The sequence below is a fragment of the Somniosus microcephalus genome, chromosome 10, assembly GCF_052327205.1.
Source record: "Somniosus microcephalus isolate GS21.2 chromosome 10, FLI_Smic_1.0, whole genome shotgun sequence".
NCBI classification, from domain to species: domain Eukaryota; kingdom Metazoa; phylum Chordata; class Chondrichthyes; order Squaliformes; family Somniosidae; genus Somniosus; species Somniosus microcephalus.
Genome location: NC_140996.1, coordinates 199,916,513 through 199,988,601, shown reverse-complemented (window position 1 = coordinate 199,988,601; position 72,089 = coordinate 199,916,513).

The window sequence follows — 72,089 nt, the reverse complement described above, 5'->3', positions numbered from 1 at the left end:
GCCAGCAGTGTTGCCCCCATGACCTGACTCCAGTGCCCAAAGAAGCTTCATGACCTCAGGCCACTGGTCAAGGTCAGTGAATGCATCTTCAAGAGCCGTCTCCTACCAACTGCACCACTAGCCTCACACACTGCTCAATGCACGACCGCATCCGCCCCGCCCCGCCCCCACCCCCCCCCCCCCACAACAATCACTCACCTACCAACAATCTGTACCAAACACGAAGCACATCTCACATTCCTAGCTTCACCTCATCCCCTTGAAGGAGACACTGTGAGGGAGCTGGATTAACATCAGTAGAGATACAGTCAGTAACACAGGGCGCGGGGGGAGGGCAGACCATCAGGCAACTGAAGCAACGGTTCCGCTGCCTTGACCACTCAGGAGGACCACTTGGCAGGGGCATGGCTGAGCCCTTGGCCAGCGGCGGGGCAGAAAGGATACAAGATGCTGTTATCCTCCTTCTCACTTGCACCTCTTGCTTTCCCGCCCTCGCCTCACCACAACTCCACCCTGGTGCCTTCCTCATTTCACACACCCAAGAAATACAGCCTGCCCAGCCAGTGTTCCCCCCCCCCCCCCGAAAGTCAGCAGCCTTCCACCAGCCATGCTGCATCCACTGGGGTAGCACTGCATGACATCAGTAGGATAGGCAAAGCCCCACACAAAGCAGTCACTAAGGGAATGCATAAGGGTGATGAGTTGATTTCTTGATGTAACATTGGATGGATAGATGTATAAAGTTGGATTGGAAAGTTTGCTTTGTAGTGGCTTTTATTTCAGCATCGTGGCCAAGAGGACGCTGTGATGGTCAGTAACAGAGGGAAGGTAAGGTGTGGGACAAATGTTGAAAGGGAATTGGGGTTGTGGTCACTGGTACCACAGGCGGATGATTTGATCCCGGCCAGAAAGATGCTGTCTGGGTTACATCCTTCCTTCTGCTTCTTCCTCTTCTGGATAGGATTACATAGGATATACGGCACAGAAACAGGCCATTCGGCCCAACCAGTCCATGCCGGTGTTTATGCTCCACTGAAGCCTCCTCCCGTCTTTCCTCATCTAAATCTATCAGCGTATAGGATTACATAGGATATGCTTCTTCCTCTTCCCTCTGTGAGCGGAAGCTGTAAATCTGAAATAAAAGCATAAAATGCTGGAAATACTCAGCCGGTCAGGCAGCATCTCAACCTGAGACATGAACTCTGTTTCTCTCTCCACAGATGCTGCCTGACCTGCTGAGTATTTCCAGCATTTTCTGTCTTCTCAGAGGCCATCCTTTACCATTCGAGGCCCTTCAGCATCCAGCACACTTTTAACATGTATTGCACCAAGCCACTATTTCAATAAAATAGAAAAAAAATCCAGTCCAAAAGCTTAAATGCAAACTTACCTGAAAGATGTGTGTGTCCCTTTTCCCTTTAAGAATTGCTGACAGCGTCCCTGTCAGTCTGCTGAAGGCACGCTTTTCAAAGCGTGCTTAGGACCCAGTGCTGATCTCAGGTCGAAGTTCGCAGATGTGGCATTAAGTCGGCATTGCACAGCGACTGACGTCACACTCTATCCATTTGCATCTCCAGAGCCAGCGCTGCTTTCGGCAGTGCTAAGGGCCTCACCAAAATGGCGGCCGCCAAGTCCCGCACCAGAGAAGGGCGTTAGAGTGGCGGCCACCATTTTTTGCCAGGATAGCGGTGCAAACGGGTGGCGGTAAGTAGCCCAATTTCTAGGCCATTATGTGGTCATCATCACGTTTGTGGGACCTTGCTGTGCACAAATTGGCTGCTGCATTTCCCACATTACAACAGTGACTACACTTCAAAAAGTACTTAATTGGCTGTAAAGCGTTTTGGGACATCCGGTGGTCGTGAATGATGCTATATGAATGCAAGTCTTTCTGTTTGAGTTAATACTGAGAGCAGAGACACAGCACTGGAGGGGTGAGGAAGAAGAATACACAAAAAAATCAGAGTCAGCGCACCAAAGGGTGTGAGAGGGAATAGAAGGCTGGAGGAAGTTGGGTGGGGAGAGACAAGAATAAAGATTTTAAATAAAATGTGTTGGGGGACATGAAGCCAATATAGGTGATTAAGGACGGGGTGCGGGGAGGGGAGGGGGAGGGAGGTAATGGGCAAGCAGGACGTAGATCTATTATAATAACTGGGGAAAACACAATGGGGCCTAAATTCAATAGTGCGAAATGATCAGCGCATTGAACTCGCGTGGCAGGAGAGACAGGCCTGAGATCCGTTCCAAATGCATCCTTGGGTCCAATTGGAATAAATCCGGCGAGCTGCAGGCACCAATCGGACGCCCCGACACAGCAAGAAAACAATAGCAAAAAAACACCATGATGCTAATATTTCAATTCTTTGGAACTGCTCAGTTTTTAGTAGGAGTTTGAGATGGCAGAATACTTCTTTATGCTACTTTTTCAAAGACAAAGCACATAGCCTTGGGGATCTGTCCTGTATTTCTTAAATCGATGTATCACAAAGCTCTCTATTCTATACCGTCTAGCTCATATTAAGGTTCTTTTACATCAATGACAGGCAATCCTCACTCTTAAGAAGTGAACCTTATTATAATCTGTTACTCTCTTAATGTTCTCAGTATAATTACAGAGTAAATTCACTGCAGCTACTTCTTCAAAGCAGTTATTTCACCAGCTTTAAAAGTAAATTGAAGGGTACAGCTTATAGCCTCATTTTGCGGCTTGTTTGGAAGCAGTGCCAAGTCATTATTTTAAAAAATCTCTCCCACACATGTAGTATAGTGTCCTTGATATCACCCTAATCTCAGCAAAGCCCTTACAAAGGAGACCCGCTCGAAGGGATGACTGCAAGTGGGGCCAGGATTTGTACGCTGCGGAGCAACTGCCTACAAAGGATTTTGCTTACTAACCAAATATCTCACTAAAGTAGAAGAACATTGATTCACCTCACTTTTGGTACAGCCTCCTTCAGCTTACATCCTGCTGCTTGGAATCCAATCAATAGGCAGTTATGCCCCGATTTTCCTGTCTTCTTCTGCCGGTATACAAGCATAACCTGGATGGGTGGCACCCATTTCCATGGTTTCTCCAAGCTGGAAGTTAGGAAGGGTTTATAATATCTCCGCCCAAATATGGGCATCTTATAATAAGAAGCAATTGATAGGATGAGGTCATATGGTGTATTTCCCGTCACTTGCATCCGAGCAACACTGGGTGCATTCCTCGGGCTGCATCCTTTGTTACTTCCAGATCCGACTAATCCAATGCTGCCCTGGCTGACCTCCCACCTGCCACCCTCCATAAACTTCAGCTTATCTAAAACTCTACTGCCCGTAAGCTAACTCGCACCAAGTCCCGCTCACCCCAGTTATCGCTGACCTACATTGGCTCCCAGTCCAGCAAAGCCTTGATTTTAAAATTCTCATCCTTGTGTTCAAATCCCTCCATGGCCTCGCCCCTCTCTGTAACCTCCTCCAGCCCTACAGCCCTCCGAGATCCCTGCTTTCCTCCAATTCTGGCCTCTTGCGCATTCCCGATTTCCTTCGCTCCAGCATTGGCATCTGTGCCTTCAGCTGTCTAGGCCCTAAACTCTTGATATCCCCCCCTAAATCTCTCCGCCTCTCTATGGGGCTAACTTTAACCCCAGAAAATGGGTGGGTTGGGCTCAGATGAGATGTAAAAAATTTTAAAATCTCAAACCCAACCCCAACCCACCTCCAAACTGCCCACTTCTGGGTTTAACAGAGGCAGGTCAGGGGTGAGCAGCCAGCCCGCTCCCAGGAGGTGGATCGGACCCCCCACCCAGGATGGGTCCCCTCTTCCCGGGATCCAATCCCCCCCATGACCGGCAATTGTCAGCGAGATACACCAGGTCTGACTGGGCGTACCTCTACCAACTGTACCCCGAGTCTCACTGTAGGCCCAGGGCAAGGAAACTCTTGATGTAGGGTATCCCTGTCCCTGGCTCCAGCCTCCCCCTTACAATGATGGCCATGTTTGGGCATGCAGCGGCTCCAATTCAGCAGGCCATCGTGGGCATCAGTGACGTGTCTTAGCCTAGTTTTCGGCCATATGGCCGAATGGCCATAGATTTTTGGCCTTTTCATCTTCAGCCGGTATTGCCAGCCATGCTATGCCGAGACAAAGCGTCGCAGCAATCCTCCTTCCCTTACCTGAGGCGTCATCATAGAGACACCAACAATGGCTCTGGTGCTTGTCGTCATTATGTAAATGACCTTGGAAGTGGACTGGGGACTGGGGACAGAAGTCCCACCTTGCCAAAGATTCTCCACCAGTGCAGCAAAATGGAAAATCGCCCCGCTAAGTGTCCCCAATATGGAGCGGCCTAGTCTCTCTCCATCGGCAGCATTCATACCACAAACAAACCTGGCTCCCTTAACTTGACAGATTCTGCCATTGGATTAACAGTGATGTAAATGTGCTGAGTCAGTGCCATACCTTTGCTTTCTGTGGGGCTCAGCACTCCCCTGATACTGGATGAATGACTAAGCGCAAACATGTAAGGACCTCATGACAAGCCTGCAGGGCATCAGAAGATTGCATGTGCATGCGACGGTCGTGGATGTATAGAGTTCTGAGAGTGCCCCTTTCCTACACTAGTAAGAGCAATGAGGAAAACTGCCCTCAAAGTTCTGCATCACATATGAGAAATCCCAGCCTGATACCAGTACTGCCATATTCCAGCAGCAACACTGTAATATAAGTAGGCAGTGCTAGTACCGCCAGCAGCAAGGGGTGCCATCTGAAGAGGTGGTGCTTCCTTATGTCAGTAGAGATGCTGTGCCACCAGCAGCAAACATAAATGGGTGCCTTCTTCAGTAGCAATGCATGCCACACAAGCATAAAAACATAAAAAATAGGAGCAGGAGTAGGCCATATGGCCTCTTGAGGCTGCTCCGCCATTCAATAAGATCAAGGCTGATCTTTTACCTCAACTCCATTTTCCTGTCCCATCCCCATATCCCTTGATTCCCTTAGTGTCCAAAAATCTATCTAGTCTGCTATTTATTCAGCCTCCATGCAGGTGGTGTACCAAGTCCCGTTCATGCATCACCCCTGTGTACGCTGACCTACATTGGCCACTGGTCCGGCAATACCTTGATTTTAAAATTCTCATCCTTGTTTTCAAATCCCTGCATGGCCTCGCCCCTCCCTATCTCTGTAATCTCCTCCAGCCCTACAACTGTCCGAGTTCTCAGCGCTCCTCCAATCTGACCTCTTGCGCATCCCCGATTTGTATTGCTCCACCATTGGCGGCCGTGCCTTCAGCTACCTCAACCCTAAGTTCTGGAATTCCCTCCCTAAACCTCTTCACCTCTCTACCTCTCTCTCCTCCTTTAAGATGCTCCTTAAAACCTACTTTGTTGACCAAGCCTGTCCTAACATCCCCTTATGTGGCTTCGTGTCAAATTTAGTTCGATAACGCTCCTGTGCAGCGCCTTTGGATGTTTTACTACGTTAAAAGCGCTATATAAATGCAAGTTGTTATTGTTTTGGGGCACTCTCACACTGATAGATTGCCATCGACAATAATGAGGCAAACTCCATACTTGCAATAGCATCTGGGGCCCAACCTTTCGTGGATCCTGAGAACAGAGTTTGGAGGCACAGAAAATGAGTGCCTTTTTCTACTGGCCTTCCAGCAGGGACTAACAGCACGCAGGTGCAGCAAAATGGGCAAGTGGCATTGAAAGGTCTCGAGGTCCTGCCTCACTATTGGTATCCTGGGTCAAGTACCAATCTAAAAAACATGCCTATATTGTTTTCACCGCTACTGCTAAATCCACTTCACGGTATGCAGTAACTGGAGAGAATTGCAGAGCACATGCAACCAAACCATATTGTATAATTAGTTTCAGGTAGAAGTGGTTCTGCAGGATAACTGCAGCATGGAACTGATGTGCTAGATACAGCGCAGCTATCTGACTGCTTTCAAGTCCTGATGCCCTCAGGCAGCCAAATTCCTTCTCACAGATACATCACATTGACCTATTCAAACCGTTCACCCTTTTGTCCACAGCAAGTGATTGTTAGAACCTCTTCTGGAGGCTTTCATCACAAGGCTGTTTTTTTTATAGATTGTCATGTCTTAGCAAATTGATGATATACTAGAATTGCTCCTTTCCTATTTAAACTCTATGAACATATAAGTAGTCAAAACCCCAGACCAGATTGCAACCCTATATTTAAAACCACAATACAGTAATACACTATTTAGGTCTCTCTAATGCACAATTAGATTGAATTGTTCAGATGCAGCACTTCACACCTACCTGTGAACAACCACTGTCAAGCTCAGCTGTAATTCAGCCCAGCCCCAATAATTACAGTAATAGCAAAAGAAAATACTGCAGATGCTGGAAATCTGAAATAAAAACAGAAAATGCTGGAGAAACTCAGCAGGTCAGGCAGCATCTGTGGAGAGAGAGAAACAGAGTTAACGTTTCAGGTCGATGACCTTTCGTCAGTAATATCAACCTCTCCTTAATTTGCTGACTGCTTTAACTAAGGAAACCTATACACCTTAGTCTTAATACCCTAATAACTCAGATAGCTCAATTGGCAATATATTAATTTTAACATCACAAACTTGATTAGAAGAAAGACTTGCATTTATATAGCACCTTTCATGACCTCAGGACATCCCAAAGTGCTTTACAGCCACTTTTTGAAGTATAGTCACTGCTGTGATGTAGGAAACGCAGCAGCCAATTTGTACACAGCAAGCTCCCACAAACAGCAATGTGATAATGACCAGATAATCTGTTTTAGTGATATTGATTGAGGGATAAATATTGGCCAGGACTCCAAGAGAGCTCCCCTGCTTTTTCTCAAAAAGTGCCGTGGGATCTTTTACGTCCACCTGAGAGGGCAGACTACAGTTGGTTTAACATTTCATCCAAAAAATGGCCACTTTGACGGTGCAACAATCCCTCAGTACTGCACTGAAGTGCCAGCCTAGATTACATGCTCAAGTCTCTGGAGTGGGATTCGGAACTCACGACCTTCTGACCCAGAGGCGAGAGTGCTACCCACTAAACCAAGGCTTGACACCTAAATTAGCTGCTAGCTTTCTTGTTGATGTGCACCATTTCAATGCATTACGTGCTCTGTTAAAACTTACATCCATTTAGTTTCCATCATCAAAGTATTGATGTTTCACTAAAGATTTTTAATCTTTATGATTAAATACTAATATATACTTTATATATCTTTTGTTACTCTAAAGTAATTTTCGATTGTAAATTGCTCTGGTCATTTTTATGTCCATTTTGTATTTGGCGAGGGTGATTTTTATTCTACAGTACATACATTAGTCTGTCACGGAGTGTTTGAATAAGGATTTCTTACTATTGGAATGCCATGTTTGATCATCCATGAGCTCAATAATAATGAGTGCTAAGAAGATAATTAGGCTGCTCTTTGCTGAACAAATTTAGTGCATTAACAATAAGTTCCTCACTGCAGAAAGCTCTGATTTTGATGGAAGCTGAATAAACAACTTCTTAAAAATGGATAAATATCTGCTTAGGGCTGGAGTTCAGTTAGTCCCTGTGCATAAATAGAAAATGCTGGAAACACTCAGCAGGTCAGGCAGCATCTATGGAAAGGAAGAAAGAAAGGCTTGCATTTATATAGCGCCTTTCATGACCTCAGGATGTCCCAACGCGTTTTACAGCCAATGAGGTACTATTAAAGTGTAATCACTGTTGTAATGTAGGAAACACGGAAGCAAATCTGCGCACAGCAAGCTCCCACAAGCAGCAATGTGATAATGACTAGATAATCTGAATTTAGTGATATTGCTCGAGGACACCAGAGAGAACTCCCCTGCTCTTCTTCGAAATAGTGCCATGGAATCTTTTACGTCCACCTGAGAGGACAGATGAGGCCTTGATTTAACGTCTCATTAAATTGATTTAGGGGTCCATGTACACAGATTATTAAAATGTAGTAGTCAGGTTCAAAAAATAATTTAAAAGGCTAATGGAATGTTAGCATATAAAGGGAAGTTTTGCTACAGCTATACAAAGCCCTGGTTAGTCTATAGGCCTCCTAACAGTTGCAACTCTGTTGGTCGGAGTATAAATCAGGAAATAGTTAGGGCTTGTAATAAGGGAACAGCTATAATCATGGGGGATTTTAACTTTCATATTGACTGGACTAATCAAATTGGGCATGGCAGCCTTGAGGAAGAGTTCATAGAGTGTATTAGGGACGGGTTCCTTGAGCAGTATGTAACTGAACCAACCAGGCGACAGGCAATCTTAGATCTGGTCTTGTGTAATGAAACAGGATTCATAAAAAATGTCCTAGTAAAGGATCCCCTTGGAATGAGTGACCATAATATGGTTGAATTCCAAATTCAGTTTGAGGGTGAGAAAGTTGGATCTCAAACCAGCATACTGAGCTTAAATAAAGGAGACTATGAAGGTATGAGAGTAGAATTGACTAAAGTGGACTGGGAAAACAGATTAAAGTGTAAGACGGTACAAGAGCAGTGGTCTACATTCAAGGAGATATTTCACATCTTTCAAGATAAATTTATTCCACTGAGGAAAAAGGGGAGTAAAAGAAAAGACAGCCATCCGTGGCTTAGTAAAGTAATAAAGGATAGTATCCGACTGAAAACAAGGGCATATAAAGTAGCCAAATCTAGTGGGAGGATAGAAGATTGGGAAGCATTTAAAAGCCAGCAAACAATAACTAAAAGATTAATTAAGAAAGGGAAGCTAGATTATGAAAGTAAACTAGCAAAAAATATAAAAACAGATAGCAAGAGTTTCTACAGCTATATAAAAAGAAAAAGGGTGGCTAAAGTGAACGTTGGTCCCTTAGAGGATGGGACCGGGAATCTAGTGGTGGGGAACATGGAGATGGCAAAGACGCTGAACAAATATTTTGTATCAGTCTTTACAGTAGAGGACACTAAAAATATCCCAACACTGGATAAACAGGGGGCAATGGAGGGGGAGGAGCTAAAGACGATTAAAATCACTAAGGAGGTGGTACTCAGTAAAATAATGGGACTTAAGGCGGATAAATCCCCCGGACCTGATGGCCTACATCCTAGGGTCTTGAGAGAAGTGGCGGTAGGGATTGTGGATGCATTGGTGATTATTTTCCAGAACTCCCTGGACTCAGGAAAGGTCCCGGCAGATTGGAAAACTGCTAAGGTAACACCCTTATTTAAGAAGGGAAGTAGACAAAAAGCTGGAAACTATAGACCAGTTAGCCTAACATCTGTGGTTGGCAAAATGTTGGAGTCCATTATTAAGGAAACAGTAACAGAGCATTTGGATAAACATAATTTAATAGGACAGAGTTAGCATGGTTTTATGAAGGGGAAGTCATGTTTGACAAATTTGCTCGAATTCTTTGAGGATGTAACATACAGGGTGGATAAAGGGGAACCAGTGGATGTAGTGTATTTGGACTTCCAAAAGGCATTTGACAAGGTTCCACACAAAAGATTACTGATCAAGATAAGAAATCACGGGATTGGGGGTAATATACTGGCATGGGTGGAAGATTGGCTATCTAACAGAAAACAAAGAGTTGGGATAAATGGTTCATTCTCGGGCTGGCAATCAGTAACTAGTGGTGTTCCGCAGGGGTCAGTGCTGGGACCCCAACTCTTTACAATCTATATTAACGATTTGGAGGAAGGGACCGAGTGCAACATATCCAAGTTTGCCGACGATACAAAGATGGGAGGGAAAACAATGAGTGAGGATAACATAAAAAACCTGCAAAAGGACATAGACAGGCTAAGTAAGTGGGCAGAGATTTGGCAGATGCAATATAATGTTGGAAAGTGTGAGGTTATGCACTTTGGCAGAAAAAATCAAAGAGCAAGTTATTATCTAAATGGAGAGAAACTGCAAAGTGCTACAGTACAAAGGGATCTGGGGGTCCTGGTGCATGAAACACAAAAAGTTAGTATGCAGGTGCAGCAGGTGATCAGGAAGGCCAATGGAATCTTGGCTTTTATTGCAAGGGGGATGGAGTATAAAAACAGGGAAGTCTTGCTGCAGTTATACAGGGTATTGGTGAGGCCACACCTGGAATACTGCGTGCAGTTTTGGTTTCCATATTTAAGAAAAGATATACTTGCTCTCGAGGCGGTTCAGAGAAGGTTCACTCGGTTGATTCCGGAGATGAGGGGGTTGACGTATGAAGAAAGGTTGAGTAGGTTGGGACTCTACTCATTGGAGTTCAGAAGAATGAGAGGCGATCTTATCGAAACATATAAGATTGTGAGGGGGCTTGATCGGGTGGATGTGGTGAGGATGTTTCCACTGATGGGTGAGACTAGAACTAGGGGGCATAACCTAAGAATAAGGGGCTGCCCTTTCAAAACTGAGATGAGGAGAAACTTCTTCACTCAGAGGGTAGTAAATCTATGGAATTTGCTACCCCAGAGAGCTGTGGAAGCTGCAACATTAAATAAATTTAAAATGGAGATAGACAGTTTCCTAGCAGATAAGGGAATTAGGGGTTACGGGGAGAGGGCAGGGAAGTGGACGTGAGTCTAGATTCGGATCAGCCATGATCCTATTGAATGGCAGAGCAGGCCCGAGGGGCCGTGTGGCCTACTCCTGCTCCTATTTCTTATGTTCTTATGTTCTTATGTAACCTCTGGAGTACTGTGGACAGTTCTGGGCACCGCAGCTTAGAAAGGATACATTGGCCTTGAATGTTACCAGGGCTCCAAGGGTTAAACTATGAGGAGATATCACATAAACTAGGCTTGTATTCCCTGGAATATAAAAGGTAAAGGGGTGATTTGATTGAGGTATTTAGGATTTTGAAAGGAATTGATAGGGTAGATGGAGGGAAACCTTTTTATCAGGTGCGGGAGTCTAGGACAAAGGGACATAACCTTAAACTCAGAGCCAGGCCATTCAGGAGGCAAGTTAGGGTGGTAGAAGTGTGGAATTCTTTTGCACAAAAATCAGTAGATGCTAGCTCAATTAATAATGTTAAATCTGAGATCGATAGGTTATTGCTAGTCAAAGGTATTAAGGAATATGGAGCCAAGGCGGGTGGATGGAGTTAGGATTGAATGGCGGAACAGGCTCGAGGGGCTGAATGGCCTACTCCTGTTCCTATGTTCAATTCAAAAGATGGCACTCCGACAGTGCAGCCCTTCTCAGCACTGCACTGAGACAAACAAGTTGAGTCATTTTCAACTTACAGCCAGAGAGTAAAACCAGCATTCTGGATCAGGCACCCATTATAGAGACAGCTTCATCTTCCTTTGAAGATCGGACAGTTGCTATAATGGGCACCGACCCGCGATGCCAGTTTTACTCTCCAGCGGTAAGTTAAAAATTCCCCCAACATTTGAGTGTGCAAACTCTTCATCAGTCCCTGTGCATCCCTGCCCAGCTATTCCCCACCTTGGCCTACTTTATCCTGACGTGTCCTATACAGCTAGAATAATAAGTCAACATATACAATGATGCTGACAGACTCCTGCTGGCTGACCAGCATTTTCTGTGTTTCTTTCAGATTTCCAGTTTTTTGGCATTTTACTCTCATTGTATCAATGCTTACTCCAATAAATATTACATTAAAAAAACACAACTCAACTGATATGCACACTAGTGCAAAAAACAGAAATTGCTGGAAATACTCAACTGGTCAAGCAGCAGCTGTGGAGAGAGAAAGGGGGAAAAATTCAGTTGTTTGCACCTCCCGTTAGCACCTTAAGAGGGCGCTAATGGGGCACAAAGCAACTAGCGCCCGGGCGCGGTGGTGTTTGCACCGCTCGCGAAATTAACTAGACATTTTGCGGTGACGCTAAACACTACCGCCACGATCTCCTGCGCCGGGAGATCGTGACGTCATTCGAGCGTGCAACGCCCCGGTAGCGCCCTGGACCGGATATTGAGTGGCGCCCCCTGCCTTACCACCTGCCGCTAGCAACGACAGGTTGAGGGGAGCGTTTTGCAGTCAGGAAGGGACTAGGGGTGCGCTATTTAAAGGCGACTGCTTCCTGTCTTTTTTTGTACCACGCATTCTGAGAGAGAGAGAGAGACTTCTGGAGCGATTCAACGCTGTGTGAAGGAGTTTTGGGTACTGAGCAGCACGTTGCAGGTTCCTTTTGATTTGCCCTTCCTTGTATCGATTTAGAAGAGACTATGGGGGCTGCACTCTGAGCTCTTTGCCTGATTCTCTCCATTGTTCTTTCCAGCAGATTTGATGTACAGGTCTCTCCAGGCCGAGATTCAGGCCGAGATTAAAGGCTGCAATGAGCAGGATGTGGATGGAGAGCAAGATCAACCCTTCCCTTTAAGAACTGGCCGGCGCCAGTGTGTCTGTGTTCCATTGCTGACTGACATCACATGAGCTTCGCCAGCGCTCTGAGGTAGCGCCTCGCTCCTCGGCCTTCGTGCCTTAAGAGAGGTGTGTAGCGCCTGATTTAGCGCTCCAATCAACTCCAGGGGCGATAAAAGCCAAGTTTGCAGTTGGAGGCAATAATTAGCGGCAGGCGCTAAACTTTGCGCACGGCCGATAATCGCGCCCCAAATGGGGCGATACTGAATTTTTCCCCCAAACAGAGTTAACGTTTCAGGAAGGCCATCGACCTGCTGAGTATTTCCAGCATCTTCTGTGTAATTTCAGATTTCCAGCATCCGTAGTATTTTGCTTTAGTAAACTAGTGTACCCTTTTTAAAATTATAAAATGGCATGATTTATCTTAATTTCTATTGTGAAGCACAACAGACCTGTAAATTAGAAATGTTGCTGTGGTTTTCTCTTCAAACTAAAATCCTAACCATATTAATTATGTGCAACCTGAACGATTGCATCTGCTTCAATGACTTATTATGGCATTAGAGTTCTAATATAGTTTACATATTAGCTGACGAATCTGTCTCCATATAGCTGCACAAGATGCTAATGGGAACAAAACATGAAATGATGGATGCAATTTAAATTCAATTGATCTTTCTTATTGTTTTGGTAGTTGAAGTAATAGACTGCAATCCCAGCTGTGTTTATTTCCCCTGTGAATAAATAACATCTGTCATTTTATGGTGTTTGACTGCTATCCTATCAATATATGTGTGTCACCAAGTATGTGGAGGATTCTACTTGTATGCCACAATTTTTATTTTATATGTCTGGGTCGCACCTGGTATCTGTCTAGAAAAGGCTCAAACATGCCCTGACCAGTTGCCAGCGACTATCAGCAACAACAATAACTTACATCTATATAGCACCTTTAACGTAGTCATGTGGCAGAACCACTGAATGACTCTGGCTAACTGTATATAATTCTCTTTAACGATGTTCTAACACCAGCCTAAGCCTGTACCATTGCGTTAGGCATTACTGTGTTTTGTATATAGAGTTTGCATGTACGGGGCGTGGCCCCTTTAAGAGCGCGGGAAAACGCGGGCAAACGCGATGACGTCACGTCGCAAACCACGGGGCTGCCCAGGCAGACCTCGTGGCATCTCCGTTGAGTAAAGACCTGTTTAGTTGTTCTCTTGTGTCGATCTCCGTTATTCATTGGAATTCATTAATTCCTACATTGGTGACCCCGTTTTTGTGAACGTTTTCACATAAGAAGAGCACAGCATGGAAGCAAACGCCGTTTCGCTAAAGCTACCGCAGTTCTGGGAGCAGCAAGCGCCCTCGTGGTTTATTCAGGTCGAGGCCCAGCTCGCCCTGAGGAACATCGATGCGGATCAGACCAAATATCTTTATGTGGTCTCCACACTCGACAGCTCTACCGCCTCTCGGATCGTCAGCCTCCTCGAAAAAACCCCAACGGAGCGCAAGTATGAAACCCTCAAAGCACGGTTACTGCAGGTTTTCGGGCTCACAAAATCGGAGCGCACCCGTCGATTACTCGCTATGCCCGGGCTCGGGGACTCCAAGCCTTCAGAGTTGATGAGCCAAATGCTCACACTCCTGGGCTCAGAACAGGAATGTTTCCTATCCCGCGAGATTTTCCTCAGCCAACTGCCTGAACAGGTACAAGCTGCCCTGGCCAGATCTGAAATTGAAGACTGTGCAACACTCGCTGCAGAGGCTGACAAAATTTTCGCTGTAACTCGGCAGTACTGCGCCGCCACGAGGCACCCATCCCCCGCAGATGCTGCCACAGCTCGTCAGCCTGCTGGGCTGTGTTTCTACCACGTGCAGTTCGGCGCGAAGGCGAAGCGTTGCTGCCCTCCCTGCAGTTTTCCCCAAAAAACAAACAACTGACACTGCGACCACAGAGGAACGGGTCTAACGGGCACCCCGCGGCCGCGATGGCGATCGGCAACGCGGGAAAATTGCTGTTCATCACTGATACTCTCTCCGGTCGTCGTTTTCTGTGCGACACCGGGGCGCAGTGCAGCATTTTACCCGTGCAGACAGGGAATCACGGCCCCACCCTTGAAGCGGCCAATGGCGGAACAACTCGGACCTTCGGCAGACGGCGAGTGGAGGTGTGCCTCGGGGGGCAACGTTTTCACTGGGAGTTTGTTACGGCCAGAGTTTCCCAGCCCCTCCTTGGCGCGGATTTCCTGTGCGCCAACAGCCTCCTGGTCGACGTTAGGAACCGACGGCTGATCAACGCAGCAACTTTTAATTCTCTTCCGTGTTACCACAGTAACACTACGTCACGCACCATCTCCTGTGCGTTCCCGACTCCTGATGAGTTCACTCGCCTGCTCGGCGAATTCCCCGACCTGACAAGACCCACGTTCTCCTCCACAGCCACGAAACATGGTGTGGAGCACCACATCACCACCAACGGTCCGCCGGTCTACGCGTGGGCCCGGCACCTGGAACCTGGCAAGCTGGCGGTCGCAAAGGCAGAGTTCACAACCATGGAACGGTTAGGGATTATTCGCCGGTCGAATAGTCCCTGGTCTTCACCCCTCCATATCGTCCCGAAGCCTGGCGGCGGATGGCGGCTATGCGGCGACTATCGACGCCTCAACGACGCCACCACTCCTGATCGGTACCCGATCCCCCACATCCAGGATTTCTCTGCCCATTTGGCAGGGAACACCGTGTTCTCAAAAGTCGACCTCGTCCGGGGCTACCACCAGGTCCCAGTTCATCCACAAGACGTCCAGAAGACCACAGTCATCACCCCATTCGGCCTCTTCGAGTTTTTACGAATGCCGTTTGGTTTAAAGAACGCCGCCCAGGCTTTCCAATGCCTGATGGACTCCGTGCTGCGGGACCTCAAGTTCCTCCTCGTCTACCTGGGTGATATTCTAATTGCCAGTCCTACTAAGGAAGAACATACCTGTCACCTACGCACCCTTTTTCGACGCCTCAGCCAACACGGCCTGATTATCAACCCGGCCAAGTGTCAGTTTGGCCTGCACCAAATTGACTTCCTGGGGCATCGCATCACCTCAGAGGGAGCGGTTCCTTTACCTTCAAAAGTAGAGGCGGTGACATCCTTTCCACGCCCGCAGAACGTAAAGGCCCTGCAGGAATTCCTAGGCATGGTAAACTTTTACCATCTTTTCGTGCCTAAGGCGGCACTACTCATGAAGCCCCTGTACGAGGCCCTCAAGGGCAAGACTGGCAAGAACCCGGTAGACTGGACGGATGACATGGCCCGAGCGTTCGCCAACACCAAAAGCGCCTTAACCAACGCAACTATGCTGGCACACCCGCTGCCAGGAGCCACCATCGCCCTCACCACCGACGTGTCGGACTACGCAGTCGGTGCCGTGCAACAGCAGTGGGTGAACAGGACGTGGCAGCCGTTGGCATTCTTCAGCCGTCAACTACAGCAGAACAAGAGAGCATACAGCACGTTCGACCGGGAGTTGCTCGCCCTTTTTCTGGCCATCCGCCATTTTCGGTTCCTACTGGAAGGACGTCCTTTAACCGCCTTTGTGGACCATAAGCCGCTAACCTTTGCAATGGCCAAGACCGCCGAACCGTGGTCAGCCCGACAGCAGCATCAACTGACCTACATATCCAAATTCACCACGGATATGCAACACGTGGCCGGTAAGGACAACCTGGTGGCAGACTGCCTCTCCAGCGCGATCGTCAATACGGTTCATTTGGGCATCGACTACGCCCTCATGGCAGCGGACCAAGCCTCAGACCCAGAAGTCCAAGCTTACAGAACGGCCATCACTGGCCTCCAGTTGGCCGACATCAAGTTCCATTCGGCAGGTACCACGCTGTTGTGTGACGTCTCCATACAGGATCCTCGCCCTGTCGTGCCGGTCGTCTGGTGCCACAAAGTGTTCGACGCCATACATGGGTTGTCACACCCAGGAATGAAGGCCTCTCAGAAACTGATGTCAGCGAAATTTGTATGGCATGGCATGCATAAAGATGTCCGTGACTGGGCCAACACCTGCGTGGTCTGCCAAAAGGCCAAGGTACAGCGCCACATCAAAGCTCCGTTGGCCACCTTCACAGTTCCGGAGCGACGTTTTGACCATGTCAACGTGGACCTGGTAGGACCACTCCCACCCTCCCATGGTTTTTCACACATCCTGACCATGGTTGACCGCACCACCAGATGGCCGGAGGCGGTCCCCCTGTCATCACTACTTCGGCGGACGTGGCCAGGGTGTTCATTTCCTCCTGGATCACCCGTTTCGGAGTGCCCGCAGATATTTCGTCCGACAGGGGACCGCAGTTTTCCTCCGAACTCTGGAATGCAGTGGCCCAAGGACTCGGTGTCAAATTACACCGCACCACAGCCTACCACCCACAGGCAAATGGCCTCTGCGAACGCTTCCACCGGTCAATGAAAGCCGCCCTGAGGGCCAGCCTCCAGGACGCTGGATGGGCAGACAAGCTACCATGGGTCCTGTTGGGCCTTCGCACGGCCCCCAAAGAAGACCTTCACTCTTCATCAGCGGAGCTTGTGTATGGTCAGCCGCTGCGAGTCCCAGTACCAACATCGACGGCGCCATGGTCCGCGTCTGCCCAGCTTGCTAGTCACCAAGAGGCGGCCAGATGTTTCGCACCAGTGCCCACTTCGCACCACGGGCTGCAGAGGTCACACGTTCCCACGGAGCTTCACAAGGCTGAATATGTTTTTATTCGCCATGACGCACATAGGGATCTGCTCAAGGCCCCATATACCGGTCCCTTCCGCGTGTTGGAAGCAGGGGACAAAACCTTCACGGTAGTCGGTGGTAAACCGGACCACATTTCGGTCGACCGCTTAAAGCCAGCACATTTAGACCTCGACCGCCCCGTCGAGACAGCACAACCGCCGAGACGGGGTCGGCCACCCATCGTCGTTACGGCAGACCGAGTGCGACTGCCCGCCAGACCGCCAGCCGACCAGCAGCCACCGCCTCGAGAGTACAGGAGTCGTTCTGACAGGCTCGTCAGACCCCCTCACCGTTTGACTTTGTCTGTTAAAGCGAATTCTGGGGGGGGCGCATGTGGCAGAACCACTGAATGACTCTGGCTAACTGTATATAATTCTCTTTAATGATGTTCTAACACCAGCCTAAACCTGTACCATTGTGTTAGACATTATTGTGTTTTGTATATAGAGTTTGCATGTATGGGGCGTGGCCCCTTTAAGAGCGTGGGAAAACGCGGGCAAACGTGATGACGTCACGTCGCAAACCACGGGGCTGCCCAGGCAGTCCTCGTGGCATCTCCGTTGAGTAAAAACCTGTTTAGTTGTTCTCTTGTGTCGATCTCTGTTATTTGTTGGAATTCGTTAATTCCTACAGTAATACATTAAGGGGGAAAAATTGGGTATCGCCCATTTTGGGGCGCTAATATTGGCCGGGCGCAAAGTTTAGCTAATTATCGCCTCCGACTGCAAAATTTGCCTCTATCACCCCGGAGGTGATTTGAGCACTAAATCAGGCGCTACACACCTCTCTTAAGGCGCTGACATCGAGGAGCGAGGCGCTACCTCAGAACGCTACCGAAGCTCAGGCGATGTCAATAACCATGGAAGCCAGGCAGACTGGCGCCGTCCAGTTCTTAATGGGGAGGGGCCATCTTGCTGGCCAGCCACTCCCTGCTCATTGCAGCCTTGAATCTCGGCCTGGAGAGACCTCAAAAGCAATTGTGTTGGATGCACTAATGGATAGGCCCAGGGAAAGAGCTCGGCACTTAGGAACCTCAAAACTGGTGCTGAGAGCCAAAACTCCTTAGGACAGCGTTAAATCTTTCCAGACGTCTCTCTCCCTTTCAACCTGCGTGTACCAAAAATTTTGCCGACAAGAAAAGGCAGGGAGTGCCCGCCTTTAAATAGCGCACCCCAGCCCCTTCCCGACTTGAAAACGTTCCCCTCTACCTGTTGTTCCTAGCGGCAGGCGCTAAGGCAAGGGGCGCAACTCAATATTCGGTCCGGGGCACTACCGGGGCGTTGCACACTCGACTGACGTCACGACCTGCGAGCGCAGGAGATCGTGGCGGTAGTGTTTAGCGCTGCCGCAAAATGACTGGTCAATTTTGCGAGCAACGCTAAAATCGCCGCGCTCGGTCGCTAAGTTCCTAGCGCCCCGTTAGTGCCTCTGGGGGCGCTAACAGGAGGCACTAACCAACTGAATTTTTTCCACTAAAAGATATAGGGAATGGTAGCATAGTGGTCCTGCTACTGGACTAGTAATTCGGAGGCCTGGATTAATAATCTTGGGTATAAGGGTTCTAATCCCACCATAGCAGTTGTGGAATTTAAATTTAGTTAAATAAATCTGGTGACTATATAATCTACCAGCATGTTGTTAAAAACCCATCTGGTTCACCAAGGTTGGTTAGGGAAGGAAAGCTTCTGGCCTATAGGTGACTCCAGACCCACAGTAAAGTTGTGTGACTCTTAACTGCCCATAATTGGGCAATACATTCTGGCCTTGCCAGTGACACCCACATCCTGTGAACGAATAAAATTAAAACATCCATAAGACACTTCACAGAAGTGTAATCAGACAAAACTTGAGGCCAAGCCAAAAAAGGAGATATTAGGATGGGCCAATAAAATAGGTTTTACGGTGGCGAGGGAATTCCTGAGCTTAGGGCCAAGGCATGGCTGATATTGGTAGGTTGAAGGAAGTAGGTAATGCACAAAAGGCCAGAGTTGGAGGAACGCAGAGTTCTCAGACTGCTGGAGGAGGTTACAGTAATAGGAAGGGATGGAGCAATTTGAACAGGGAGCTGTGAGTTCAGGGCAGGGGGAATCCTTGGGATGAAGCTTGACTTGGTGGGCAAGGAATACAGTGGGGACAGTTGAACAGATGGGTCTCAATCTGGTACAAAAGAGATAACAATAGGACTTAAAGACTGTAAAGCATTAACCGGTACATAGATTACTGTCCTTAAGAATCAGAAAAAAACATTGATCACCAAAAAGATATGGCTGAGGAAAGAAATTCAGCTTGCCCTGCTCATCGATAATGAATTTTGTAAAGGGGTCCTTCAACAGGCGATGGGCTGCCCGGGATGCCTGAAGAATGGACGGATTAGGTGCAGGCCATCCTACTGCTAAATTGGTTCGCTTTGTGCCCATTTTCACAATCTATACCCTTAAATCTTTTAATCAGCAGCAATAAGGAGCAATCCATTCTTGATGAATGATCTGTTTGCTTTTCTAGCTATCATCAAAGTAACTTATGATCGGAGGCTTGTTAGTCACAGGCGCTGCCTCTCACAGGTAATGTTTGTCTGAGCAGTTCATCAGAGAAATCAGGATTTTTTTAAATATGTCATCACTTGCCTGAAATAAAGCTTTCAGAATTCAATCTCCAATTTCTTGCAAAGTCTTTTGGAAAAAGCAAAGAAACTTTCAAGCCTTTCTACCCGTTAGCTCCTGTTGGCATACAGATTGAATGCTGGGAAATTGTGCAAAAACTCAAAGGATAAAGTTATTGTGAAATATGTAATTTTTTTATTTACATAGAATTACATACAATGTACAGCACAGAAATGCCCAACTGGTCTATGCCGGTGTTTATGCTCCACACGAGCCTCCTCCCATCTTACTTGAGTCGATTAGGCTTATATTCGCTAGAGTTTAGAAGAATGAGAGGGGATCTCATTGAAACTTATAAAATTCTAACAGGACTAGACAGACTAGATGTAGGAAGGATGTTTCTGATGGCGGGGGAGTCCAGAACCAGGGGTCATAGTCTATGGATAAGGGGTAAGCCATTTAGGACTGAGATGAGGAGGAATTTCTTCACCCAGAGAGTGGTGAACCTGTGGAACTCTACCACAGAAGACAGCTGAGGCCAAATTATTAAATATATTCACGAAGGAGTTAGATATATTACTTAAGGCTAAAGGGATCAAGGGATATGGGGAGAAAGCAGGGACAGGGTACTGAATTTGGATGATCAGCCACAATCTCATTAAATGGCAGAATAGGCTCAAGGGGCCGAATGGCCTACTCCTGCTCCTATCTTCTATGTTTCTATGTTTATGTTTACTTCATCTCATCCTATCCTTCTCCCGAATGGACTTATCCAGCTTCTCCTTAAATGCATCTATGCTGTTCATCTCAACTGCTCCCTGTGGTAACAAGTTCCACGTTCTAACCAATCATTTGGTAAAGGAGTTATTTATTTATTTTAAAACCTTACGTTAGACATTTGAGCCGAGAGCTTCTGTGAACTCTATGACAGGGAAGGCATGTGATGGGGCCTGCCGCTTTGGCCAGCCAGTGACTCCATCCCAAACCCAGGGACAGAGACACCTGCCACTTGCTGCCAATGGAAACTTGGAGCAGCAGCCTGCCACTCCGAGAGAGGGAGCCCAAAGCCTGTATTGGACTGCAGAGAGAGGTCCCTGTAGTGTATGTGCCTTTAAGTCAGAACTACTTTTACAGCTCCTGTATACTGTAGTACCGGCAGTGACCACACCGGTATATAAGCTTTGCGCATGCCTCTGTACCCCCAGTCTAGAGATTACCCTCCTCCAGTAAAGACCTGTTATTTGTTAACGTACAGCATCCGTGTGATTATTTATCCATTGAACCACGGATCCAACAGTGGCGACGAGTGGCGATTCGAATCTACCTGCAACATAAAAGAAAGAGAAAAAAAAATAGTCGAGGCCAGGAACACGGGCGTCGACCACGAGCAACCGCCCAGCAGTCAGCCAGAGATCCAACTTCGCAGGGGAGGCTGTGGAGAGCCGGGCTTGGTTCCCCAGCCACAACGAGCAGTAAGAGACCGACGACAGGTCCAGCACAGACCCTTCCCGAGCAGCGGCGGCTGGAGCCGACCGACAGCGGAGAGAGAGCCGAGCAGCGTCAACGGGGTAAGACAGAGGGTGAAGAGCGCAGGGCGCAGCCGGGGGTTGAACACCGAGCGGCGTCGAGGAAAATAAAACAAACCGGAGAGAGAGAGGGTAAGAAACAGCCGGGTTCTAGACTGAGCAGCATCGAAAAATATCAAAAGAAGAACGCGCAGAGCACAGCCAGGGATCACGGGCTGAACAAGGTCCGCGGGGCGAAGAAAGGGGAGACGCCATTGAGCCGCGGACAAGAAGGAAGAGCGCGGGAGGCGCCATTGAGCCGCGGAGAAGCAGGGAGAGCGCGGGAGACGCCATTGAGCCGCGGAGAAGCAGGGAGAGTGCGGGAGACACCATTGAGCCGCGGAGAAGAAGGAAGAGCACGGGAGACGCCATTTTGAGAAGCCGCAGCGGAGAAGAAGGGCGAGCGCGGGAAGGAAGGAAAGCGTGGGCGACGCCATTTTGTGCCAGCGGAGAAGAAGGGGAAGCGCGGGAGGCACCATTGGTGATAGATAACACACACCCAAGGATGCCGAAGAGTGGCAGTATCTCTACGTTCGACAATGAAGTCGAAGATTGGGCGACATATGTGGAACGTATTGAGGTGTACTGCAGGGCGAATGAAGTGCCAGATGCTAATAAAGCACTGGTTCTGTTAAATTCCATGGGTGCAAAAACTTATGGGTTACTGCGAAATCTAACAACCCCAGAGAAGCCGGTAAACAAGAATTTTGAAAGCATAGTAGAAATCCTACAGGACCACTTAAACCCCACACCACTGCTGATAGCAGAATGATTTAAGTTCCATAAAAGGAACCAACACAAAGACGAAAGCAATGCTGAGTACCTAACGGAACTGCGCAAGCTATCGAAATACTGCCAGTTTGGAGCGGGACTAGCAGACACATTAAGGGACAAGTTTGTGTGTGCGCTACAAAGTGAAGTAACCCAGAAATGGCTTCTATCAGAAAAGGACCTTACGCTGGACAAAGCTTTCAGTATGGCAGTATCACACGAAGCAGCCGCAAGGGGCGCTGCAGAGATACAATGGAGACCGCAAGAATATGGCACCAATGAAATGACCTATGGAACAGGGAAGTGCTATCGCTGCGGCAGAACAACACATGACCAGAAAGATTGTTGGTTCAAGGACCAAGTGTGCAGACAGTGTGGGAAAGCAGGACACATAGCAAGAGTCTGCAGGTCTGGGAAGAAAACCAACAGTAAGAAATCTCCACAGGAGAAGTACAAAAAGGTACACCAGGTGATGGACAGTGGTTCAGACGAACAGAAAAGTGACACAGACTCCGGAAGCAAGGAGCTGGGTTGTCTGAAACTACATAATGTAACCGAAATGGAGGCTCACCAGACTATCTGGGTTACACTCAAGATAGACGGAGTCCAAGTGGAAATGGAATTGGACAGAGGGTCAGCTCTAACAGTCATAAATCAAAGAGACTACAAGTGGCTATTTTCACACATACCCTTGAAAGCTACAGAGATTGTCTTGAAGACGTATACGGGGCAAAAAGTCTACCCCAAAGGAAAAATAAGGGTAAAAGTGACATATAAAGGCCAGGAAATACCTAAAATGGATATATATGTATTGCCAAATGGAGGACCACCACTGCTAGGACGTGAATGGATCCGGAAGATACAATTAGATTGGCATTCCATACAGGCACTGAAGGTTGAGACCAAAAAGGATGACGACGTCACACCTGGACGACTGTCAAAAATGCTAACTGACACAAAAGAAGTGTTCCAGGAGGGACTAGGAACACTAAAAGGAATAACAGCAATGATTAAAATAGAGGAAAATGCAAGCCCAAAGTTTCTGAAGGCCAGACCAGTGCCTTATGTGATCAGACCAGCTGTTGAAGCAGAGCTGGAAGGGTTGGAACGTTCAGGAGTACTGTCCAAAGTGGACTGGAGTGAGTGGGCTGCACCCATTGTTCCTGTAATGACGAGGTCGTTGAGTAATACGCCTGGGGAACCAAAGAAGGTCCACATCTGTGGGGATTTTAAGGTGACAGTGAACCCAGTCCTTCACACGGTGCAATATCCACTTCCACGAATTGAGGATATTTTCGCCTCGCTATCTGGAGGTAAACGCTTCACCAAAATTGATCTAGCCCAGGCGTACTTGCAAATGGAGGTAGAAGAAGCTTCGAAACATTACCTTACGATCAACACTCATAAAGGTCTCTATCAATACAACCGGCTGGTGTTTGGAGTAGCCTCGGCTCCGGCTATCTGGCAAAGGGCGATGGATCAGGTCCTGCAAGGGATTCCAGGGACCCAGTGTTATTTGGACGACATCTTGGTCACGGGCGAAAATGACGGTGATCACCTTGTCAACTTGGAGAAGGTGCTCACCAGATTAAAGGAGTATGGGCTACGAGCTAATCGCCACAAGTGCGAGTTTTTCCAGAAACAGATCTCATATTGTGGCCACGTCATCGATGAAGAGGGGTTACATAAGTCCCCTGACAAGATTGAGGCAGTAGTCAAGGCTCCAGCACCGGAAAATGTGTCACAACTGAGGTCGTTCCTCGGGCTGGTAAACTATTACCACAAGTTCTTACCAAATTTGTCTACGGTATTACACCCGCTGAACATCCTACTGCAAACAGGGGTACCATGGAAGTGGGATGACGAACGTAGACGAGCTTTCCAGAAGTGTAAAGAATTGATCACATCAAAAGAGGTGTTGGCCCATTTCAACCCAGCACTATCAATTTGTTTGGCATGTGATGCATCACCCTACGGTATTGGAGCGGTGCTGTCGCACAAATTCCCAGATGGGTTGGAGAGGCCAGTAGCCTTTGCGTCTCGGTCACTAACCTCAGCCGAGCGCAACTACACCCAGATCGACAGGGAGGCCCTCAGCCTAGTTTGGGGAGTAAAAAAATTCAACCACTATCTGCATGGGCAGAAGTTCACCTTGCTGACTGACCACCAACCACTTGTCTCCATCTTTAACCCTAAGAAGGGCGTGCCAGTAATGACTGCACAGCGGTTACAAAGATGGTCCCTGTTTCTAGGGGTGAATCAATATGAAATAGAATATAAAGGCACAAAACAGCATGGGAACGCTGATGGGCTATCGCGCCTGCCACTGCCTACTGTGGAGGAAGCACCAGCAGTGGACCCTATCGAGATATTTTATTCGTCGATAATTGAACGATTGCCAGTAACAAACGCGGATATAGAGAAGGAGACCCGCAATGATCCGACGCTGTCACGGGTATATGAATTGACAGTGAGGGGATGGCCAACACATGGTGACTCACTGTTGCCAGCATTCTCATCCAGAAGAGAACAGCTGTCAGTGTGCCAGGGGACAGTGATGTGTGGATCCAGAGTGGTGATTCTACCCAAGTTAAGGGAGAGAGTGCTAAATGAGCTACATGAAGGTCATCTGGGGGGAGTGAAAATGAAAAGCCTTGCTAGGGCTTATGTGTGGTGGCCGGGAACCGATCAACAAATCGAAGACCTAACTAAGAGCTGCTTAGGATGCCAGAAGGTCCAAAATGCACCACCACATGCCCCTCTACACCCATGGGAGTGGCCCTCCTCTCCATGGCAACGGGTGCATATTGATTTCGCTGGTCCATTCATGGACTCAATGTTCTTAATAGCAGTGGATGCTCATTCGAAGTGGCCTGAGGTGATAAAAATGTCTTCAACCACTACAGAGAAAACGATTGCAGTCCTACGGACCATATTTTCCAGAAACGGTTTGCCAGAGCAGATTTGCTCTGATAATGGACCACAGTTTGTGTCCGACGAGTTCCAAAAATTCATGAAAAGGAATGGGGTAAGGCATTACACATCCGCCCTGTATCATCCAGCCACAAATGGATTAGCTGAGAGGTTCGTACAAACCTTTAAGAAGGCGATAAAGACCATGTGCGACGATGAAATTCCACTACAGCATAAGATGGACAATTTCTTATTAGCCTACCGAAACGCGACACATGCAGTTACCAACCAGAACCCGGCCATGATGTTCTTTAACCGAAGGTTGAGATCTCGTCTGGACTTGCTCAGACCAAATGTGCGAAGAAATGTTGGGGACAAACAATTCCAGCACATCAATGAGAAGCCGACAAGGAGCTTCAATGTAGGGCAACCAGTCTTGACCCGTGACTATCGAACAGAGAAGTGGCAACCCGGAACGATATGTACAAGGCAGGGGCCATTAATGTACACAGTGGATGTCGGGGAGAACATTGTGAGACGCCACGTCGATCAGATCTTAGCGTCACAGGAACACGTCAACCCCATGTCTCGAGTACCTGGGGATGAACCCGACATACCGGTAGCATCTACTTCAGACCCAGTAGCAGTGGAACCCGATGAACTACCCGATGAAAAGGGGTCAGAATCGCCTCTGCACCAAGAACAAGAACCTCTGGAAAGGCGCTATCCTGAAAGGGTCAGGAAGCCACCCCAAAGACTGAATCTATAAATGGACTTTTGTTATTTAATGTACATGTAAAAATGTTAATTGCTATTTGAATATTAGGGGGTATTATTAATCTAAAAGGGGAGGAATTGTAGTGTATGTGCCTTTAAGTCAAAACTACTTTTACAGCTCCTGTATACTGTAGTACCGGCAGTGACCACACCGGTATATAAGCTTTGCGCATGCCTCTGTACCCCCAGTCTAGAGATTACCCTCCTCCAGTAAAGACCTGTTATTTGTTAATATACAGCATCCGTGTGATTATTTATCCATTGAACCACGGATCCAACAGTCCCAATTCCTTTAATCTTTCCCAGAGGGATCAGCAGAGCCTCTTTGTAATGGTAGTCAGTCCCTCTGGGATCAATTATCATTTGACTTTTACCAGTTGGGGTCTTCACTAGGCCCAGAAACACACCTATGCCTGCTGATGTAGGATCCCAATCCGGGGCGCTTCCGTCAGAATTCCCAGGATAGCGCAGGAGCACCCCTACTAGCATCATTCCAGAAAGAATGGAAAGCTGTGGCTCAGTGGGTAGCGCTCTTGCCTCTGAGTCAGAAGGTTTGTGGGTTCTAAGTCCCACTCCAGAGACTTGAGCACAAAAATCTAAGCTGACACTCCAGTGCTGTGCTGAGGGAGTGCCGCACTGTTGGAGGTGCCGCCTTTTTAGGTGAGATAAGCCGAGGCCCCGTCTGCCCTCTCAGGTGGATGTAAAAGATTCCATGGCATTATTTCAACGAAGAGTGGGGATCTTAGTCAATATTTATCCCTCAATCAACATCACTAAAACAGATTATCTGGTCATTATCACATAGCTGTTTGTGGGAGCTTGCTGTGCATAAATTGGCTGCTGCTTTTCCTACATTACAACAGTGACTATACTTCAAAAGTACATCATTGGCTGTGAAGCGCTTTCGGACGTCCTGAGGTCGTGAAAGGCGCTATGGAAATGCAAGTCCTTCTTTCTTTCTATCTATAAAGACCAGAAAACAAAAACAGGGACCAGCAATAAAATGCCCTTGACCATCCCAAAAATGTGAAACACAGAAGCAAAGGAACCCCTCTCCCTCGACATGATCGACCACACAGAGAGAACATTTTTCATTTAACTTAAGAGTGCATTATTTTAAACTATTTAAATAATGAAAGCATCTACTTTTAAATCATTAGGCATTCAGATCATCAAAGCTCATCCCTCTTTGTACTTTAAGGGGGAAAAATTTGATCGCGCCCCCTCTGGGGCGCTAACTTCGCCGGGGCACTACTTTTAGGGCCCCGAAAAAGTTAGCACTCCTGCACCGTAGGTTGAGTGGTAGCGCCCCAAGCAGGAGGTGGGGCTACTGGAAGCGCTCCCCCTCCTTCCTGGGACGCTACCATTCAATATCACGACGCTACGTGCAACAGCACCATGCACGTCGGCACGTAGCACCCCGGTATTACAGGCCTCCCTCCCCTGATTAAAGGGGAGGGGCCTAACGCAGCGCATACTGGAGCCCTGCTGGACCACCGGGGAACGGGGTGCCGGGAAAACAGCCCAGCACTCAAGAGGAGTGCTGGGCTGACCGATCACGGTCGGCACCCCGCAGGAGGCGGCGAAAGGGGGCAGATGCTGGCAGGCAGCCCCAAAAAAATGGCCGCCCAGCACCTGCCCTTTAATATGCTCCGCCGCAGCCACAAAAACACCACCCTGACCCTGTCGGACATGATGTCGCTGTGCACAGCGATGTCGTCATCGGCGGAGGCGCAGCGCTGCGGGGCGCTACCGGTTATCGCCACCACTAACCTCCCGCTGAATTTCACGGGAGGTGTTAGCGGCGCCGCAGCCAGGCGCTAGGGGCTTTCCGCCCCATTAGCGCCCCGGGGGGGGCGGGGGGCGGCTAACGGGAGGCGCAGAGCAACCCAATTTTTCCCCCTAAGTCTCCACACTGCACCTGACTGTACCTTGATCAATTCCAGTGGCTTTGCCTGTACTACCCTGCCTGGCAATTCTTCCTGATACCTCTTTCATATTTACCTTTCACAAGTTTCTAGTCATATTCTGTAGTACCTGTACTACTTTTTCTGGTTCACTTTGAAGAAATTATCTGGGTTCTACATTACAACAGTGACTACACTTCAAAAAGTACTTCATTGGCTGTAAAGCGCTTTGGGACACCCTGAGGTCGTGAAAGGAGCTATAGAAATGCAAGTCTTTCTTTTTTTACTTTTTACATGAGCCACTTTTGACATCTATCAGCCCTGTAACATTTAATGGTCACAGAGATTATTTACTTGCTTTCTGAGGTAATAGAAAACGTGCCTATCCCTGTGCAGTTTGAATACATCGAGATGCTCAGTAACATAACCATATTCCATACTATTATAGAATTTGGCAGAGTTTGCAGGCAATTTGGCTCTCTATTCAATCTGATCAGCATACTGCTGCAAAACCAGCAGGCCTGTTCCCTGCAGCTCTATGTTGTTGTCATTTAAAGTTCCACTGAATCCTCTGAAGCCCAGCCTGTGGGGGTTACTGGGCCAGCATCCAGTTCTTCTCCGCCTGTTAAATAACCTTGAGGATTTTTCGAGTGATGAGTCCTCCCAAAGCTTAGCAGCCAGTCTCTGGGTATTTAGAACAAATTTGCATAGTTTTAATATGTAATCCTGTAAATAAGTTCATCAATATTGACGAAGAAAGAAAGATTTGCATTTATATAACGCCTTTCACAACCACCTTTCAAAGCGCTTTACAGCCAATGAAGTACTTTTAAATGTGTAATCACTGTTGTAATGTAGGAAATGCGGCAGCCAATTGTGCACAGCAAGTTCCCACAAACCGCAATGTGATAATGACCAGATAATCTGTTTTCGTGATGTTGATTGAGGGATAAATATTGGCCAGGACACCGGGGATAACTCCACTGCTCTTTTTCGAAATAGTGCCATGGGATCTTTTACATCCACCTGAGAGAACAGACGGGGCCTCAGTTTAACATCTCATCCAAAACATGGTTAAACCAAAGGATGAAATTATTTATTTTCTACCTTCATTAACTTTGCACATATTTTTAATGAATACCTCAGTATTAACATGCTCCTTATGTTTGTTTAATCTGTATATATTAATTTAAATGGTTATGCAGTGAAGCCAGCTATACTGTTTTGTATATATGTCGGGCAGCACAAAAGAAAACCTTTTCTTGTAAAAATGATCTGATTATTTAGCAAAACAGTTTATCATTTCTTTGTTGGAAATGCATGTGTGACACAGAAAGTGTTGTGTGAGTTATGAGGTGATGCAGGGTGTGCGATGAACAACAGGAAGCATATTCGGTCATTCAATCTTCATTATAATAGTGGATCTTTCTGGTATTGCACATGGTAAGTTGGAAAACACAGGGGTGGATTTTAACTAACAAGTAGCCAACCTACGGAGTGCGTTGGCTGGCCGCCCGTTACTGCAAACAGGAGGCACGGTCCGTTTTGAGGACAGGGCCTCATTATCATACTCATTAAATAATTTTCTGACAGAATTAATTTCTGAATACAAGCAACAACATCAATGAGGAGACCCATCTAGAATAGATGAGGTAGACTTTAATTTTCACTGCTGGGCCATATTAATAACAAACATGTCAATATCTTCATATGAAATTCCTCTGTCCATTATTTTTACCCCATTTTGACTTACTCTGTCTTTCCGATGAGACGTTACGCCGAGGCCTCGTCTGCTCTCTCAGGAGGATGTAAAAGATCCCATGGGACTATTTCAAAGAAGAGCAGGGGAGTTCTCCCCGGTGTCCTGGCCAATATTTATCCCTCAATCAACATCACAAAAAAAAACAGATTATCTGGTCATTATCATATTGCTGTTTGTGAGACCTTGCTGTGCGCAAATTGGCTGCCGCGTTTCCTACATTACAACAGTGACTACATGTCAAAAAGTACTTTATTGGCTGCAAAGCGCTTTGGGACGTCTGGTGGTCATGAAAGGCGCTATATAAATGCAAGTCTTTCTTTTTTCTTTTTAATTAAGTAATTTGTAAACAAATAATTGACCCAACCTCAGCTTGGGAATAAATAAACAGCAAACCACATGCCTGAAAATGACTCACCAAACCAGAAGAATGTGTCTATTTAAGGTTATATTTGCTGAGCAATGCTCACATAAATCAAAGCAATCATTACATTTGGCCATTAGGAAATTATAGCCTCAATGCCTGGATACAGGCCATATGCTGAAACGGAATGGCTTTAGTGCCAGTTTTAAAAGAAATTTCTCCTCCTCTTCTGACGGCACTAACTGATGACATTCTAATGTCAGCACCCCGCCGAGACTTGCACAAGTGGCCATTCTTTATGTATGATCCGAGATAGTGAGTGTCAATAGGCCAGTAATGGTGGAGGGCACCATAATCAAGACAGATCCTGTCCTCACTCAATGTCCACAGAACCCACTCTCCAGCAGGGGTCACTGAATAGCTATGGAGTCCAGGGACCTTTGTTGGTTTTCTCCTCTTATCCAAATGCAGCACCCGACCTGTTGAGCTGGCTGGAATCAGCTAACTCAGCTCGGGCCCGGGATGGAACTTGACATTTCCCCAGTGTCTGTAGTGGGGCACCATACTGGGCGGTGCACTTACAACGGAGTCACCAGGGCGCTGCCGGCATCAGTTTAAAGTACGATGAGCACTGCAAAAAATAAACTGATCTCCTGGAACCTGCGAGGAAGATTTTCTCTTCTCAGTATTTGTAGCACGGTGGTAAATGTGTTCTTTATATGAGCATTTATGATTTTGTGAGAAATAGCAGAACTATCGAAAAAAAAGTCGTTGAAATTGTTTGATATTATAGGATAATTTTTACAGTTGTATAAATAACCAAATTGCCATTAGCAACTCAACAATAAATTGTAGTGATGTGATGCACCCTATTTCCTATTATGCTAATATAACAAAGTTAAAACTAATTTAAATAAATGCATCAATAAGATCTGATTAATTAGCATTTATTGGCACCTCTAAGAGCTTTTTAATTTTTCTGAGGAGTATCCTCTACTGGGGCTAATTTAAGTTGGATGCTCACTCCTCGATGATTTGCAATGCTGATCAAACCATTAGTGCATGTCTTTATGCGGCAAAGCACTAGTATTATGGCATTTTGCATGATGTCTTGTGAGTTGCATTCAGCAGAATTTCTGCCTGCTTATGAATATTTCATTCATTCTCTTCAATCCCTATTTGTGCATGGATGGTGAGTGTCTCCTCACTGCGATCCAACAGGCTGTATTTGTTGGAATATGTGTTATATAAATTCTGTGATTAGTTCCATTAGGATAATACAGTAGGGGTTAGAAAATGAGTAGGCTGGTTTTTTTATAGTTCAGAAAATTCCTATTTAAATAAAATGTGTTTCAAAGCTGTAGTACAATCAAAGCTTCACATGACAACCTAAATTAAGAATCCAAAGCTTGTATATAGTTTATAAAGCTGTCTGATCCCTGGGACTGTGTCCAAGGCAGCTGTTCCTTTTGCAATATAATCCTTTATAGACAGCCATTTTCCAGGTTCCATCATGGGTTTGCTATTGTTGTGGATACTATCTGATGTCAAGGTAGTTAGGAAGTAAGAAACCTTAGAAACAGCAAAAGGCCACCAAGTTGTCCCCTATTTAATTGATCTTAAACCCGCATTCTCGCCATTGTGTGTCCAACCCCATTCCTTCCAGATGTATATCTAGCTGTGTTTTGAAGTTCTGAGTTTTTTATTAATTTAAATTGCTTTTTATTTCCAACCTTGGTAGCCTAATTGAGAAGTGTAATTCCTGCCACTCTATAAACAGAGTGCATGTCTGGACCATGGCGCATCAGTAGCAAAGTATATGCCCGATGGCTTCCTTTAAACAATGGTTTAATTGAGAAGGATCGAATCCACCGTGGTCCAATTGTGAATATGTGTCTGTGCTTTCTAGTGCTTTGAGGATAATAGGTATTCACCTGATCCATGAATCTCCGGGAAGGGGGGGGGGGGAGGATACAAAAAGGTAGAAAAAGTGGCAATGTTCAAACATAAACATTGAACATGCTCACACTACATTTGTTTACACGACCACTAACCCAAAATAGGGTGGCGTTTGTGTAAAAATAACAAACACAGGGGTGTAGCACAAAAGTGTTAAGCATTTAAAAATTAACTGGAATTTCTACCCTAATATTCCTTCGTAATCAAACAATGAGTGACCACATTCTAATTGTGGAGATGCCGGTGTTGGACTGGGGTGGACAAATGTAGGAAGTCACACAACACCAGGTTATAGTCCAACAGCTTTATTTGAAATCACAAGCTTTCGGAGCGCTGCTCACCTGACGAAGGAGCAGCGCTCCGAAAGCTTGTGATTTCAAATAAAGCTGTTGGACTATAACCTGGTGTTGTGTGACTTCCTACATTCTAATTGGGAGGCGATTCGTGTTTGATGGTGGTCTGGGGAGCACCGCACAACATCTGAAAGATTTATCCAACCTGTAATTCTCCAGAGAGCAGGAGAGAAAACAAAACGATCTAACCAAGAAACTGACTCTTTCTAATAAACACTGTATAGTTTAAACTCTTATGAACTCTCCCTGAATCTCCAGAACAACCATTAACAGGGTCCTTACGCTGTGAAATAGCAGCCCTAACTTTCTGCAGCGAGTATAATTCGTATTTAAGCTGCAAATCCAGCAATTTCTTGACACTCATGGGGAAGTTGACGGCAAGCTACAGTTTGTGCGAGGCTAGCGGTGCAGTGGCGCAAGATCGTCCAGCCACTTGTGGCGATTCGCAACTCATTGGGGTATCTATTCTTCGCCAGAAATTGGTTGTTTTTTTTATGCACTAATAACTGCAAGCGCCGTGAACTTGCCGTCATTTTGCCAGCAAATTCTGGGCCATTAGCATTCAATTGACTTTATTCAGCCATAGCCAGTTACATCCACAGGTGACGCTCCCATTGCCCCAACAAAACTGCAACCAAAGTGAATCATATGTGGTCTCCTCTACATTGGGGAGACCAAACGCAGATTGGGTGACCGCTTTGCGGAACACCTCCGTTAGTCCATAAGGGTGACCCCGAGCTTCCGGTCACCTGTCATTTTAATTCACCGCCCCATTCCCACTCGGACCTCACCGTCCTCGGCCTCTTGCATTGTTCCACGGAAGCTCACCGTAAACTCGAGGAACAGCACCTCATCTTCCGATTAGGCACTTTACAGCCTTCCGGACTCAATATGGAGTTCAACAATTTCAGATCATAACCTCGGCCCCTATTACATTTTTAGTTATATTTTTTATGCGCACCTTTGTTTTGGCCTTCCCCCCCCCCCCACTTTCTTTTTTTTTTCTCTCTCCCACATGGCAGCTGTCTCCCATTCTGCCAGCGCATTTCACACCTAATCCAGAGCCGTCTTTTGTCTCCACTAGTCCTATCACCATCTCGTCTCGTTTTGAATACCTCTTAATGTCCCTTCACTTCTCTTTTGTTCTCTCCCAGCCTGGCCTCTTAATCTATTTCATTTCCTGTGCTTCTTTAGTCTTGACAAAGGGTTTTCACCCGAAACGTTGACTCTATTTTCTCTCCACGGATGTTGCCTGGCCTGCTGAGTTTTTCTAGCATTTTCTGTTGTTATTTCGGATTTCCAGCATCTGCAGTATTTTGCTATCGTACATATGTCACCACTTGTTAATCTTCATTTCCTCTCAAAACCAGATATTCACCAGCTGCTTTTCAAGGACATTAAGTTGTTACCTAACATTTATTAATTTTGGATGGAAGCCCATCCTACATATCTACTGCTCTACTTTGTGGAATAGAATACAAATTTTCTATTCTCCAGCTTTTCTTGAAACCTACAAATGTCCTCTTTAATCTAACCTAACAGTTACATTTAAAGTTAGACAAATTTGCAGCTTTTGAAATACATTTTAAATAAAAACCAACTAGATGCTGCCAGGTTCTCTTGAAACCTGTTGCTTTGAAACCTAGAATCCTCTGACATATAATCAATGAGTTATGTAGGGTTAAAGTAACTTACCTTGGGTGCAGCATTACTAAAGGGCTTCTGACAATTCAAGTATATGTTATATACATTAATTCAGCTACTTCTTCAAAGAATTTCAATAAATTCATAAAGCATGACTTATTGATTTGAAACCTAGCTGACAGCTTTTTAGAAAACTATTCTCTTTAAAACATTGATTTAGTTGAACATCTTGTGACATGTTCTTGAATTATTTCCCCCCACTACTGATGTTAAATGAACAGATCTGTTCTTCCAGTTCATGTCTCAACAGAGGCTATTCTCCAGGCCTCAGGTGCCTTTTTATATTTAGAGAGTTCTTTAAAATATTAAACATACTCTCATAAAACATAGTTTATTCAGCTCTCTTGTAAATCTATTCATCAGCTATCACCTTTTACCATTGATAGCTCAACCCTTATTCCTCCTTCATCTATTGTCTCCTTCTAACTCCAACATCTACTCTTTACTATTTTTATTAATGATCTGGATGTAGATGTTGGGGGCACGATCTGCAAGTTTGCAGATGATACTAAGATCTGTGCAAGTGTTAGGACTGAAGACGATGCTCATCTGCTTCAGGCGGACCTTAATGTGTTGGGAGATTGGGCTCAGGACTGGAAAATGATGTATAACTTGGATAAGTGCAGTGTTATGCCTGTGGGCAGGGCAAATGCTCAACATTCGTACACCCTTCAGGGAAAAGCATTAAAGAAGGTGGAGATAGAAAGAGATTTGGGCATTCTAGTGCATACATCTCTAAAGGTACATAAGCAATCCCGTGAAGCAATAGCTAGAGAAAATAGGGTGTTGGGGAGTATCCATAGGACAATTGAGTACAAGACGAGGCATACTATTTTGTCCTTGTACAAGACCTTGGTCAGGCCACACTTAGAATACTGTGTCCAGTTTTGGTCTCATCACACGGTGGGTGATATTGAGGCTTTGGAAAGGGTGCAGAGGAGGGCCACTAGACTAATTCCCAGTTTAAAGCATCATAGTTATCAAGAAAGGCTAAAAGAGTTGCGTAGACGTAGAGGTGTCTGATTGAGGTTTATAAGATAATGTAGGGAATAGATTGTGTTCCAGTTGACCGTTTGTTCCAATTAAATAGGTTAGGGAGTGTTGTGTCGGTACCTTTCTACCTAGACACAATTAGTACTCAGAACCCAGAGATTCAAACATGAAGTGCTTTATTCAGGAAGGAAAGGGGAGTTCTGGAGAGTTCCGAACAAAGAGAGCTAAACTTAATCAAGAGAACACCCAACCATTTATCTGCTGTGACAGCGCCACCACAGGTGGGAGGAGAACACACAATACATAACATATTCCTCCCCTCTTAAATGAAAGGGCCACATTATTCCTCAACAGGTAAGTTACTTTCAATGCACTCAACTAACCAAGGGTAGAGGTAGACTGCCTCAAACCCTGACTTTACCCTGGGGTTTATTCTGCCCCAGTCTTGTGGGCAAGTCACTAAGCCTACAGATCCAAGCGTCTTGGAGGCCGCCGCTCTCTGACAGGATACCGGCGGTCATCGCTGGCTTCCACAGCAGTAGGCATTGACACAGGCCTAGATAGAGAAGGTGCCTGTGCCAGTCGAAAGTCAGGAGTTTGCACAGGTGGAACAGTCTCTATGACTTCCTATGTTGGAGAAGAGCACTGTGGCAAAGGATGCTGGTTTGCGGTATCATCCGGAAACAGTTCAGGCCAACCAGCCATTGGAGTCTCTGTGGCTGTCTCTGCTCCTAGCAACAGTTGATCTGTGTGTCTTCTCCAGACGACGTCCTCAGCAGTCTCAACCGTGTAAGACACAGGGCCCATCTGCGCGATCACCGTAGCAGGAACCCATTTCGATCCAGTGTTGTAGTTTCGAGCTAGGATGTGCTCTCCAGGGTGAAACTGTCTCTCCTTGGCTCTTTTCTCTCTCTTTTCAACTTGAGCTTGTTGTTGACAATGGACAACCTGTTCTGCCCTTGGAGGTTTGAGTAAATCAAAACTTGTCCGCAACTGCCTCTTCATCATGATCGAAGCGGGGGAAGTTTTGGTTGTGGCATGCGGCTCGTTCCTGTAGGACAACAGGAAGCTGTTCAGGCGTTGGTGGATTGAGCCCTGACCTTGCGATGCCTTCAAGGCGTGCTTCAAAGTTTGCACAAACCTTTCTGCCTGGCCGTTAGTAGAGGGATGATAGGGCGCAGACCTGATGTGTTGGACACAATTCACATGCAGGAAGGTTGCAAACTCCTGTGATACAAATTGTGGACCGTTGTCACTTACGAGTTGTTCCGGTGAGCCATAACGGCTGAACATCTCACCAAGTTTCTCAATTGTTTTCTCTGCCGTGGTAGACCTCATCACAGCGACCTCCGGCCACTTGCTATAAGCGTCCACAACCACCATAAACATCTTCTCTTCGAAAGGACCGGCGAAGTCCACATGTACTCGCTGCCACACTTCTGCAGGCCAATCCCAGGGGTGTAGGGTTGCCAGCTGTGGAACATTCCGGACCCTTTGACATGAGGAACATGTTTTGGCTTTCTCCTCAATATTTCCATCGAGACCTGGCCACCAGAAGTAGCTTCTTGCCATTTCCTTCATCCGAACCATCCCACTGTGGCCTGTATGAAGTTGTTGCAGTATAAGTTCCCTCAGAGGTGGCGGAATGATGACACGGCGTCCCCAAAGAAGACAACCTGCCTGGACGGAGAGCTCATTTCTTTTTGAAACGTAAGGTTTCAAACTAGGAGAATCTCCTATAGCTCTCCCTCGAATGACATCGTCCATTACCTCAGACTGGACTGGATCGTTGCGGATGTACCTTCGCACCTGAACTGCCGTGACAGGTGCTCCCTCCACTTGTCTAAAGTAGAAGATGTCTATCTGACGAGGCTCTGGGGGAGTAACAGGCAAGGGCAGCCTCGAGAGACCGTCTGCTTTGACGTGCAAGTCTGATTTGCGATATTTGATGTCGTATGTGTGTCCTGACAACAGTAAAGCCCACCTTTGCATCCTGCTTGCAGCAAGAGACGGAATTCCGGTGTGGGGCCTGAAGATTGAAGTCAATGGACGGTGGTCCGTCAGGAGTGTGAACCTTCTCCCAAACAGGTACTGATGAAATTTTCGAATTCCAAGAATGATTCCCAAGGCCTCGCGCTCAATCTGTGCATAGTTACTCTCGGCCTTGTTCAAGGTGCGTGATGCAAAGGCGATAGGTTTCTCTTCACCAGAAGGCATGATGTGGGATATGACTGCTCCCACACCATATGGTGACGCATCACATGCTAGCTGCATGGGTAGCTTTGGGTCAAAGTATGTCAGGACCTCCGACTTCAGCAATGCTTTCTTTGCTTGGGCGAAAGCTTCGTTGCACAGTTCAGTCCATTTCCATGTTTTGCCTTGACATAGCAACTGATGTAATGGCTTCAGCAATGTTGCTAAGTCTGGAATAAACTTCCCATAGTAGTTAAGTAGCCCCAGAAATGAACGTAACTGGCTCACATTCTGGGGTGCTGGGGCCTCCACGATCACCTTGACCTTTGACGGCACCTTATGCAGGCCAGTAGCATCAGTCACATGCCCCAGGTACTCAACTGAAGACGGAAAGAATTCACATTTGTCTTTACGAACTCTGAGTCCGTACTCTTTCAGTCGTTGTAGTGTCGCATCCAAGTTCAGAAGATGATCCTCCTCATTTGTCCCAGTGACAAGGATGTCGTCCAGGTAGCACTGGACTCCTGGCAGTCCACTCAAAATCTGATCCATTGCCCTTTGGAATAGAGACGTAATTCCAAATGGAAGGCGGCAGTACCTGTATAGCCCCTTGTGTGTCACAATTGTCAGCAGCTCCTTTGATTTGTCATCGACATGCATTTGTAGATAAGCCTGGCATAAGTCTATTTTGCTGAACTTTTGCCCTCCGGCCAGGCCCGTAAAAAGATCATCAATGAGGGGAAGAGGTACTGTTCCGCAGACAGCACCGGGTTAATAGTCACTTTAAAATCCCTGCAGATTCGAACAGATCCATCCTTTTTCAGGACAGGAACAATGGGTGTGGCCCATTTGCTCACGCTCACAGGCTCCAGGACTCCATTCTCGACTAAGGCCTCCAAGTTAGCCTCAACTTTTGGCCTAATTGCATAGGGTACAGGTCGGGCTTTGTGAAACTTCGGCTTGCTGTCAGGTTTAATGTCCAGTCTCACGCTGATCTTTTTCATGCTCCCAAGTTCCCCATTGAAGAATTCTGCATGTTTGTTTAACACTGCAGTCAGACCTGACTCCCCTTTTGACATCATGCGGACTGCAGGCCAGTCCAGCGTGATTTTCTCTAGCCACGCACGTCCCAGTAGCGATGCGTAATTTCCCTTTCCAACATATAGCGGCAGTTTCGCAGTCTGTCCGTTCAATTTAACTGTCACCTCAATGGCGCCTCTCATGGCCACAGGTTCGCCGGTATACATCTTTAGCACAATGTTTGTTGGCTGAAGGGTAAGATGCATTAGCATTTTGTTGTAGATAGTGTCTGAAACAAGGGACACAGCTGCGCCTGTGTCCACCTCCAACCACACTGATTGTCCCTCCACCAGTGGTGACACCCAGTAGCCATTTGAACCACCTGCAACCGTCAGTATGTGCACCTCTTCCTCCTCAGAGGTGTCGCTCCCCTCTGTTTTGCTTGTTCCATCATACTGCACTGAATGAACACTCTTTTTCCTCTCTTGTCCAAATACAGACATTTTGCTTTCATGCTTCCCAGCTCTGTCTGTTCTTTTTTCACCTCTACAGGCGCATTCAATGTGACCCTTTTTGCCACAATTTCGGCATTCCAGCTCCGTACACCAGCAGTCATTAGCGTGATGGCCCGTTTTCCCACAACGGTAACATGTGCCGTTCCACGCACCTTTAGGCTCAGACGACACCTTGTGAACTCTCCCTGTTGAAGGTAGCACGGTGGCATAGTGGTTAGCACTGTTGCCTCACAGCGCCAGGGACCCGGGTTCAAATCCGGCCTCGGGTGACTGTCTGTGTGGAGTTTGCACATTCTCCCCGTGGTTGCGTGGGTTTCCTCCGGGTGCTCCGGTTTCCTTCCACAGTCCAAAGATGTGCAGGTTAGGTTGATTGACTATGATAAATTGACCCTTAGTGTTAGGGGGATTAAATATGTGGGGTTACAGGGATAGGGTGGGATATGTGTTGGTGTAGGGGTTACGGGGATCGGGTGGGATATGTGTCAGTGCAGGCTCGATGGGCCGAAATGGCCTCTATCTGCGCTGTGGGGTTTCTGTGTGATTCTGTGTTTCTGTGTGTGAACTCAACTGGTGAGCCTCCTTTTCCGCCATCTCCATGGAGACACTAACTTCAATGGTCTTTTCAAGAGTAAGGTTGTCCTCAGTAAGAAGGCGCTTCTGTGTGGCTGCACTTTGCAGACCACACACAAGTCTGTCTCTAATGGTGTCATTCAGCACTTCCTTGAACTCGCAGTGTTCTGACAACCTTTTTAAAGCAGCAATAAGCATCATCACTGATTCCCCCTCCTCTTGATTCCGTTTGTGAAATCTAAATCTCTCAGCAATAACCAGAGGTTTTGGTGAAAAATGTGCTCCAAGAATTTCCACTAGTTGCTTATATGTTTTCATTCCTGGCTTATCTGGCTGCACAAGGCTGCAAAGTAAATTGAATGTCTTCGGCCCCATTACACTCAAAAAGGTAGGCACGACCTTTTCATTTGCCACCGCATTCGCCAAGACAAAATAATCAAAACGTTCCGTATAAGCGCTCCATTGCTCCACATTTTCATCAAAATCACCGATGTTTCCTAATATAGTAGCCATCTCACGTTTCAAATTTAAGTTTCTGTTTACTCACTGCACCCGTAACGTTAATGTGATGCTGCAATCTCTGTTCTGAGTGTTTTGTAGTCGAAAACAAGAAAGTTCCCACAACGCAGATTCATCCGATCCTCGTCGCCACTTGTTGTGTCGGTACCTTTCTACCTAGACACAATTAGTACTCGGAACCCAGAGATTCAAACATGAAGTGCTTTATTCAGGAAGGAAAGGGGAGTTCTGGAGAGTTCCGAACAAAGAGAGCTAAACTTAACCAAGAGAACACCCAACCATTTATCTGCTGTGACAGCGCCACCACAGGTGGGAGAAGAACACACAATACATAACAGGGAGGATCAGGGGTCACAAATTTAAGTTGTATAAGGGCCAGATCTAGGTTAGATGTCAGGAGCTGGTTCTTTTCCCAGAGAATAGTGGACCTCTGGAACAGGCTGCCTTCTCGTACGGTAGATGCTGATTCGCTGAATTCCTTCAGTCGAGAGCTGGACCTGTTTCTGGCTGGGGCGGAGATCCCCTCTAACAGAAGGTGGATACTGCAGGAAATTCAGGGCCAGAGTGATCTCCTGGACTAGTTTTGATCACCTAGATAGGTTGGAGAGGAATTTCCCAGATTTTTTTCCCCCAAATTGGCCTGGATTTTTATCTAGTTTTTCGCCTCTCCCCGGGGATCACATGGTTTTGGGTGGGGTGGAGTGTATATATTGTGATACACCAGGTGTCGCAATTGTGTGGGGCAGGCGGGATGGACCAGGGGGTCTTTACCTGTCCATCATTGTTTGTCTGTTCGTATGTTCGTACTCCATTCCAAAGCTCAGTTTCCTCTTTCATCCCAACCACTTCTTTTCTCTTCAACAACTTTTAACCCTCTATAGGAGACATGTATGTTCATAACTCTTCCTTGCATACTCCTGGGTGGAATACAAGACAAAACTTGTTGTTTAATAGGTGATCTATCTCTCCTGGAGTTTGTGGCAGGTTCCAAAGACCATGGGGGCAAAATTGGGTTGCGCCCCAAAATAATTAGCGCCCCCGCACCCGAAATTCACTGGTAACGCCCCAAGAGAGAGGCGGGGCGCTACTGGAAGCACCCCGCCTCCCTCTTGGGGCGCTGCGAGTGAATATCGCGGCGCTACGCTCTTAGGGCGCTAAAGGGAGGCGCAAATCAACTGAATTCTTCCCCCATGGGTCTAGAAAATGGAGTGTGCCCAAATCAGGGCGCAATCCCAGTGCTGCGCACGCTGCACGCACCTAAAGAGGCCGGTGGCAGGGCCATGGAAATTGGTCCGTCGGCCTCATTTCGTTATTCCCGACAAGCACTAGCCATGGCCTCAGAGGCAGCTCGTAAGGAGAGGTTGGCAGGGTGGGGCAGGTGGGGTAATTGGGAGGGGGGCAAGCAGTGGCCGGCAATGGCCCATGAATCTAATGTGGAGCCAGATGGAACAATCCTGCTCCTGCCAGCTCCACAGTAACGTAATTAAAATAATTAAAACTTACTTTTCTGGTAGCAGCCTCCAGTGGTCTCGTTAAAGACTAAGGAAGCTGAAATGTAGAATTAACTGATGCTTACTGGCTCAGGGTGTTGGAGGATTAGAAACACAATACAGTGCCTGATAGCTAATACAAATTCTATATGTTGGTTTGCCACCCAATGTATGGCTTTTTCGTGTTGTTAAATTACTATTTATAGTCTGAGAAGTACCAGTGAAAATCAATTGGGGTTCAATTAAAGTATAGTAACCCAAGAGACCATCTGACGGATAGATTGTCTGTAAATTGGAAAAAGGATTAGATTTGGGGGGTTTAACTTTCAGTAATCAAAGATGAACTATTTATTTGTTTTAGTTTGTATTGATTTGACTTTCAACTTTGGAGAAATGGACTAATGGCCAAAATCCAAAGTTTGCCTTGATTTTAGACCACCCAAACTTCACTGAACCTGATTCTGAATGTTTATCCTTACAGATTAAACAGTACGTCACACTGCTGCAATGTGACTACTTGTCCTTGGTAATATTGAATGATTGTAGTTTCACTTGCTATCTATTGATTCCACACTAGTCACTTCTGTTTAATGTGCTACTAAATCGACCAAACTATAGTTTGTGCAATGCCCACAAGGGTCTCTAAAATTCGATTAATATTTAACAAGTCACAGTTGCATCATTCTCAACCCTATATACCAGCAGGAATTCATTTATTTGGGCAACTTCAGTACAGAGCACAACTTAGATTTTTAAGTGACTTCATCTGCAATTTGTGATGTGATTATTTGGTAGAAAATGACCTATTTGTTGCATTATGTGACCTGCGGCCTAAACTGTAAAACAAAACACAATTGAAAACAGTGGGCTTAAAAGGATGTGAAATGAAGTCAAACAATGAACAATTCTTCAAAAATATAGGGGTCCGAATTGGTATACCTTGCGCCCATTTTCTTCGGGCGTACAACAGGCACAGAGCCTGGCAATTTAGCCTGTGCCCAATTTCTGATATGTGCTCCGTGTGGGTAAGGCTTCCAGTCAACAGCAAGGACCTGTAAAATTACCCCACAATACCTGTGCATAGAAACAGAGGCAATGGCTATTTGCTTCCTGATTTAATTCTGCTGTGTGTAGTCAGATGGCCTGAAGACTGAGGTCTGGACTTCTCCACAGATTCACTGCTCTCAGCTATCTAACAGTCGGTGAGTTCCTATGGTCAACCCAGGTTTCAGGTGTGTCAATCCTACCACTCTTATTATAAGCACTATTGGGTCACTCTATTCTGTTAATTATTAATATTACTACATTTACTTTTTTAAAAAGATCATCTATTTGACTGATGCCTTTCTGCTGCCTGTGTTCAAAGAAACACCTAATACCACAACCAGCTCTCTTGATTAAGATATATGAAGTAAAATTAAGATTGATAAGGTATTTTCATTCTTATCTGAGGCTCATAATATGGTGTAAGATGTTCTGAAACAGGACGCAGTTGAATACTTTGTCATAAATGAGGTAATTATTCCAGCATGAAGGAACTCAACTGGAATATGTTTGTTTAAGGGTGTTGCCTCTCAAACACTATGGGATACAATTTGAAAGATATAACGAATATACTGAAATGTTGGAACACCGTCTGTAAGTTAACAATTCTCCCCTCTAGGTAACTGCACACCCGACGCCCATTAAACTTGCATTAATTTGTATTCAACGTATTTAATGTTGTAAAGCCAGATATATTTTACGCTAGAGCCCCACACTAGGATATAATTATATAATCAAGTCCAGTACGTCAGTGTAGTACCAAGGTATTTTGCTACCGTACTAGTACCAAGGGAGTACTGCATTGTCGAAGATATCGTCTTTCGGAAGATATGTCTGCCTGTTAAGCTGTACATAAAAGCAGCCATAGCGCTATTCAAAGAAGAGCAGGGAGCTCTCCCAGTGTTCTGGCCAACATGTCTCCCTCAACATCAACTCATTTGCTGTTAGTGGGACCCTGCTGGTATAAATCGGCTGCCACATTTGCCTCCATCACAACAGTTCATTGATTGTGAAGTCCTGAGGGCATGAGAAGGTGCTATATAAATACAAGCTTTATCTTTCTTAGGTTTGAAATATCATCTTGGATTATCCCCAGTTCTTAAAACTGCACTTAAACTGTTAATTATCATCAAATAGATGTACCATGTAGCTACAAATTTCACTGGCATATGGTTTGCATTTGTGTTGTGCGAATTTGAGATGAATGCCACTGATTTCTGCTGATTGTCAAATTACTTCAGCCAGAGACTCAGTAATTAGAACAAATCACGAAAGTTGGAAGGAAAGCGCCTCGTGAGGTGTCATAGTGTAAAGTGAAGGCAGGTGATAAAACTTATGGGAAGGTTAAGTGATGATGTGCACTGCCAGCTCAAGTGCCAATTGGGCAAACATGGTGCACATTATCAGCGGAAGATCAGCAGAAAACCCGGACATACACGTAACCGCTTTTCTGCCAATCTTCTGCCAAAGTTACAGCAGTCAATCGGGAGAAGCCCCCCACCCCCACCAAGAAAATTCCCCGCATATTTCCTTTAGTCTAAAAAAGCATATCTCAGAAATGAACAGAAAATCAACTCTTGAAGCATGTCTATTATATAAAAATGGCCATTTAACTGTTACCAACTTCACAGAACTCGCATTTGATATTGTAACATCTAACCATCCTTTCACACTTAACTGAGGAGATACCTGTGAGACTGCCATTGCATCACATTACTATTTTCAGCCTGAGGTGAAAAATGTGTCACTGTTTTTTATTAATTAATGCTTTTCTTCAACTTTTTAAAGGCACAACCACGTGCCAAAACACACACGTGCATGTGCGACAGGGTTGGTTTAGACTCCTCATTGGCTGTGAAGCACTTTGGGACACCCTGAGGACATAAAAGGCACTATATAAATAAGACATAAGAAATAGGAGCAGGAGTAGACCATACGGCCCATCGAGCCTGCTCCACCAGTCAATACGATCATGGCTGAACCTCTACATCAACGCCACTTTCCTGTCCTATCCCCATATCCCTTGATTCCCTTAGTGCCCAAAAATCTATCGATCTCAGTCTTAAATATACTCATCGACTGAGCCTCCACAGCCCTCTGGATTAGAGAATTCCAAAGATTCATAACCCTCTGAGTGAAGAAATTCCTCCTCATCTCAGTCCTAAATGGCCGACCCTTTATCCTGAGACTATGACCACTAGTTCTGGACTCTCCAGCCAGGGGAAACAGCTTCTCAGGATCTACCCGGTCAAGCCCTGTAAGAATTTTATACTTTTCAATGAGATCACCTTTCATTCTTCTAAACGGCAGAGAATATAGGCCTATTCTATTCAATCTCTCCTCATAGGCCAACCCTCTCATCCCAGGAATCAATCTAATTAGCCTTCATTGTACCCTACTCTAAGGCAAGTATATTCTTCCTTAGGTAAAGAGGATTGTTGGAATCAGGAGTTTCCTGGAGGCCAAAACTGTACACAGTACTCCAACTGTCCAAGTCTTTTTTCATTCTCTCTTTGCCCAGTATGTCCTTTGTCAGGGAAGTATCAGGACCCCTTTTTCTTACTAACTTTAACTAGAGTGCGGTGGTAGTTGACGACATGCAAAAGTATTTCACTGAGGCAACAAGAGTATAATGGATTATCTCTTAGTCCAGTCCAGCCTAGGCTTCCTGTTATGCTACATGTCAGTTCTCTTTAACATTCTTGAAGCAATCTCAACAGCGCAGAAATCAGGCTCGTTTAAGCAAGCTTCATTCTGTTACTTGTCTGAGTCATAGAGTCATATAGTCATAACGGCACAGAAGGAGGCTATTCGGCCCATCGATTCCATGTCAGCTCTCTGTAGAGCAATCCAGTCAGCCCCATTCCCCCGCTCTATCCCCGTAGCCCTGCAAGTTTATTTCCCTCAAGTGCCTATCCAGTCTCCCCTTGAAAACATTCAGTGCATCCGCTTCCACCACTTCTGACGGCAGCGAGTTCCAGGTCCTCACCACTCGCTGTATAAAAAAGTTTTTTCTCACATTCCCCCTGCATCTCTTGCCCAAAACCTTAAATCTGTGTCCCCTAGTCCTTGTACCATCAACTAGTGGGAACAGCCTTTTCCCATCTAGCCTATCCAAACCTGTCATAATCTTGTACACCTCTATCAAATCACTCCTTTGCTCTAATGAAAACAAATCCAGCTTCTCCAACCTGTCCTTGTAGCTAAGATCCCCCATCCCCGGAACCATCTGGTAAATCTCCTCTGCACCCTCTCAAGGGCCTTCACATCCTTCCTAAAGTGTGGTGACCAGAACTGGACGCAATACTCCAGTTGTGACCTAACCAGCGTTTTATAAAGGTTCAGCATAACTCTCTACTTTTGTACTCAATACCTCTATTTATGAAACCCAAGATCCCATATGCTTTGATAACCACTCTCTCAATATGTCCTGCCATCTTCAGGGATCTAAGCACATTAACTCCCAGGTCCCTCTGTCCCTGCACACTCTTTAAAACTGTGCCATTAAGTGTATGTTGCCTCTCCCTGTTCCTTCTGCCAAAATGCATCACCTCGCCCTTCTCTGTATTAAATTTCATCTGCCACTTGTCTGCCCATACTGCTAGCCTTTCTATATCCTGTTGCAGTCGATTGGTATCATCCTCATTGTTTGCCACACCCCCAAGTTTGGTGTCATCGGCAAATTTACTCTATATTCCAATATCCAGGTATATATATCAAAAAAAGCAGTGGCCCCTTGGGGAACAACACTGTCTACCATCCTCCAGTCTGAAAAACAGCCATTTACCACAACTCACTGTTTTCTGTCCTTAAGCCAATTCCTTATCCAAACTGCCACAGAACCATCTATTCCATGAGCCTCAATTTTGTTAACCAGCCTTCTATGTGGTACTTTGTCAAACGCCTTCCTAAAATCCATGTAGACAACATCCATTGCATTCCCTTCATCGATCCTCCCTGTTACTTCATCAAAAAATTCAATTAGATTAGTCAAACATGATCTGCCTTTTACAAATCCTTGTCGGTTCTCCTTAATTAGCTTAAACCTCTCCAAGTGCCCGTTAATTTTTTCCTTGATTATTGTTTCTAAAACTTTACCCACCACTGATGTTAAACTGACCAGCCTGTAGTTACTAGGATTGTCCTTGCACCCTTTCTTGGAAAGTGGCAAATGTGACACCATTGTTCAATACTTAGGCACCTCCCACGCATCTAGGGAAGATTGGAAAATTATGGCAAGCCCTTCTGCTATCTCCTCCCCCAATTCCCTTAGCAATCTGGGATGCAAGCCATCTGGACCAGGCGACTTATCCACTCTAAGCATAGCCAGCCTTTCTAGTACATCCTGTCTATCAATTCTCACCCCTTCCATTGCTTCTACCTTTTCCACTTCTATCGATATTTTGTCAGCATGCACCTCCTTAGTAAACACCGATACAAAATACTCATTGAGTATTCTAGCCTTGTCCTGCGCCTCTAAGCATATAACACCTTCTTTGTCTCTAATAGGCCTCACCCCGCCTCTTACTACCCGCTTACTGTTTACATGCTGGTAGAAGATTTTTGGGTTCCCTTTTATGTTAACCGCCATTCTACTCTCATATTCTCTCTTTACCAATCTTATTTTCATCTTCACTTTCCCTCTCAACTTATTGTATTTGGTCTGGTTCTCCCTTGAAGAATTCATCTGACATGCATCATACACCCTCTTTTTTGTTGCATCATCTTCGCTATCTCCCTCATCATCCAAGGAGCCCTTGCTTTGTTTCCCTTACCCCTCCCTTCTGCTTGCTGTTTAGAAGGGTATGGTGCAGGGCCCAAGGAGAAGAAAAGGGCAGAGGGAGCAAATAGGAAATAATGTAGAAATAAATACTTGTGGATGAAATCTGGGCATCCTAATGGAGGTCATATATCAAAGTAGTGCCTAGATTGAAAGGATCATTTACATTGTGCATCATTCATTTCAAGCAGTAAGATTTCTTTTTTTCTGGTTAACAATTTGCAGTTACCTCATTTCTTGGAAGAGGAAGGCATTTTAAAGATGAGCCCAGACCCTTGTTATAAATTCTCAGTCATGACTTTTCAAGTTTACTCAGCGCTTCAGTACAGTATAGACAATTTAACAATTTCAACAAAAATGACTTATGGGGTAGATTTTCCGGCTCTGTTGCACCCCTAAAGCAGATGTAAAGAGGGTGTCACGATCAGAAATATGGGCAGAGATCATTCACACTGGATCTTCGTCCACAATACGCATCTCTGGTTCGAGGAACTTCCAGCAAAGGAAGCGTCCCACCCGCAATAGGCGGGAGCTCTCTTTCAATATCTTACTGCGGGCGAAGAAGTTGAGGAGAAAAGACATCGGGCCAGATTTTACCAACCTCGGCGGGTCCGTGGTGGGCGACGTCGGTGGTGGCTCACAGCCCCGCTGCTGTCCAACATGATTTTCCCCTGATTGGTCTTGTTAAACCTGCCCAGCACGTTTCCCGGCCAACTGAAGGAAGCGGGTCTGATGACAACAGCCGGTTTCCTTAAAGGGACCATGCGCAAATTTAGTTTGACATTTGTGCTGTCAGTGTTCTACAGCAGTGAGGTGCTGCAAACATTGACAAGCACTGCACAGAGGTGCACGGCTGCACCCAGGCTGTCCCACGACTCCCTCCCTTATAGAGGGAGTCACAGCACGCAGGGAGGTCCTCTTCCCTTCCCATGGGTGCAAGAGACTTCCCCAGGAGACCAACACAGCCTGGTTGCACATTGCACAGGAGGACACAAGCAGGGATGTCATCAGGAGGACCAGGCTGCAGTGGTGCAAACCTTTCAATGATCTCAGTAGATCACGAAACGTTACTGCAAAGTCACACTCAACCTCATCCTGCTGTGCCACTCATCACATCTCCATCACACTGCCACCCACCACCGAATGCACCCACTGACCCCCTGAAAAATTCCCCCCATTGTTGTGTATGTACCTTTAAGAGAATAACTGGTCTCAGACTGCAGTACCGGCAGTGACCACCCCTGTATAAAAGGCGCTAGTGAGCCTCTCTTGTTTTCAGTTTCACTATTGACTTCCACCAGTAAAGACTTGTTTTGTTCAACTCCTGCTGTCCGTGTCCCAATCATTCACAGACATAATACTAGCGACGAGCAGATACGAACCTACCTAAAGTCTGCACCACCTCCTGGGATCCATTCCTACAGCGAAGTGAGCAGAGGTCGAGGCCAGAAAGAAAAGAAAGTAAGAGGCAGTAGAAACGGGCGTCGACCGTGGGCATCCGCCCCTGTGTTAGCAGAGTTGAAGATTGCTGGAGAAGCTGTCGGAAGCGGGGCCTGGTTCCTGTCGACGGTGCTTCAGCTAATCGGGCTGGTGGCAGGTAGTACACTGATCCTTCCTGGGCTGTGGCGGTCGTGAACTCAAGCGGGTGGCTTGCAACGGGGCCGAGCAGCGTTGCCAGGAAGAAGAGAGAGAGCGGGTGGAGCACACAGGGCGTGGCCGGTGCTACGAAGCCGGGCTGCGTATAGACCCGAGAAGAGGGAGGCAAGAGTCCCACAGGGTTGTTCCACGATGGGAAAATAATAAAAAACATTTTTTTAAAGAAATATTAAACGCGCAAGAAACCGCGAGGAGCTGCAGGTTGCAACGGGAACCGCGGTAAGCAGCGCTAGCAACAGCGGGGAAGAAGGCAAAGCATGCGAGGCACCATCTTAATCAGCGGGGAAGAAGGCAAAGCGCGGGAGGCGCCATTTTGTTAAATCGGGGAAGAAGGCAATGCGCGGGAGGTGCCATTTTAGATTTGCAAGATGCCGAAGACTGGCTGTATCACTGCTTTTGATAATACAATAGAGGACTGGACCACGTATGTGGAAAGAGTCGAGGTATATTTCGAAGCAAACGAAATAGCTGATGAGAAAAAGGCATCGGTATTGCTAAACGTAATGGGCGCTAGAACGTATGGCCTATTGCGGGACCTGATTACTCCAGCCAAACCGAAGGCGAAGAGTTTTAACGAAATTGTTGCCGTCCTACAGGAACACCTAAACCCTGCACCGCTGTTGATAGCAGAAAGATTTAAATTCCACAGGAGAACTCAGCATAAAGATAAGAGCAATGCTGAGTACCTTACGGAACTACGCAAGCTATCAAAGCACTGCCAGTTCAGAGCAGGACTGGCAGATACCCTACGGGACAAATTTGTCTGTGGTCTCCTGAGTGAAGGAACACAGAAGAAGTTACTATCAGAGAAAGAGCTGACGCTAGATAAGGCTTTCAGCGTGGCAGTATCGTATGAAGCAGCAGCCAGGGGAGCTGCAGAAATTCAACAAAAGCCACAGGAATACGGCACCCACGAAATGACACGGGGATTTGCAAAATGTTATCGCTGCGGCAGAACTAACCATGACCAGAAGGACTGCTGGTCCAAAGCCAAAATATGCAGGCAATGCGGAAAGATGGGACACATTGCATGAGTTTGCAGGTCTGGGAAGAAGACCAGCGACAACAAAAAGGCTACTAAGGGACCATACAAGAAAGTACAAAAGATGACGGACAGTAGTTCCGAAGACCAGATGAGCGATAGTGAATCCGGGAACAGAAGACTAAGCTGTCTCAAACTTCACAATGTAATCGCAAAAGAGGATCACCGAACCATTTGGGTCACCCTCACGATAGCAGGGTCCCAAGTTAAAATGGAATTGGATACAGGATCAGCGCTAACCGTCATGAATCGACGAGACTACGAGCGGCTATTCTCACACATACCCTTGAGAGAGACATCCATTGTCTTGACGATGTATACGGGGCAAAAAGTATACCCCAGAGGAAAAATAAGGGTGCCTGTCGAATACAACGGCAAGAAAATACGGAAATTGTATCTCTACATACTGCCAAATGGTGGACCACCGTTATTGGGACGTGAATGGATCAGGAAGATAAACTTAGATTGGCACTCCATTCATGCAATGACGGTGGACGGTAAAAAAGATGAAGACGTCACTCCTGGATGATTGTCAACAATCTTAGCTAACACCAAAGAGGTATTTCAACAAGAACTGGGCACGCTTCAAGGCGTAACCGCCTCGATAAAAATAGAAGAGAATGCAGTTCCCAAGTTTTTCAAAGCAAGACTGGTACCATATGCAATTCGCCCAGCCGTCGAGGCAGAGCTGGAGAATCTGGAGAAGGCAGGCGTGTTGTCTAAGGTCGACTGGAGCGAGTGGGCGACACCCATCGTTCCTGTCATGAAGAAAACGTTAAGCAATAAGTCCGGGGAGCCAAGGAAGATTCGCATCTGTGGGGATTTCAAGGTGACGGTGAACCCAGTCCTTCACACAGTACAATATCCTCTTCCAAGGATAGAAGACATCTTCGCCTCACTGTCTGGAGGGAAGCGTTTTACAAAAATTGACCTAGCACAAGCATATTTGCAGATGAAAGTTGAAGAGTCCTCTAGGAAGTATCTCACGATAAACACTCACAAAGGTCTTTACCAGTATCATCGATTGGTATTCGGAGTAGCATCGGCTCCGGCGATATGGCAAAGAGCGATGGAACAAGTCCTGCAAGGGATTCAGGGGACTCAGTGTTACTTGGACGACATCCTTGTGACAGGTGAAGATGACAGTGAACACCTTAACAACCTAGAACAGGTGCTCACTAGACTACGGGAACATGGGAAATAGATATCGTATTGTGGCCACGTGATTGATGAAGAGGGGTTACATAAGTCCCCTGACAAAATTGAAGCGGTTGTTAAGGCCCCAGCACCTGAAAATGTGTCGCAACTGAGGTCATTCCTCAGATTGGTGAATTACTACCATAAGTTTTTGCCGAATTTGTCGACAATTCTGCACCCACTGAACGCCCTGCTACGAACGGGGGTAGCATGGAAATGGAGCGATGATTGTAAGCGGGCCTTTCAGAAGAGTAAGGACTTAATCACTTCAAGGGAAGTATTGGCTCACTACAACCCAGCACTGCCGATCAGACTGGCGTGTGATGCGTCTCCCTACGGCATTGGGGCGGTACTGTCGCATAAATTCCTTGATGGTTTAGAGAGGCCGATAGCTTTTGCGTCACGCTCGTTAACTTCTGCCGAGCGTAACTACGCCCAGATTGACAGAGAGGCCCTCAGCCTAGTGTGGGGGGTGAAGAAGTTCAATCACTACCTGCACGGTCAAAAATTTACTCTACTAACCGATCATCAACCTCTTGTCTCCATTTTCAACCCTCAGAAGGGCGTACCGATAATGACAGCACAACGGCTGCAGAGGTGGTCCCTTTTCCTAGGGGCACACCAATATGACATCGAGTACAAAGGAACTAAACAGCATGGGAATGCTGATGGATTGTCACGTCTACCGTTGCCGACGGTGGAAGAAGAAGACCTTGCAGTGGATCCAATGGAGTTATTCCACTCGACCATAGTCGAATGTCTCCCTGTGACGAATGCAAACATAGAAAAGGAAACACGGAATGACCCGACACTATCACGGGTCTATGATTTAACGGTGAAGGGATGGCCAGCACATGGCGAACCACTGCTGCCCGCATTCTTGCTGAGAAGAGAACAGCTGTCAGTGTGCAGAGGAACCTTGATGTGTGGATCCAGAGTAGTAATTCCACCTAAGTTGACGGATAGAGTGCTCAATGAGCTTCATGAGGGTCATCTGGGTGGGGTAAAAATGAAGAACTTCGCCAGAGCGTTTGTGTGGTGGCCGGGAATCGATAGAGAAATCGAAGAGATGACCAAGAGCTGTGCAGGATGCCAGAAGGTCCAAAACGCCCCACCACAAGCTCCTCTGCATACATGGGAGTGGCCCTCATCTCCATGGCAAAGGGTGCACATTGATTTTGCTGGTCCCTTCATGGACTCGATGTTTTTAATTGCGGTGGATGCACATTCAAAGTGGCCAGAGGTAATAAAAATGTCCTCAACCATCCCGGAAAAAACTATCACAGTTTTACGAACCATATTCGCCAGGAATGGGCTGCCTGAACAGATTTGCCCTGACAATGGACCACAGTTTGTGTCTGAAGAGTTCCGGAGGTTCTTAAAGAGCAATGGTGTTAAGCATTACACATCTGCCCCATATCATCCAGCCACTAATGGATTGGCCGAGAGGTTTGTCCAAACATTCAAGAAAGCTATCAAGGCAATGTGTAATGAAGATATACCCCTACAACACAAGGTGGACAACTTCTTGTTTGCCTACCGGAATGCGACACATGCGGTTACCAACCAAACTCCAGCCATGATGTTCTTCAATCGAAGACTACGATGCCGCTTGGATTTGGTTAAGCCAAACGTTCGAAGAGATGTGGAGAACAGGCAGTTTCAGAATATGAATGAAAGGCCGACCAGGAGTTTTAAGATAGGTCAACCAGTTTTGGCCCGGGACTACCGCACTGAGAAATGGCAGCCAGGAACGATTTGTACACGGCAAGGACTTCTCATGTATACCGTGGACGTTGGAGAGAGCATTGTAAGACGCCATGCTGACCAGATTCTAGAGTCACTGGAAAACGTCAACTCCACACCACGATCTGATACACCTGGCATTGAAATCGACGTACCAATTGCAGCTACCGCAGAACCGGTGATATTGGAAGCAGATGAACCAAACAACGACATTGATCCCGACTCAACATTGCCAGAAGAACCTGATACCCCAAAGAGGCGTTATCCAGACAGAATCAGGAAGCCTCCTCAAAGACTGAACTTATAATTGCTTAAACTTAACCAATGTATCTAGCAACCGTAATTGTGATTGTAATTAGTTATCATTTAGTTGTTAAATGAATGTTATGTACTGTTTATCTAAAAGGGGAGGAATTGTTGTGTATGTACCTTTAAGAGAATAACTGGTCTCAGACTGCAGTACCGGCAGTGACCACCCCTGTATAAAAGGCGCTAGTGAGCCTCTGTTGTTTTCAGTTTCACTATTGACTTCCACCAGTAAAGACTTGTTTTGTTCAACTCCTGATAAATTGACCCTTAGTGTTAGGGGGATTAAATACGTGGGGTTACGGGGATAGGGTGGGATATGTGTTGGTGTAGGGGTTACGGGGATTGGGTGGGATATGTGTCGGTGCAGGCTCGATGGGCCGAAATGGCCTCTATCTGCACTGTGGGGTTTCTGTGATTCTGTGATTCTGTGATTCACAGACATAATACCCATCATCTTTCAACTGAAGAGCATTTGACATCCCCATAGAAAAAGGAGGGGTGGGGTGGTGTAACATCTTGGTAAAGCTTTCTGAGTAGAGAGAACACAGAGAATTTTACCCATTTGCACTGCCCACAGCTTCGCCCTGCAGGAGTGCTTATTGGAAGTTTGAGTTGGAGGTTGGTGGGCCCCACAGAGTTTCCTAGGAGCACACCTTTTTTTTCATTCATTGGATGTGGGCGTCGCTGGCAAAGCCACCTTCTTGAACCACAGAGGACAGTTAAGAGTCAACCACATTGCTGTGGGTCTGGAGTCACATCTAGGCCAGACCAGGTAAGGATGGCAGATTTCCTTCCCTAAAGGACATTAGTGAACCAGATGGGTTTTTGCGACAATCTGGTAGTTTCATGGTCACCATTACTGACATGGGCTTTTTATTCCAGATTTATTTAATTAATTAACTGAATTTAAACTCATGTCTCGGGATCAGTAATCCAGGAATCAGTATTCCAGGCCTCTGGATTACTCGTCCAGTAACATAAACATTATGCCACCATACCTCCCTGAACTTCCTAACATTTACTCTCAGTTGTGAGCCGATGTTCATATCTGCCTGCAGTGATTCAGTCACTCCTTGTCTCTCAGTAAGGGAGCCCTCCTTGCCCTGAGGGCTGGTATCACAAACTAGAATTTCGCTACTGATGACAACCACTAAAACTGAATCCTAAATAGCCCAGTGCTCAGATTCTTCTATGAAACGAAAAAGCAATTTTCTGTGTAGCAATCAAGAATTCATGCATTCTCCTTTAACTTCAGACAGTGCTTTATGCAGCATTGCTAATCTACTGCTTGAGATCCATATTGCTCCAACCTTTCACAAAGATATGATAATGGAAAATGGTTGCACCATGCCAACGTGATAATCAAATCTCATTTTACTGCTCTAATGTCATAGTGTGGGCAAACCTCATAATTATCCTGTGGCTTAAGCGTATATTGGGTCTCAACACATTCAGGGAATCTAATCAAGCTTTTCATAATTCATTTTTACAGTGAATCTTTTTTTCCCATAGCCTGCTCTTTATGTTAGTTTTATTTTTTGTGCTATATTTAGCTCCGATAACACCTGCCCAAAACAGGAAACTTTCTCCCAGGCCTCAGTCCTGGGTGATCGATGAGAGATGGTGCAGGGAATTTTAACTCACCCCCACCCCCCCAGGACGAGGGGTGGGGCAGGTGGGAGGGGGTTAAAAATTCAATAATCTGGACTCTGATTCCTACCCGCCTCCAACACGCCCACTTCCAATTATAACTGCAGGAGGATGGGGGCGGGCGATTAACCTGCACTCAGGAGGCAGGTCCATCACTAAAATATTTTAATGAGGCCTCGTGCCTCCAATTTAACAACAGCATGACTTTTAACGCCTGCAGGCCGGGTTTCCTGGACCTTGGGAAACACGGCAGCTGAAGGAAGGCGAGAAGGGCCGGATCCATCAGGTAAGTGCCTTTACAGCACCGATTGTGGGCCAGGAGGAGCAGGAGTGCTTCCCCCCCCGGCCCAGCAACCTTACCTGCTTCCCTCACTGCAACTGGACCTCCACGATCAGCCGATCTCCTCCAGCATGATCAGACCCCGACCCCCCCCCCCAACCCCCCCGCCGATGTCCGGTCCCCGATGTCCGACTCACCCCCTCCAATGTCTGATCTGCAACTCCCTCTCCGACCTATCCCTGAAAACTGGATCCATGAGGGACTCCTAATGTGATAGTGCAGGGGTGGGAAGAGACGTCATTGCTACAGATGATCCGGCTATGCTCAGATAGGTAAGAGTGGAACTAATTGAGGGCAAATCCATAATGCTAGACAATGGAGAAAAGGTGCTGCAAGAGGATAGTATGGTCAACTGTGTAAAAGAAGGAATGAGGAGGGATAATGCACCATGATCACAGTCATGGACAATGTTGTTTGTGGGCGGGGTGGAGGCCAGATTGAAAGGATTTAAGCAGGGAGTTGCAGGAGAGATGATAATGGATCTAGAAGGTGACAACACATTGAAGAACCTTGGAGAAGTAAGGGAGTTTGAAGATTGGATGGCAATTATCCAGGACAGAGGGGTTGATGGTGGAGATTTTGAAAAGCAGGTGATAGTGACAATTTTGAAATATAATTTACAATATCAACTAACATGGGAGCCAGGAAGGAAAGCTTAGTAGAAAATGGAGTTGAGGGAGCTAGAGGTGGGTCTCATAGATGAAATAAGCTTGGAGATGGTAGGGATGAGATGGGGCAGAAACTAGAGTGAGATGGGTTCACGGTTAGATTGGGAGGAGGCACAGAGTAGGCCCGAATTAAATTGAAATGGTCACTTTGCAGCTACCGCACTACTCCAGCAGTCCAGCACATTAAGGAATATGGGGGGGAAATTGGGCCACTTACCGCCACCCATTTCTGCCAGAATCCTGGAAAGAAATGGTGGCCGCCACTCTAATGCCCGCCTCTGGCACGGGTGTTGGTGGCAGCCATTTTGATGAGGGCCATAGTGCTGCCATTAGCAGCGCTGGCTCTGGACATGCAAACCTGGAGAGCGACGCGAACTTAATGCCATGCTCTGCGAACTTGGATCTAGGCGCTGAATTTAACGCTGGGTCCTAAGCTCGCTCTTAAAAGCAAGCGTGCAGCGGACTGACAGAGACGCTGCCAGCACTTCTTAAAGAGACACACACATTTTTCAGGTAAGTTTGCATTTAAACTTTTGGACTGGATTTTTTATATTTTATTGAAGTAGTGGCTTGGTGCTAAAAGTTTTTAAAGTGTACAGGGAGAGCTGCTGGATACTTGCAAGGCTTCAGAAGCTAAAGGAAGGCCTCTGAGAAGGCAGAAAAATGCTGCAAATAATCAGCAGATCAGGCAGCATCCGTGGAGAGAGAAAAACACAGTTCATGTCTCAGGTCGAGATGCTGCCTGACCTGCTCAGTATTTCCAGCATTTTCTGCTGTTATTTCAGATTTCCAGCATCCGCTCGCAGAGGGAAGAGGAAAACACAGAAGAGGAGGAAGCAGAAGGAAGGGTGCAACCCAGAATCCCCTTTCTGGCCGGGATGTCCAGGATGGAATCGTCCACCTGCAGTACCTGTGACCACAACCCCAATTCCCCTTTCAGCCTTTGTCCCACACCATACATTCCCTCTGTTACTGACCATCACAGCGTCCTATTGGCCACAATGTTGAAATAAAAGCCACCACAAAGCAAACTTTCCAATCCAACTTTATTCATCTATCCATCCAATATGAAATCAAGTAATCAACTAATTACCCTTGTGCATTCGCTTAGTGACTGTCTTGTGTGTGCCTTTGCCTGGGCAGGCTGCATTTCTTGGGTGTGTGAAATGAGGAAGTGCTGAGGGGAGGGTGGGAAAGCAGGAGGTGCATGTGAGAAGGAGGATAACGTATGAGGACACCAGCATCTTGTATCCTTTCAGCCCCGCCGCTGGCCAAGGGCTCAGCCATGCCCCTGCCAAGAATGGCCTGCACCGTCTCCTCCAAGGGGGTGAGGTGAAGATAGGAATGAGAGGTGTGCCTCGTGTTTGGTGCAGATTGTTGATAGGTGAGTGATGGGGGTGAGAGTCATACATTGAGAAGTGTGTGAGGCTAGTGGTGCAGTTGGTAGGAGACGGCTTTTGAAGATGCATTCACTGACCTTGACCACTGGTCTGAGGTCTTGAAGCTTCGTTGGGCACTGGAGCCAAGTCGTGGAAGCAGCACTGATGGCAGTGATCTGGTCCCACGTCATTCTTTCTGGAGGGCCTCCTGGCTGCTATGGGTAGAGGACATTTCTTGCAGTGTTGACCCCCTGCACAAAGCTGGAGTGCTGCGTGCGAGACCCTGGATGCCCTTCCCTTACTATTGTGTTAATCTCCTCTTTAACCAGCAATGCTACCCCACCTCCTTTTCCATTTTGCCTGTCCTTCCTGAATATTGAATACCCCTGGATGTTGAATTCCCAGCCTTGGTCATCCTGGAACCATGTCTCCGTAATCCCAATTATATCATAATGACGTATGAGGAGAGATTAGGTCGACTGGGCTTATATTTGCTGGAGTTTAGAAGAATGAGAGGGGATCTCATTGAAACTTATAAAATTCTAACAGGACTAGACAGACTAGATGCAGGAAGGATGTTCCCGATGGCGGGGGAGTCCAGAACCAGGGGTCACAGTCTAAGGTTAAGGGGTAAGCCATTTAGGACTGAGATGAGGAGGAATTTCTTCACCCAGAGAGTGGTGAACCTGTGGAATTCTCTACCACAAAAGGCAGTTGAGGCCAATTCATTAAATATATTCAAGAGGGAGTTAGATATATTTCTTAAGGCTAAAGGGATCAAGGGATATGGGGAGAAAGCAGGGACATGGCAGTGAATTTGGATGATCAGCCATGATCTTATTAAATGGTGGAGCAGGCTCGAGGGGCCGAATGGGCTGCTCCTGCTCCTAGCTTCTATGTTTCTATGTTTCTATGAGTTTAGCACTGCGCTAATGTTAATTAGGAAGCAGCACCAATATACCGATGCTGCCAGTGCCATTAATTTCAGTGGCCGTTAGCTGCGGCCCGCCGTGCCGCCGGCAGGTTTCCAGTGCGCTCGAATTTTTAGGCCTAATTTAGATGAAAATGGCAAGCCTAATGGGCCAAGTGAACAATATGCGCATGTCGCCCTCATGGGACGCGCTGAACGCCTCACCTCAGGTGCTTTGTAGGTCTAGGGCATCCACGCCTGATTTACTTGAGAGCTGGCGCACAAAGTACCTCAGCGCACCGGACAGCTGCCATCGTGTTATTCACTCCCATAGTGCTCGGCCCTTCTGGCTTTTTAAACTACTTTTCTCATTCGCAAGAAAATTTGCCTTCACCCATCTCAATCTTCTCAGGATCCGACTAAATCCAGAGTTTTTAAAGTTGACAACATATGAGTCGACTGGGTTCAATCGGAAGTAACTTCCGAACGTAGTCCCAGCCAATCTCTGCACTACTTTAACACGGCAGCCCTCGAAAGCAGACCATATTTGTACAGCCTTGCAGCAGTGTGTTATTCTGAAAGTAACTACATCAGCAGGTGTTTTCCGGAAAGATAACTTAGTAATAGAAATAATATTTGAGAGAACAGCTGTGGTGGTTGTTATGAAAATGGAAAAGATAGAAATAAAATTCAACTGCCATAATTTTACCTGATGTGTGTAGGTGTAAATATGCCTACGCTTCCTAAATGGCAGGATATCACCATGGTAACTATAAATCTTTGACATTTAAGCAAGTGTTACTGATAAGATATATGACTGATTTGTGACCCATTTTACAGTTGTGTTAAATTCTCGATTCCCCATTTCTGCCGAACTAAAACATGATTGGCCTTTCCATTGACTTCATCCTACTTCAGTCAGCATTAATTCCATGACTTCATTTCTTTTACAACAGAGGAGCTTTTAACTGTTAAAAGTGTGACCTCCTTCATTTAGAAAATTTGGTTGATGATGACTGCTCTGGTGCTGCTAAAATTAGGTGTCTTCTTCTCTTCTCTTCTTGGGCAGTCCCTCGGAACCGAGGATGACTTGCTTCCACATTAAAAATGAGTTCTCAGGAGACTGATGAGTCCAATGCGGGACCAACAGCCTTTGTCACAGGTGGGGCAGACGGTGGTTGAAGGGGCGGGTGGGTAGGGTGCTTGGGTTGATGTGCGCTCCTTGCGCTTGGCTTCCGCTTGCTCCCAGCGAAGAGACTCAAGGTGTTCGGCGCATTCCCGGATGCTTCTCCTCCACTTTGGGCGGTCTTGGGCCAGGGATTCCCAGGTGTCAGTGGGGATGTTGCACTTTTTCAAGGAGGCTTTGAGGGTGTCCTTGAAGCATTGCCTCTGCCCACCTGGGGCTCTCTTGTCGTGTCGGAGCTCCGAGTAGAGTGCTTGCTTTGGGAGTCTCGTATCAGACATGCGGACGATGTGACCCGTCCATCGGAGCTGATCGAGCGTGGTCAAAGCTTCGATGCTAGGGATGTTGGCCTGAGCAAGAACACTGACGTTGGTGCGCCTATCCTGCCAATGAATTTGCAGGATCTTGCGGAGGCAGCGTTGGTGGTACCTCTCCAGTGCTTTGAGGTGCCTGCTGTACATGGTCCATGTCTCTGAGGCATACAGCAGGGCGGGTATCACTGCTGCTCTGTAGACCATGAGCTTAGTGCCAGGTTTGAGGTCCTGGTCTTAAAACACTCTCTTCCTCAGGCAACCGAAGGCTGCACTGGCACACTGGCACACTTCCAAAATTAGGTGTAGTTAAATAAGTATAAGAGGAGTGAATGGATGTTTTGTTATAATCTGATGAACGGATCATCAGGTCAGAGATTTGGGGCTAAAAATTCAGTTTGGGGCGCCAAGCTCGCCTGGGCGCCGGAATTACCGCTGCGCGCGGAGCCACTTGCGCCATCGGGATATTCAGTTTCAGCGCCCCAAATGGAAGCCGGCCGCTAAACAAGGCTTTAGGCGCCCCGCTTGGGGCGCTGAAACTGAATTTCGGCGCGCAAAGTGCCGCAGTGCCACCCGCTGCGGCACGGCAGGCTGCGGTACTGCAGGCCTTCCTCCCACTGTTAAGGGGGAGGTGCCTGCAACAGCGCGATCCCCGCTCGCGAGTGCCGGCAAATGAGCCCGGCACCAAGGAGAAGTGCCGGGCTCTCGGGAAACAGCCGGCAATGCCGCGGGGGGGGGGGGGGTGTAGGAGGCCGGGGACGGAGGTGCGGGCAGGCGGCTGCCGAAAAAGCGGCCGGCCGCACCTCCACCTTAACTCACCCCACTACCGCCACAGGTAGGCCCCTGTGTACCGGTCGCTATTTGCGGCCGGCGTGGAAGAGGCGGCCGCGACCTAATATGGCGCTCGGGGTGGTAGCGGGGCGCTGCGCACACCGATGACGTCATCGGTGGCGGCGCAGCGCTACAGGCTAACGCCGCCATTAGCGCCCCGCTAAATATCACGGTGGTTGTGGCCAGTGGCGCTAAAGCCTCTGAGTGGCCTCTTTGGGCGCAAACTGGTGGCGCAAGCAACTGAATTTCTAGGCCTTGATCTTTTACAATTAATTTTGTTTCATATTGCATTCTGTTTCTCTAAAGTTTGATTTGATATACATGCGGAAAAGTCAGATCCCCTAAATCAAAGCTTGATTGGAAAGAAATACAGAGTGAAAAGTCAACCCGCTCTGCACATTGTATGAATTTGCCATGTGAAAGCAAGCACGTATCCTCTAGAGATTGCACTAAGGCAGGCTTTCTTGAAAGGTGGAAACCCAGCCAATGTTCACTCACTCCAATCAACAAGGGTCCTGAAATTCCACAGGGTTCCACTGGTGTCCGCTGTAAATTGGACGGCCTCCCAGGAAAATGGCAGAGACCCAATTACGACGAGTTGCCATCATTTGCGGGAATTCCCTCAATGCCTTGTAAACGGCAGAACTTCCAATCATCTCTGACAAGGCAAATGACAGGTATGGGGCAGGACCAAGACGGGAACTCCATAAGCCAGGAATTCCCACTCTTGATCATCAGTTGCATAGAAGTTCACAGCAATAGCGACGTTCACCGCCACAGGCAGTGTCCACTGTCTCAGTCCATGATGAAGTTTGCAGGTCAGGCTGCAGGAGACAGCAACCGGTGCAAGGCTGACACCCTGTAAAATGTAAGCAATGAAGACAAATGTCATCTGTTATGCCTAAGTAATTTTTAGTGGTGTCTGTGCACTCACCTCCTTTAGTATGATCGGCTTGAGTCAGACTGTTTCTGATGCAGGCTCATCTCCCTCTAATTCCTGTGGAACTCCTCATTCCTGAGAGGAAGAGGAATTCCCTGGGGAATGTCCATCCTACCATTGGAGACCGTCTCAACTGATGGTGAAATTCTCTTGAGCGGCAGGTGGTGACCAAAGAAAGAATAAGTAAATACAAAATTTTCCCTTTAATGTAAAAAAAAACAAATGCACTGAACTAAATGCAACAAAAGCAGACTAAAAAGGCGAAACAAAGTTAGCTTGTGATCACTCGGCAACCAGCGACATACACCTTTAAGAAACTCTTTGTTGAAGATCAGGCCCTTTTATACTGGTGTTCAGTAATAATTCCATAATTTGCACACCCTTAATGTACTCACGATGAGCATGAGCTTCCAGACAGAATAAAATGAGCAGCCGCTCCCAATCGACTTGGCATCAATGTCTGCTCCAGAATTTTCCAAACCCCTCCTCCATCGTATTCACAAATGGCACAGACCATCAGCAAATTTCCTCTATAACGCCTTGTACCACTCCACCGTCAAAAGGATCACTCGTCCATATGGGTAACTCCAATTTTTATACAATATAATATTCAACAGAAAATGACACTATTGATTAGCAGATCAAGAAAAAAACTGCAAAAGCTTGAAGTACACATCAGGCCCACGACCATCTGTAAAGAGTAAAGATGAGTTGTTCTGGGTGTAAATTTCTCATCAGTTCTGATGCTATTACTACTTCGTATGGCTGCTGTAGATGTAGAGCAATAACTTGAGTGTCAGCCGTGACTCAGTTGGTAGAACCTTCACCTCTATCAGAAGGTTGTGGGTTCAAGTCCAACTCCAGAGACTTGAGCACAAAAATCTAGGCTGACACTCCAGTGTAGTACCGAGGGAGCGCTGCACTATCGGAGGTGCCATCTTTCGGATGAGATGTTAAACCGAGGCCCCGGTCTGCGCGCTCAGGTGAACGTTAAAAGATTTCGAAGAAGAGCAGGGGAGTTATCACCGGTGTCCTGGCCAATGTTTATCCCTCAATCAACATCACTAAAACAGGTTATCTGGTCACTATCACATTGCTGTTTGTGGGACCTTGCTGTGCGCAAATTGGCTGACACGTTTCCTACATTACAGCAGTGACTACACTTCAAAAAGTATTTCATTGGCTGTAAAGCGCTTTGAGACGTCCGGTGGTCGTGAAAGGCACTATATAAATGCAAGTCTTTGTTTCTTTCTTTAAAAGATAAAGGAGCTCCTTGCATCGTTCAGTCTGTAACTGTTGGCTTGGTTTCCAGGTATTAAGCTGTATTGCGGGGGAGGGGAGCAGCTAGTTGGAATACATACTCAAACAATGATGACTAATTCCCTGAAACATGTCTGAATAAAGTCTGCAAAGCAGTTAGAGTTCCCATGACGGCTTCATAACTAAATGGTCCGCTCTCCGTATAACTGAGTCATTCGAACCAGGCAGGTCCCACATTCCCTGTCTGCTTTGAGTGAACTGATTTCAGACAGGACAGCCAATGGCTTTCTACAATTGGGCTCCGAGCCCCTCGAGCTAGGGAAGGAGAAAAAAAATGATCAGAGTTCTTGCTTCTAATTTCTATTTAGCAAACCCAGCAGGAAAATGCTGGATCAATGCAGGAAAGGCCTATGTAGACACAGAGGAAGTACAGAGGGTCAGAGGGACCTTGGTGTACATGTACATAGATCCCTGAAGGCAGCGGAACAGGTAGATAAGGTGGCTAAAAAGGCATATGGGATACTCGCAAGAACAAACCCAAAACAAAAAACTATGAAAAATGGTTTGACCATGATTGCCATAACATGAGGAAAAAACTTAGAAAACTATCAAACCAAAAACACAGACATCCAGAAAATGAGGAATTACGCCTTACTTATTGTCAGACGCTAACACAATACAGAAACACACTCAGGACCAAAAAAGAGCAATTTATTAAGAATACACTCAGCTCCATGGAGGAATCCATTGAGTCGAATTGTTTCTGGGACAACTTGAAAACACTACACAAAAAACAACACGACGATTTGTCCATTCAAAATGGGGACACATGGGTAAACCACTTTGAAAAATTATACCAGAAAAACACACTAAGACCAGAGCAACACCAAATACGCAAAAAACTGGAAAAGCTTGAAATGGCCATAAAAGATAACCAAAACCCACTAGACGTCATAATAACAGAAAAAGAACTTCTTGAAAAACTCAAGGACCTGCGACCAGGAAAAGCTTGCGGGACAGACGGCATACTAAACGAGATGATTAAACACGCAGACGACAAACTGAAACTGGCTATCCTAAAACTCTTCAACTTGGTTCTGAGTGTCGGTTATTTCCCTGACATCTGGAACAAAGGACTCATAACACCCATATACAAAAGTGGGGACAAAATCGACCCAAACAACTATCGAGGCATCTGTGTAAACAGTAACCTGGGGAAGGTATTCTGTAGCATCATAAACAAAAGACTTATAAACTTCCTTGAAGAGCACAATGTCTTGAGTAAAAGCCAAATTGGATTCCTGCCAAACTATAGAACATCCGATCATATCTTCACCCTACAGACCCTAATTGACAAACACGTTCACCATAACAAAAGCAAAATCTACGCATGCTTTGTAGATTTCCAGAAGGCTTTCGACTCCATCTGGCATGACGGTTTATTCCTGAAACTTATCGAAAGCGGGGTAGGAGGGAAAACATATGATGTAATTAAATCAATGTATACAAACAATAAATGTGCAGTTAAAATTGGAGACAAACAAACAAAATACTTCCCACAGGGGCGGGGGGTGACGCAGGGCTCGCCAATCTCACCGACACTCTTTAATATTTACATTAATGGATTGGCAAAACTACTTGAACAATCTACAGCACCCGGCCTCACCCTATATGAATCCAAGGTTAAATTCCTCCTCTATGCCGACGACCTGGTTCTGCTGTCACCAACTAAGGAGGGTCTACAGCAGAACCTGGACCTGCTGGAGTCGTACTGCCAGACTTGGGCCCTGACAATAAATCCCCAAAAAACCAAAGTCCTTGTGTTCCAGCAAAGATCCAAACAACATGGACCCACAATAAATTTCACAGTAGGAACAACCAAAATTGAACAAACCACTCACTACACATACTTGGGCTTAAAAATCAGTTCTACGGGAAACTTCAAACTGGCTGTGAATGAACTGAAAGAGAAAGCAAGAAGGGCTTTCTATGCCATCAAAAAATCAATCCAAATAGAAATCCCAATTAGCATTTGGCTCAAAATTTTCAAATCAGTAATTGAACCAATTGCACTCTATGGCAGTGAGGTCTGGGGACCACTAACACAACAAGATTTTGCAAAATGGGACAAACACCCAATTGAAATCCTACATGCGGAATTCTGTAAAAGTATCCTCCGGACTCAAAGGAAAACAGTAAACAACGCATGCAGGGCGGAACTAGGCCAATACCCATTAATAATCACTATCCAAAAAAGAGCCACCAAATGTTGGAATCACCTACAAATGAGCAACCCCCAATGCTATCACTACAACGCCCTGAAATGCCAAGAGCTGACCATAAAGAAGAATACCCTCAGTCAACTAGTCCTGGGACTCAATAAAGTAACTAATAACAATACTAACAATAACCAGTCCCAGGACAGTGACAGGGTAACACAAAGAATTCGACCCAACACAATCGGCGCTAAGCAAAAGGAAAAATATCTGTCATATTGGGCAGAAACAACAAAAACCCAAAGCAAACTCAATTGCTACTTGGCCCTAAACAGACAATACAACATAGCTGATTACCTGACCATGGTAAAGGATAACAAACTGAGAAGAACCTTGACAAGGTACAGACTTAGCGAACATAGCCTAGCGATCGAAAAAGGCAGACACAGGCAGACCAGGCTGCCAAGAGAAGACAGGATATGCTCTCACTGCAGTCAGGGAGTAGTTGAGACAGAGATGCACTTCCTCACAGCCTGTGGAAAATATCAGGGCATCAGAGAGAATTTCTACCAAAAATTCTCACAAATATGCCCTGAATTCAGAAATCTGACTGACAACCAAAAACTCCCATTCCTACTGGGGGAGGAGAGAAGCTGTGTAACACTGGCGGCACACTATGTTACAGCTTGCCATGAACAGAGGGACAACCAGTAAACTAAGACAAGAGTATATATAAACAAGGCGAATGTATATTTATAAACTCAGGGATATACCTGTTTATACACTGTATGAATGGAACCGCGTTTATGTGTTCAACCATAAATGTATTTTGATGCTTTGGCAACATAAGATGTACCTTATCATGCCAATAAAGCGATTTGTATTGTATTATTGTATTGTACTTGCCTTCATTAGCCGAGGCATAGAATATAAGAGCAGGGAGGTTATGATGGAGCTATACAAAACGCTGGTGAGGCCACAGCTGGAGTACTGTGTGCAGTTCTGGTCACCTCACTATAGGAAGGATGTGATTGCTTTGGAGAGGGTGCAGAGAAGATTCACCAGGATGTTACCTGGGATGGAGCGCCTCAGCTATGAAGAAAGACTAAACAGGCTGGGGTTGTTTTCCTTGGAGCAAAGAAGGCTGAGGGGGGACCTGATTGAGGTGTACAAAATGATGAGGGGCATAGATAGGGTAGACAAAGAGGAACTTTTCCCCTTAGTAGGGGGGTCAATAACAAGGGGGCATAGATTCAGGGTAAGGGGCAGGAGATTTAGAGGGGATTTGAGGAGGAACTTTTTCACCCAGAGGGTGGTTGGAATGTGGAACTCACTGCCTAAAAGGGTGGTAGAGGCAGGAACCCTCACAACATTCAAGAAGCATTTGGATGAGCACTTGAAATGCCATTGCATACAAGGCTATGGACCAAATGCTGGAAAATGGGATTAGACTGGACAGGGATGGATGGGCGGCGCAGACACGATGGGCCGAAGGGCCTCTTTCTGTGCTGTATAACTCTATGACTCTATGACTCTATGAGAGGACGGGAAAAGGCCATTGCTGTCTGGTGGTCCCAGGCTGGGATTTTCTGCTTCTGTGCTCCCTCACCTTAAATTTTTTCCATCCAATCATTTTAGTGGGTGATAAATCATGGGCTGGTGCACACAGAGGAAATCCCGGCTCCAATGCCTAGGAAATATGATATTGTAGGAACGGAGGTTCCTATCAAAAAGACTGAGTTCGACTCAGGCAATTAAATTAATGAACTTTAATGAAATGAAACGAGTTTAAACTGGAAACTTCTAGAACACATCAATAACAGGTCTACTCTCCTTGAGGGCCCCACGAGGACTGATCCTCTGGTCAGAAGACTGACGTCATGACGTCATCGCGTTCTTCCCGCCATTGGGGCATCACGTGACTAACGGCATGACGTCATCACGTTGAAACCGCGCTGTAAAGGTAACTAGGCATTGTAGAGTCAAACAGTGTAATTAAAGGTACAGGCACAGACAGTAACTACATTGCTGTTAAAGGAATTATGTACAACTGCTCTGAGTCCTTTGGTGGCTCCGCCACATGCACCCTCCCAGAATTGTCTTTAACAGAAAAAGTGAGGCGAGGAGGAGGCCTGACAAGCCTGTCTGATCGACTTCGATACCCTGGTAGAGGAAGTTGACGACCGGTGGTTGAGTTGGCAGTCGGTTGTGGCTGAGCAGGCGCAGCGAGCGCGGTCGAGTTGGCAGGCGGCTTTGGTTGATCTGGTGCGGCGGCTGTGGGCGGTCGGCCACGTTTGGGTGGTTGAGCGACTACGACAGGGTGGTCCAGGTCCAGGTGAGCCGGCTTCAAGCGGTCCACCGAGATGTGATCCGGCTTCCCTCCGACGTCGACCGAAAAGGATTTGTCTCCTGGTTCGATGACGCGGAAAGGACCAGTGTAAGGGGGCTTGAGCGGATCCCGGTGAGCGTCGTGGCGGATGAAGACATACTCCGCATTCTTCAGTCCCGGTGGCACGTAGGAGTTCTGCAAACCGTGATTGGACGTAGGTATCGGAGCGAAGCATCTGGCCGCTTCCTGGTGGCGAACGAGTTGCTGGGAGGCGGACCATGGCTCTGTGGGAGAAGGGAGGAAATACCCTGGTACACGGAGCGGCTGGCCATAGACGAGTTCAGCCGAAGACGATTGTAGGTCGTCTTTGGGCACCGTACGAAGACCCAAAAGGACCCATAGGAGTCTGTCCACCCATCCTGCACCTTGAAGACTGGCCCGAAGAGAGGCTTTAAGCGACCTGTGGAATCGCTCACAAAGGCCGTTTGCCTGTGGATGATAGGCGGTGGTGCGATAAAGTTTGGTGCCGAGTCCCTGAGCCACAGCGTTCCAAAGCTCCGAGGAAAATTGCGGCCCACGGTCAGAAGAGATGTCCGCCGGTACCCCGAAATGGGCAACCCAACAGGAGATGAAAGCTCTAGCGACGTCTGCCGAAGTGGTGGAAACCAAAGGAATTGCCTCTGGCCACCTAGTGGTGCGGTCCACTATGGTGAGGAGATGAGTATAACCCTGAGAAGGCGGAAGCGGCCCCACGAGGTCCACATGCACGTGGTCGAAGCGACACTCTGGAACAGTGAACGCAGCCACTGGTGCCTTGACATGACGCTGGACTTTGGCCTTCTGGCATACGACGCAGGTATTAGCCCAGTCACGGACATCGATGTGCATACCTTTCCAGACGAACTTAGCCGACATGAGCCATTGCGAAGCCTTCATCCCCGGGTGCGACAACCCGTGTATGGCATCAAAAACCTTCCGGCGCCATGCTACTGGCACGATAGGTCGAGGAAATCCCATGGAAACGTCGCAAAGGAACGTGGCACCTACAGCCTGGAAGATGACGTCGGTCGCTTGGAAGCTAGAGGGAACGGTTCTATATGATTGGACCTCCGAGTCCGAGGCCTGATCTGCAGCCATGAGGGCGTAGTCGATCCCCGGGTGCACTGCATGGACCGTTGTACGGGAGAGGCAATCTGCCACCAGGTTGTCCTTACCAGACACATGTTGAATGTCCGTGGTAAATTCGGAAATGAACGTCAAGTGACGTTGTTGACGAGCGGACCACGGTTCAGCGGTCTTGGCCATGGCAAACGTAAGGGGTTTGTGATCGACAAAAGCTGTGAAGGGACGCCCCTCCAATAAAAACCGAAAATGGCGAATGGCGAGGAAAAGGGCCAGTAGCTCCCTATCGAAGGTGCTGTACTTTTTTTCATTCTTTTGTAGTTGACGGCTGAAAAACGCCAGCGGTTGCCACGTGCCGTTGACCCACTGTTCTTGCACTGCACCGATGGCGTAGTCTGACGCGTCGGTGGTAAGGGCGATGGTAGCACCTGGAAGTGGGTGCGCCAGCATGGTTGCGTTGGCCAAAGCGTTCTTGGTGTCACCGTACGCCTGGACCATCTCAGCTGTCCAGCTGATTGGATCTTTACCGGACTTGCCCTTGAGGGCCCCGAACAAAGGTTGCATGAGTTGAGCTGCCTTGGGGACAAAACGGTGGTAGAAGTTGACCATCCCCAGGAACTCCTGCAAGGCCTTGACTGTCGACGGCCGCGGGAAAGAGGTAACCGTCTCAACCTTCATCGACAAAGGGACGGCGCCGTCCGATGTTATGCGATGTCCCAGGAAGTCGATCTGTTGCAGGCTGAACTGGCACTTGGCCGGGTTGATGATTAAACCGTGTTGGCTGAGGCGTGTAAAGAGGGAACGCAAATAGGAGATGTGCTCCTCCTTGCTGGCACTGGCGATGAGAATGTCGTCAAGGTAGACGAAGATGAAACGCAGGTCTCGAAGAACGGAGTCCATTAAACGCTGGAACGCCTGTGCTGCATTCTTTAAGCCAAACGGCATCCACAGGAACTCAAAGAGGCCAAAAGGGGTGACGACTGCGGTTTTCGGAACGCCTTGTGGGTGCACTGGAACCTGGTGATATCCACGGACGAGATCGACTTTAGAGAAGATAGAATTTCCCACCAAATGGCCCGAGAAATCCTGGATATGCGGTATCGGGTACCGATCCGGAGTGGTGGCGTCATTGAGGCGTCGGTAGTCACCGCATGGCCGCCAGCCGCCGCCTGGTTTCGGCACAATGTGGAGAGGCGAGGACCAGGGACTCTTGGATCGCCCAATGATCCCGAGCCGCTCCATCGTGTCCAACTCTGCCTTCGCAGCTGCGAGCTTGCCGGGTTCGAGCCTTCTAGCCCGCGCATAAACCGGGGAGCCAGTAGTGGTGATGTGATGTTCAACACCATGTTTCGTCACCGAAGAGGAGAAGGTGGGCCTTGTCAGCTCCGGAAACTCCCCGAGGAGCCGCGTGAAGTCATCTGGAGGAGGGAAAGCACAGGCAATGGAGCGCGCCACGGAGGTACCGTGGTAGCACGGAATCGAGTGGAAGGTGGCCGCGTTGATCAGCCGGCAGTGCTGGACATCAACTAGTAGGCTGTTGGCACACAGAAAATCCGCCCCTAGGATAGCCTGTGAGACTGTGGCTGTGACGAATTCCCAAAAGAAGCGCTGACCGCCGAAACAGACTTCGACCCGCCGCTTTCGGAACGTTCAAATTGCTGCGCCATTAGCTGCTACGAGGGAAAAACCAAGGTTCCCAGTCTGCATGTCGAGCTTCGATGCAGGTAGAATGCTACACTGCGACCCGGTGTCACAAAGAAAACGGCGGCCGAGAGGGAATCGGTGATATAGAGGAGTTTCCCCGTAGAACCGACGGCCATCGCCACTGCGGAACGCCCGTTAGACTTGGTCATCCGTCACCAGGGACGCCGCCTGCGCTTTCTTGGTTTTTTTGGGGGGCGAAAAACTGCAGGGGGAACGGCAGCATCTTGCTTTCGCGCCAAAACGGGTGTGGTAGGAGCACCAGCCCGCTGTAGGAGAAGCCAGAACTGCGTCTGTGGGGGATGGGCACCTCGTGGCCGCGCAGCACTGCTGGGTAACTGTGAAAATCTTATCGGCTTCGGCCGCAAGCTTGGCGCAGTCTGTAATGTCGGATCTGGCTAGGGCAGCCTGAACCTGTTCAGGCAGTTGATAGTGGAAAAGCTCCCAGAAGAGGAAACATTCCGGTTCAGCACCCAAGAGCGTGAGCATTTGGCTCATGAGCGTGGACGGTTTGGAGTCCCCGAGGCCGGGCAGCGTGATGAGCCGGTTAGCACGCTCCGACTTTGATAGCCCGAAAACCTGAAGCAACCGCGCCTTAATTGCATCATACTTGCTGTCAGTAGGAGGACTACCGAGGAGGCTGATGATCCGTGATGCAGTTGCGCTGTCGAGGGCGGAGGCCACGTAATAAAAACGGGTCTAATCCGCGATGATGTTCCTAATGGCGAACTGGGCTTCAGCCTGGATAAACCAGGCGTCTGGTTGTTGCTCCCAGAACTGTGGCAGTTTCAGCGTGACGGCGTTCGTGTCCATGTCGAATCTTCCACGAAAATCGTTCGTAGAAGTCGGGGTCACCAATGTAGGAACGGAGGTTCCTATCAAAAAGACTGAGTTCGACTCAGGCAATTAAAATAATGAACTTTAATGAAAGGAAACGAGTTTAAACTGGAAACTTCTAGAACACATCAATAACAGGTCTACTCTCCTTGAGGGCTCCACGAGGACTGATCCTCTGGTCAGAAGACGGACGTCATGACGTCATCACGTTCTTCCCGCCATTGGGGCATCACGTGACTAACGGCATGACATCATCACGTTGAAACCGCGCTGTAAAGGTAACTAGACATTGTAGAGTCAAACAGCGTAATTAAAGGTACAGGCACAGACAGTAACTACATTGCTGTTAAAGGAATTATGTACAACCGCTCTGAGTCCTTTGGTGGCTCCGCCACAATATCCCACAATACCTCTCATAACCCTCGAGCAATTCTTTTCTCCAGGCATTTACCCAAGTTGCTCTTGAACTTGCTGATGCAATCAGTGCCCACTGCCTCCGCTGGCATTCCATTCCATACCTTCACGACCCCTGCATGAATCTAAACTGCCTTCTCGCCCTCCCTTTTCTAAGTTTAAGCTGGTGCCTTTTTGGTTGTAGAATCTGTGACTATGTTACACATATTCACGCTATGGGTGAATAATTGGTTGTTTTGTGGTCACCCATGATTCTCCAAACATTTTTTAGATGAACTGAGGAACAGTCAGAAGGGAAATAGATAGTTGTATGATTTCTCTTCTCTAAACTAGCATATACTAACTGCGCTCATAAATTAACAATAAAATTGTAAGACAGCTCACAAAGGGACTCATAGGTGATGACTATCCAAACAAAGCTTGGCTCCAGCTCTATTTGCAATCTCCATTTTAAGGAATGGTGAGACTAGCTGAAAATGATGTGACGTGAATAGAGAGACTGGTGCGATGTTGAATTAATTACATTATTCAATGTAGATGGTTGCCAGGAATTTAACAGTTTGCCGTCAGTATCTGAATATATTCCCTTCCATTCGTACCTACAAGCATTCAGATCTAAATGGGTTACTAGAATGGAGCTTCTGATATTCCTAATTACATGGTGCAGGTGAATCATAAGAGTATGTGATCGCTCTATTTGCTTACGTTTGCATTTTAAAATTATCACTTAAATTATCACTTGTCTTAGAGAAGTTTGACCGGTTGTATCTTTGGGGGTGCTAAATGACACTTGTCTCAATAAAGAAGCCCCCAAAGCTGGCTAAACAAGATGCAAGTCAGCAATAAAAATTGAGAAACCATTCTCCCAGCTGAAAGGGACATAATGAAGGCATGGAGAGGAGGAAAGTTGAGAAAAACAAGGCATAAAGATTCAGTTTTGAAGAAAAAAAACTGTTAAAGTAATACATTTTTAATTTACAAACAATTAGTATGAATTTTCTTATCTTTATGCTGCAAGCTTTAATTTCAGTACAGATAGGATTTAAGAAGGTCGATCTCACGGCCTTTTACTCTCCTCCCCATGGTTACAAAGCTCATGTCCACCAGGGGCCTCCCAACTACCTCTAATGCACCTCAGCAATCTAGCTGCTTATTCCATTTCTTACAAAGAGCATACAT